We start from the raw sequence: 71,452 nt of genomic DNA on the forward strand, positions 1-71,452 counted from the left end.
TTTACCCCTTTAGAGGGAAACCACCATTGTTCATCTTCTTTTTAATATGAGTAGCTAAATCCTTTGTTGATTAAGGATGGATTCAATGTTCTAAGCGTGAAGCTTTATTAATAATACAAATCTATTGAGAGTTTTTATCATCATCGTTTGTATTTACCATATCTAGGGTTTATGAGTGATTCTTAGATTGATTTGGGATGCATACTAGATTAGTCTATTGATTGTTCTATTTATAGTAGAAGTTATGAGATAAGTAATCGTCGATTAACTCTCTACACAAGTAGAAATCGCGAGACCTTACAGAGGGATTCTGTGGAGGAATCGTGTGTGACGACAACATCATCAAGTAAACCTTGATCTAAGAGTTTAACTACTGGGATCAACCTAAATTCACAAAGCTTAAGGTGTTCGATTGGATTACACCTTGAGTGATCTACTACTTGGTGGTTCGTTGGATAGAATCTGGTAGTCGAGAACTTCCGTATCTATTGATTGAAGGAGTTTTGGGGATAACACTGATCTAGATGTTATTCTATGGTTGGTGATGAATGGTCCTTACGAACAATAGATAAATATTCTAATCAGGTTAATGCTTCGTAACGGCGAATGATTCCTTAATCATTTCTTTTCTTTATATTTATCTCACAACCAAAAACCCCCCTTTGTCTTTTACTTCATCTTTCTGATCAAATAACATATCAATTACACAGCTCTCTGTGGGAAAGATCTCTTACTACCGATGTATTACCAGTTAATTAGTGAGAAATATATTTATTAATTTTTTGTGCCTACGACAGCCCATACAAGTATCTCCGTGGAAATTTCATTAGGATCCCGCTAATTTTCGTACCTTTAGTTCACACTACAAATACATATGGTTTACGGATCATTATGTAAGGGTGAGTGGTTTTCATGTTGAGATAAAAGTATTGACTAAGGGGGAGTGACACATATCACCGTAGTATTGTTGTCAAAGTTGTGATATAATTGAAGTTTGATGCCATGTAATAATACTATGACATTGTATAACAATGATTGAGAGCATTTGTTTTCTCATTGTTATAGCTACGGATCTTCAACAACTATGAGACTAAACTTACAACCTTTGAAATCTTGGATTACTTGGAAGTGACGAAGATTTCGAGTCGCGTTGAAGATTCCAAGGAGATCAAGCATGTGGATAAAGCTTCAATTTCTATTTATTTTGTAATCCATATGTATTGATAGTTTTGTCACTAAAATTGACAAAGGGGGAGATTGTTAGAGCATTTCTCGGTCGAACTCGCATGCATTGCTATCTCAAGCATGTTTGTCAATGTTAATGATCAAATATACATGTCTTGATTTCTAGCATGTTTATAGATGTCTCGGATTAGGACATAGATAGTGTAGTTGATCCTAGATCTCTCGGCGTTCATCATTTGAAGACAAAGAATTACTAAGGGGAGCTCGTGGAACTTCATAAACAAAAGGTATGTGGATACTTGAACTCATCTATCACTTGGAAAGTCTATTTCTTCTCTATCTCCTATATTGAGACATAAGTCGTGTTACGATATATTTTTCTATTATACACATTTGAGATTTCGAGCTGAGTTTACCTCGCTTATATATTTCTCGAAATATGTGTTGGCAAGCTTTCGCTTTATCTATGTTTATCTTACATTCGTGATGAAAGTCCGAATAATACTATATGAAAATTGTCGAGTTACATCTAACATGGTTTGTGTGATACAATCATTTGGTGTTGTCTTGGAATATTTCATTATGATAATTTCAATAACTTGAAAATCGCTTTGACGAAAAATAATTTGTGAACAACAACTATATAACGTCCTCCAAGAAAGTTTCAATGATTGAAATTAACAATTGATGAGATAACCATCTGTGGGTATAAGCATATATAGTGTGTTCGCACATTAGTGTATAAATCCATAAACCGGGAAACAAGTATGTGCATATGTGTGTATACAATATTGTCGATGGAGACAACATAAGTATGCGTACCCGTATGCATACTGGTAGAGGTTTTTGAACCAAAAACATATGTTGTGTTTAGGAATTACAAGCTCCTAAACTAGTCATCTTAAGTATGCGTACCCGTACGCATACTAGAGGAAGTTTTCGAACCGAAAATATCTATTGGGTTTGGGAATTACAATCTCATAAAATAGTCACCTTAAGTATGCATACCCATGCACATACTGGAGGAAGTTTTCGAACCGAGAATTTCTGCTGAATTTGGAAACTTAACAAACTCAAATCCGGTTGCTTAAGTACGCATACCCGTATGCATAATTAAGATGGTTATTTTGTTAAATCGGTATGTTCATGAACTTAAACATTTAAATCTTAAGGAATGCAATCTTTGCAAACCGTGGCTATAATGTTCATGATTGATTCAAGTGAATCAAACCGATTTCGTTTCAATTGTGTTCTTCTATGAAATTGAACAACTCTTTAACTAGTTTCATTTGAGTCATTTGAACTAGTTATGGATAAGATGAATAAGGTTAATATGAGAGTAAACATATGGCTAAACTCGGATAACTAAATTTTGAGCCAACATGAGTGTACATGTTTGGGTACGGTTACATAAACCTAAATTAGGGTACATTTCATTTATGTGTAACAAGCTAAGTTCGATCTAACGGTTGAAAGATATTATCTTGGTTGAATCAGGTTTTTCATCCAACGGTGATTATTGAATGCTTTGTTACCAAAGTAACTTGGATTTCAAACCCTGATTTGAAAAATATATAAAGGAGAACTCTAACAACTGAGAAACCTAATCCCCACACCTCTTGCGTGATACTAGTAGTATAGATAGAGTCGGTTCTCCTTTAATTTTAGGTTTATTCTCGAGACCCTGTAGGTTAACGACTTGAAGACTTCATTGGGATTGTCAAGCCAGACCGATACGACTTCTGTTGTAGTTGTGTGATCTGATCTTGTTGTTTCTATCGTACGAGTACAATTGTAAAATTGGCTTGATATTTATTTCTCCGATAGACAAGATAGAAAAGTAGTTACAAACATCTTCGTCTTATCGTTTGTGATTCGACAATATCTTGTTTCGCTAGTCGATTAATATTATTGTGAGGTGATTTATAATACTAGGATGTTGTTTGGGAATATAAGTCCGTTTTTACAAAAGGGGGGGTCTAACAACACCACCCAATATTTCACTTCGCAACATGTATGGACAAACTCGAATATAATTTTAAGAGAATCAACAAGACTCAATCAATTAAAAGTATATCAACGAGTTTATATCTCTCTTCTTGATTTGATTTACTCAAGCAAGAACTGCGAGTTATAATCAAATACAAGGAATAACTTGGATGGTACCAAAGACCAATATCCAAGGATCAATCAATGACAATCAACAACCAAAGGTTGGATTACTCTAATTGATGATCTAACGCACAACCTGTATTATTTCAATTATAAATATAAAACAATATAATGCGGAAATTGAAATAACACAGACACCAGAAATTTTGTTAACGAGGAAACCGCAAATGCATAAAAACTCCGGGACCTAGTCCAGATTGAAGACACACTGTATTAAGCCGCTACAGGCAATAGCCTACTCCAAGTTAACTTCGGACTGGACTGTAGTTGAACCCCAATCTGCCTCCCACTGATCCAAGGTACAGTTGTACTCCCTACGCCTCTGATCCCAGCAGGATACTGCGCACTTGATTCCATTAGCTGATATCACCCACAACTAAGAGTTGCTACGACCCAAAATCGTAGGCTTTGACAATAAACAAATCTGTCTCACACAGACAAGTCTATCAAAGGATCAATCTGTCTCCCACAGATAAAACCTAAAGGTTTTGTTCCGTCTTTTGATAATAATCAAGGTGAACAGGAACCAATTGATAATCCGGTCTTATATTCCCGAAGAACAGCCTAGAGTTATCAATCACCTCACAATAATCTTAATCGTATGGTAGCGAAACAAGATATTGCAGAATCACAAACAATGAGACGAAGATGTTTGTGATTACTTTTTATATCTTGCCTATCAGAGATATCAATCTCAAGCCAATCAATCTGATTGTACTTATACGATAGAAGATGCAAGATCAGATCACACAACTACGATAAAAATAGTATCGGTCTGGCTTCACAATCCCAATGAAGTCTTTAAGTCGTTAACCTGGTTTTAGAAGAAGAAAACCAAAGGTTAAAGGAGAACCGACTCTAGCACGCACACTAGTATCACACTTAAGGTGTGGGGATTAGTTTTGCACAATACTAGATGTATCCTTTATATAGTCTTTCAAATCAGGGTTTGCAATCAATGTTAGCTTAGTAACAAAGCATTCAATATTTACCGTTAGATGAAAACCTGATTTATATCCAAGATAATATTTCTCAACCGTTAGATCGAAAACTTATCTTGTTACACATACTTGATAATGCACGCTTCTAGGTTTGTTAACCGTACCCAAACGTATGCACTTGTTGGTTCAACAATAGTTAACCAAAAGGTTAGCCATATGAGCATTTCATATCAACCATGTTCTTCTTCACCATAACTAGTTCAAATGACTTCAAATGAACTAGTTAGAGAGTTGTTCAATTGCAAGGAAATCTTATGTACTACACAAGACACAATTGAAGCAAAGATGATTTGATTCACTTGAATCGGATCAGGAACTTTTATATCCACGGTTTGCAAACTGAATTCCTTAGTCTTTTTAAGTTGAAGTTCATAAATCGTCTTCAGATATATAACCTTCTCAAGTTTGCAGACTAGGTTCGCAGACTTAAGTTACCGGGCAGAGTTTATAAACTCCAGCAGAAATTCTCGGGTATGAGAATTTAGCCGGTTCGCGGACTGGGTTCACGGACTGAGTTTCGTGGACTGAGTTTCACGCAAGTAGTTTGTCAACTCCAGCAGAAATTCTCGGGTTTGAGAACTCCGCAAGTTCGCGGACTTGGCTCACGCCATTCTTCTGGTTCTCTTGATCAACAAAGTTCGCAAACTTTGGTTCAAGGAATAAGACTTATACATAAATGTGTTTCCACAACAATGCTTATGTCCACCATTGGTTATGTAATCTAAACTCTCATTTCAATCATTGAAACATTCTTAGAGGACGTTATACAGTTGTTACACCATTTCTCGTCAAAGAAATTTTCAAGATGATTGAAACATATCATGACTTTCGTCACATGGTAAACATAAACTTGATCGAAGCGAAAAGCTTACCAACACATATTTCGAGATATAAATAGGAGAGGTATACTCGGCTCGAAATACCAAATATGTATAATGCAAGTTTATATGTATAGCATACGACTTCTTGTCTCAAAGAGTAGGAAATAGAGTAGATAGACTTTTGAGTGATAGATAAGTTCAAGTCTTCACATATATTTTTGTCGAGAAGTTCCACCGGTTCCTTGAGTAGTTCTTCTACTTGTATGATGAATCGCTATGAATTCCTTGAGCTCAACTACACTTTCTATCCTAGTCCGAGACTTAGCTATAATAGACTAGAAATAAAGACTTATAGTTTTGATCACTAACATTGACAAACACGCTTGAGATAGCAACGTATGCGATTTCGATCGAGCAATGCTCTAACAAGTTTATCAATTGGTTCTTGTTCACCTTGATTTATCAAAAGACGAAACAAAAACTCTTGGGTATTTCTGTGGGAGACAGATTTATTCAATCCTATGGACTTTTCTGTGTGAGACAGATTTGTTTATCAAGTCTTCAATTTTGGGTCGTAGCAACCCTTGGTTGTTGGTGAGATCATCTAAGGGAATCAAGTGGGTAGTATCCTGCTGGGATCAGAGACGTAAGGAGCGCAACTGTATCTTGAATCAGTGTGAGGTTGATTAGGGTTCAACTACAGTCCAGTCCGAAGTTAATTGGTAGTAGGCTAGTGTCTGTAGCGGCTTAATATAGTGTGGTGTTTAAACTGGACTAGGTCCCGTGGTTTTTCTGCATTTGTGGTTTCCCCATTAACAAAATTCTGGTGTCTGTGTTATTTCTTTTCCGCATTATATTTTGTTATATAATTGAAATATCACAGTTTGTGCGTTAAGATCAATTAATTAGAATATCCGACCTTTGGTTGTTGATTTACATTATTTGACACTTGAACATTAGCCTTTGGTACAGTTCAAGTTTACTCCTCTTATATTCAATCGGGCTCGCAGATTTCTATTTGATGATTGTGGATTGAATTAAGAGTTGGAGATATTATACTCTTTGATATACTTTGCTCTTGATTAAGTCTGACTGTCTAGTTGATTCTCTAGAAAGTGTATTGGAGTAAGTCCTCTCAGATTGCCAAACGAATTGTTGGATGTGGTTGTTAGACCCCCGCATTTTCTGTTACATATAAAGCCCCATTACAAAATATACTCTAAAGGTTATGTTATCCAAGATTGAGATAACAAAATACTGTACCCGGGATAGGATAATTGATAACTAAACAAAACAAAAATCAAGATTTGCACAATAACACTACTTTCAATTAGGTAACAAATCATAACCAAACAAAGGAAAAATCCACTAAGTCTAAATTATACAAGAACATTTAAGCAAATAACAAGTAAAATTAAACAAATAACACCTTTGTTTTTATATTTTCACATCAAACATACATACATAATCAAAACCAATTCTATATCATATGTAAAAAAAAAAATATCATATGTAAAAAAAAAGAAAAAAAAAGAGAGAAAATATGAGAACCCATTAATGCCTTCACAGTCACTTTATTTTAAAGAAACAAAACAAATTACAGAAATCAGTAGCATTTTTTTTATTTACAAGCCTCTAATCCGGTGCATATGCATCAGATGGACATAAGTGGAAGATATATTTGTGTGCAGTCATTGAATTTTTTTTTTTTTGTAATTTGTAAGTAATTAAAATGTCACTGCAAGGATGATAGACACCTTATTCATTTCCTTCATATGAAGAAGAAAAACATTTCGATGATAATGTTAGCTTGCACAACCATTAAAAACTTAAGCGAAGGAAACTACCAATATTATGTCCCTTTTAACTTTATTGGGTAAAATACCATGTTGTACAACACCAATGTATACTATTTTGAACACCGACTAACTTTTTATGTTGGGATTTACAGTTCTGTAAAGCTTCTTAACAAAGTTTGTAACTGCGAAAACTACATTAAACATTTCATTCTAAAACCGATCGAAGTGTATATATTTGTGAGCATGGTGGTATTCATCAGGCTAAAAAAATCACTCCATTGGCAATAATATTTGCACCAACACGTTGTAACTCAAGAACGCAAATTCTTTCATTGTGGTATTGACCGTTCTCAAAATTCTAAACTTTTACTTCCATTGCAGGTATAAAGAGAATATAGTTAGACTTGTAAAAGAAACGTACCCTTGGAGTTTGTCACTGGAAGTTTGGAACTCTCTACAACCATGTAGAGTTAGAGCCCATTTGGCACAGATGGAGTTTGAATTCTAGGGAGTTCCAACTACCTGGAATTCGAACTACCTAGAAAATGAATTCCATTCTGTTAAATATTTGTGTTTGGCATGTTTACGAATGAAATTGATTATATTTATATTTTCTGAATATTTATTTTTTTAAATTTGATTTCATAGTAAGTTGGAGCCCAACTTGTTGCTAGGTTACCAACCAAGAGCTTTATATAATCAACCGTAAATAAAGTGAGATTTGATTTAAAAAATAAATATAGTAAGTTTATTTCGAAAATCGTTGATTTTTTTAATTATCTTTTAATAATTTTAGGTAATTAATAGAACAAATTTTAATTAGTAAAATTTATTTTTATTTTTAATAAAAATAAAATAAATTTTTTTACCAAAAACTATATAAAATACTGTTAAATTAAAGTAATACTTCAAAAATAAAAACAATATTAAAGTAATTTATTTTTTAATTGGACAATGTCAATGAAAATACATATTTTGTATTATTGACACTAGTATTTATTAGTAAAAAGTATTTTTTATTTTTAAATATGATTTAAAATTAAATTAAAATATTTGTTTTTAAGAATTATAACCCAATAAAAACATCGGCATAACCAATGAGGTTCCAAACCGTTTTAACAAGTATACCAATGTTAAACATTTTCAAGTTTATAAATCCGAGGCCACCTTCCATTTTGCGGGTAAAACTTTTTTCCCACTTTTTCTTATAAATTCTTATCCCACCAAAAATATCTTTGAGCGTGATTCGTTCCTTTGAGGATTTTATCCGGGAACAAGAAAAAGTTTATGTGGTAATTATTGGATGAATTAAGTACATATTTAATCATCACAGACCTACTGACTTGAGTAAGATGTTTACCTTTCCATTTGGAAACTTTTTTGTCGAAACGATCATTAAGATAATCAAAAGTATGATTTCTGGATTGATTTAAGAACATAGGGATGCTAAGATATGTTGGGCCTGGTCACTCCTTATGATCCAGCAAGGAGAACATTCCTTAACCACGTTAAAGAAGTCATAACACAACAGGTGTGTGTCCCATATCAAATAAGGGGGAGCTAAATAAAGGAGGTTATGTTAGATGAGAAAAGGAAATAGATTTGGTATATAAGCTCTTGTCGTGAGAACAAGAAGGGTGCGACCAAAAACAGAGGGTTTTGATGCCGCGAAGAAAACAAGAGGTAGAGAAAAGAAGATAGCCATCATAGGGAATTGATTGCTGATGTTTGTTAGCTTGAAGAAGAAGGGTGTTCTAACAGAGAACCGTTTTGGTTGGTGATGATTTATCCGCCGCATCCTACATCTCTTCAAATGGTTTCTAGGGTTTGTTCAAATCCTAGAAGTAGTAAGTTTCTCATCTTCCTTGTTTTGTTATTAGTTGAATCTACCTAAGTATTTGGTAAAGAGTTGATTATCCATTGCTTAGCGTTGAGTAGGGAAAGATGGCATTGTTACCCAAGTGCTATACGCATCTTGAAGTTATGTGAAACCCTAGTTTGGGAGAAGTCGTTGTAACCCATTATTTGTTATAGTGGAAGTTTGCCCGTGGTTGTTTACTCTTCGCACTGAAGAGGTTTTTCCACGTTAATATTGGTGTTGTGTGATTGGTATTATTTTTGTCGTATTGCGTATTATTGGTTGTGAAGGTTCCATATTGTGCATAGCGTCCTGGATCGGTAATTTCCCCAACAAGTGGTATCAGAGCTATGCTGGTCGGGATAACCGTGTGCAATATGGAACAACGGGTATCTCATGGATTCGAATTTTGAAGCAAGGGTAAAGCTGCCACAAATTGGGAGTGAAGAGCACGTCAAATCTCGTGAGTACTACAAGTGAGGAGAAACTATAAAATGTACAGAAGAACAGTCACAGTTGCAGGAAACTGTCACAGATGAACAGAAGCGTTACTAAATCACAACTACATTTATAGGCGTGGCTGAGGCTACCAGTGAACAGTTACAGTTTTATTTGTGACAGAAGCGTGACATAAGGCTTATAACAGAAATTGGTAACAGTTGTTAAGTGTAACAGTCTTAGTATGGCGTGGCTGAAAACAGTTTATAGGAAAGAAGATAAGCTTCTCTTGGTCGAACAAGGGAAAAGAGTGTAGCCTCCTTTGGGGGAGTAAGTGAGCCACCATGAGAGTGCTTGGTGATGATTTGAGAGTGAAACCACCATTAGAGTTTCTTTGGTGAAGAGAGCATAACCTACGTTGAGATAAAAGAAGAGTTTTCTTTTCATATCCTTGTTAGTGAAAACAAGAGAGAAAAGATGGGTAAGCGAATCCAGGTGAAGCTGATGAGATTTGATAAGCAGGGGGAGCTAGTGAGAAGATCCATACAGATAACGACGATTCTGATATGATGACAAAGCCATTATCGAATTGCAACTATATACATTTCTACAGTTAGAGGATGCGGTGGTGAGAGGTACCTTGCCATAAGTCGTGAGGGGGAGATTGTTGGGCCTGGTCACTCCTTATGGTCCAGCAAGGAGAACATTCCTTAACCACGTTAAGGAAGTCATAACACAAGAGGTGTGTCCCATATCAAATAAGGGGGAGCTAAATAAAGGAGTTTAGGTTAGATGAGAAAAGGAGATAGATTTTGTATATAAGCTCTTGCCGTGAGAACAAGAAGGGTGCGACCAAAAACAGAGGGTTCCAGTGCCTCGAAGAAAACAAGAGGAAGAGAAAAGAAGATAGCCACGATATAGAATTGATTGGTGATGTTTGTTAGCTTGAAGAAGAAGGATGTTCTAACAGAGAACCGTTTTGGTTGGTGACGATTTATTCACCGCATCCTACATCTCTTCAAAGGGTTTCTAGGGTTTGTTCAAATCTTAGAAGTAGTAAGTTTCTCATCTTCCTTGTTTTGTTATTAGTTGAATCTACTTAAGTATTTGGTAAAGAGTTGGTTATCCATCGCTTAGCGGTGAGTAGGGAAAGAGGGTATTGTTATCCAAGTGCTATACGCATCTAGAAGTTATGTGAAATCCCAGTTTGGGAGAAGTCGTTGTAACCCACTATTTGTCATAGTGGAAGTTTGCCGGTGGTTGTTTACTCTTCGCATTGAAGAGGTTTTTCCACGTTAATATTGGTGTTGTGTAATTGTTATTATTTTTGTCGTATTGCGTATTATTGGTTGTGCAGGTTCCATATTGTGCATAGCGTCCCGGATCGGTAATTCCCTCAACAAGATATCTATCCGAACACCAAGTTGCCTAATGAGAGAGACACAATGGTATTGTGGACGTTTTACTAAACAACCAGATTTTTGAAAATTAACATCCTGACCCGAAATAGAACTGAAATCTTTGATGAGAGACATAAGCTTGTCATCTTCTTGATGAGTGGCTTTCGCAAAGATGAAACAATCATCGACAAATAGCAAATGAGAAATCCGTACAAATTTAAGCCAGGCAAGACTTTGTCTCGAAAAAAGAAAAACAAAAACAAAAGACCTATCTAAATTCATTCATTTGCAAAGAAAATGTTGATTTTGATGGGCTTCATTGGTCCCCTACTCCCACGCAAAATCTTTGCCGCTGTCCCGTTGCATGCAGCACCCATTTTTTCTTTTCCATTTTTTAGTTAAACAACCCAAAAAAAAAGAAAAAAAAAAGGAAAAATAATAAAACATTCTTTATTCTTATGACGTGGGACCCACAATAAGAAAACGCATAGGAAACCGGAGAAAGAGAAAATCGGTAAAGAAAGAAAACACATAAGCTCGCCCTCTTCCCCCTTCTTCTGCAGCGCTCCTCCGATATCCGCATTATCCGGGAAAAATGGTTCACGATTTCCGCCCCTCGCCCATCTTCTTCTTATACTGGAAACTTCTTTTTCTTTCTCATTTTCCACTCTTCCCATTTTCTCCTCCTTTCTCTCTCGCTCTGAAATTCTTCTCTCCAGCTCTAGGTTTTCCTCACATCATCATCAAGCGTTTGATGGGAGTTTCAGTAGACGAAGAAGAGGATATCGAACTTGTAAGTCTTCCTTTCAGTCGAAATTAATTTGATTTTAGTTTCTCATTTTATCAGTTCTTGAGATGATTTCAGTGTTCTTGAGATGATTTTAATGATTTTTTTTGGGTGCATTTTTTGATAATTGGAATTGGAATCATATCGAACTTAAACTGATCTTAGTTTCTCTATCAATTGATGATCGAGAAATTCATCTGATTTGAGTGTTTAGTGGGAGATTTCTTTATTAGGTTGATTTTTATTAGTGTTGATGAGATTCTAGGGTTAATTTTGGATTATGATTGTGATGATGACAATGCAAGTTTCAGTAGACGAAATCGAACGCCTTAAGTCTTGTTTTCGGCAGAATTTTATCAGTTCTTGAGTTGATTTTAATGATCTTTTTAGATTTTCTTGGTGCATTTTTGATGATTGGACTTGGATTGAACTTAATCTGGCTTTACTTCTTATTAAGTGATGATTGTCGAACTTTATCAGATTGAAAGATTTCTTTACTACTTTGATTTTCCTTAGTGTTGATGAGATTCTAGGGTTAAGTTTCAATTAGGATTATGATGATTGCAATGTGAGTCTTACTTTCAGTAGAATTTTATCAGTTCTTGAGATGATTTTAATGATCTTACTGCATGTATGTATTTTTAGCTAGCCGATTTCTTTTAGTGTGGAATTGATTCTTGAATTAGTTTGTTTTTAATATCCTTTGTTCACTTTATAGATGTTGTTGGTAGTTGAGTTTCTTACAAGTTATATCAAATGCTACTATTTATAGATTTGTTGATTTTCTTACATATTATATTATTATCAAATGCTACTATGAGTGGATGGATTAGATTGTTTAATCCTAATAGGAGAAACAACTGAAACGAATTTGTTTTAGTAAACGCCTGAATCTTGAAGTGGTCGTAGTGTTTGTATACTAAATGAATTTTCATTGGGTTTAGGTTTGGTTTGTGGTTGACATCGAAAATCTGATCAATTGAGAGCATTATTACCATAATGGCATCAAGGCAGCATGATCCCGGAGCATCAACGTCATCAGGTCCACGAGGTTTGACCAATAGGCCGTCAACAATTACTGCCACAACAAATTTCTCGTTGGAAGTCTTTGATAATGAAATTGTGCCATCTTCCCTTGGTAGCATTGTCTCTATACTCCGTGTTGCAAGTGAGGTCGAACCTGAACGCCCTCGTGTTGCTTTTATTTGTAAGTGTCATCACTATACTAAACATATGAATTTTTAGAGTTAGTCCATTGTGGTTTTTTGTCTCTTTTATTATGTTGATTAAAGTCAATTTACTGAAGAACTGTGTGTTTTCGAACTTTAATTACAAGGTCGATTATACGCGTTTGAGAAAGCTCATAGATTAGATCCAACATCCATTGGTAGAGGTGTAAGACAGTTCAAGACAAGTCTCTCCCAGCGATTAGAACGAGTAAGAAATTTCTCTCTGCTCTCTTTTATGCTGTATGTGCTGTCAGTTTCAGTTTCAGTTTTGAACGGAAAAAGGAATATCTAGCAACACATAATCTATCTGACAATAGATATTTCCACAAGCGTGTACTTCATGGTTGAGGACCTCTGTTGAAATGTCTATTATTCGGTTATTTACTTTTATTGTTGGAACAATCTATCTCTCTTCACTCTTAATTTGTTCCGTTAACTGCTCTGCATATTGTCGTTAAGATTTGAAAGCTGAAAGACTGGTTCGGTACAGTTGACACCCCCTCCAAATAAGCTCCAACATATAATTGTTGCACATCTGCTCAACATTTTCTTGTTTATCTTAATGTGTAAGACTTTAAGTGAGCAAATAAAGTTATGAACAAACGCAGTCATTATTAGATATTTTTGGCTTGGATTGTTTTGCTGTTGTATATTATATGTAGTCATGTAAATATTTGACTAATTAGTTTCTAATCAATTTAGTTAAAGATAGATAGGCATATCTTTCACTATTTTATTTACGGTTTATCTGGTTGATTGAGCAGGATAGGGCATCAACTCTCGCCTACAGGGTTAAAAAGACCGATGCACGGGAAATTGAGAGTTTTTATCGGCAATACTATGAGCACTATGTTAGAGTCCTAGATAAGGGGGAGCAATCTGATAGGTAATTTGTGTGTCCTATTTCTGTTAATTGTTGCGAGTTGTCTGATGACGACAGCCTTAAAAGGAAACCTTAGGTACTTTCCCTAATTTATCTCATGGTCAAAAGGAAAACCTTCAGGCTTCAGTACATCTAACCGGTTTTACCATAAAAACCCATATATTGTTCTATTGGTTTGGCACAAAACAGCACTTAAAACTAACAAATTCTATCTAAGTAACTTTGTCAATCCACCTGCATTGCCTCGATCCAGTCTGATGATAGACCATGACTGCAGTTTTCTTTTCAGGATGGTGAAAAATCCAGTAAAGTAGTATGCCTGTTTGAGTGATTTCCCGAGAACTACTCGAGGTTTGAGTATCTGAGTGACTTAATTTAGACTTACCAAAAAGAAACTTATTTGTTGTAACAGTCAGCTATGACTCCCTTTGGAAAATGAACATAGTTAGCCTTCACTAACATCTAGCACTTGGTGACTCATCAGTATCCAACTCACTGATTTTTGCAGAATTATATACTTAGTTCGGCGAATATTATATGGATTTGCGTTGCTTTTTCTATTCCGAAGTGGATGACTTTTTAATTGACAATTTGCCGACAGAGACAAACTTGGCAAAACATACCAGACAGCTGGAGTGCTTTATGAAGTTCTGTGCGGTGTTTCGAAGACTGTTTCTCCTGAGGTTAGTCCTTTTTTGGTGTTTTTCTTTTTTGAAATTTGTTGAGACTTTCTTTTGTTATATTTCTGCATATCTTAGATATTTTCTATTCTTGACATATTTGGGATGTTCCTTTCTGAGTAGCTCACTGCTGCTGCTAGAGATGTCCACAAAAAGCAGGCAATCTATAGACCATATAACATTCTACCATTGGGTGCAGCTGGTGCATCTCAGTGTATCATGCATCTTGATGAGGTACAAGGTTCATTGGGTTCCTTCACCTGCTGGCAGTTAATATTGTTTGGTACTTTATTTTGATTGCTTGTATTCTTTTTACCCCAGGTTAAGGCATCTGTTGATGCTCTTAGGTATACTCGTGGATTGAGATGGCCATCTTCATTTGAGCAGTGTAGACAAGAAGTAGGAGAGTTGGACCTTTTGGACTGGCTAATGGCTATGTTTGGATTTCAGGTAAAAAAAATCTGCATGCATATGATCAAATTTTTATTAACGTGGATGAGATTTTTGTATTAATCATTGTGTTCGCAGAAAGAAAGCGTAAAGAACCAAAGGGAGCATCTACTATTAATTCTTGCGGATGTTCACGTAAGACTAGAGCCCAGGCCTGAACCCCTTAACAAGGTCTCTTCTTATTAGACTTGGTATTCTCTCTCATCGTAGATTTATTTTTCCACGCATACGCATTTGTCACAATTCAAAGATGGCACTTTATCCTAGCCTGATGCATGCTATAGTAATAACTTAAGTTCCATGAGCTATACCGTTTCCATAAATTGCATAACGGTTACCATCTTCTGTAGTATCTGTATTTACGTATGTCGTTGTCATACACTCTTTAGAGAATCTGTTACAGGGGTTGACTCGTGAATGGTTGTTGTTTTTGAACTTCTCAAAGTTAAGAAAGTAGAACGAAGTTCCACTCTATCTGAAATCTGTTGTAACTTCTAGAAGTTGTAGTTTATCTGTCGTTCAATTTCAAGTTTTTTCTGTATTAAACCACTTGGACTTTCGTTAGCGGAACTCTGAATGTCATGCATTATCCTTCATCAACACCAAATCGATAATTCGTTTCTTTTTTCCTTACCTTTATGTTTGTGCAGCTGGATGAGCGAGCAGTAGATGCAGTGATGAACAAGTTGTTTAAAAACTACAAAACATGGTGCAAATTCTTGGGAAAAAAGCACAGTTTGCGGTATGAATATGATTTAGTAAAATGTGTTTATTGCGAACCTTTCCCACATGAAATTTGATTTGACCTTCGGTTGTTACAGGCTTCCTGAAGGACGGCAAGAGATGCAGCAGAGGAAAATACTCTACATGGGTCTTTATCTTCTTATTTGGGGTGAAGGAGCTAATGTTCGGTTCATGCCAGAATGCCTGTGCTATATCTTTCACAACGTGAGTGCAGCATTATGTGGTTCCCTTTACAGTGCAAATTATTTTTACTTGGATACATGTATTAAATTGCAAGATTTGAATGCATCTCTAGATGGCAAATGAACTTGATGGTCTATTAGCCGGAATTATCAGCACCGTAAATGGAGAAAATGTCAGACCTTCGTATGGGGGGGAGGATGAAGCATTCCTCAGGAAGGTTATAACACCAATATATCGCGTAATTGATAAGGTAGCGTTCTATGAAATATGTCAATGTTAACCATCTGGCTGCCATTTGTATGCTGAACTAATGATGTTCGTTATCCAGGAATCCCAGAAAAGCAAAAATGGAAAAGCCCCTCATTCAGCCTGGTGTAACTACGATGATCTAAATGAGTATTTCTGGTCTGTGTAGAACTTGATGAATCAAGAGTGAAGTTAACTTGAACTTCCTCCAACTGGTTTAACAGTTGTGCTGTAACATATTTTCAGGTCATCTGATTGCTTCTCTTTGAGCTGGCCCATGCGTGATTACGGTGATTTCTTCAAATCAACTCGAGATAAGGCATGTATAATCTTCCTTTCTAGTTATAGGCAGTTTGACTTGATCAAATCTTTATTTAGCCTTTCTGGACCAGTCAGAGAGAGAATTTGCTCTTTTTTTCGGTACCTTTTTGCACCTAAGGAATGTTCTGACCACTGTGAAATTGATTGCCAGGGGAAACAAGCAACTCAACAAGAATCTGAAAGCACAGGAAAATCTTATTTTGTTGAAACAAGAACATTCTGGCACATATTCAGAAGTTTCGATCGGATGTGGACCTTGTATTTGTTGGCATTTCAGGTATTTGGTATTTGGGTGGTACTGCTTGTAAGCTGCACGATATTGTACGTCTCTTAGCATAAGAATCACTAAAACTTAAATTGGTCGTAATTCTTAATTGATCATGGTTATCTACTTACTGGTGCTGATAGATGTCTGGCAAGTATACTATTAGCTTACCTGTCTTTTAACATTCGGTTGCAGGCTATGATAATTGTTGCATGGCGTGGAAATTCACCATCAGATATATTTGAAAAGGATATCTTGTATCATGTTTCTACTATATTCATCACAGCGTCTTTCTTGCGCTTGCTTCAAAGTAAGAATGCACACAAGATTCAAACAGTTGTTTATGTTTCTAGGTTGCAGAGATATGACCATCTTCTTTTTTCCTTTCAAATTCCTATTTCCGAGTCACTAAATAGTTATTTTTCACGGACAAGTATACAACAGTAAAATAGTAAAATACCGTCAAGCATGTTAGAGTAAGCTCTTCTCATATGGCTGTAGTTAGTTTAGTGAAGGGCAAAGTAGGCGAGGAACTCTGATCAAATTAGCCAATAGAAGGTGCAACAGTTACACTCTTATTTCGTCCAGCGCATTGCTATGTTTCATCAATGGAGAATCATGCAAATCAGCCAGCATCTTGGAAAGAGATCTATACAGCACTTTTCGTTCGGGATTGTTTAAAAGGTGTTCCGAGTGTTCAAAGTAAACTGTGTAATGGTCCTATCTTAGTTCATCATCTAATTAATTAACATTTGTTTTGATGATCCAATGAAAAGCTGAAGTTTGTACACACAGTATGACCTGCTGATACATTATTGGAAATGCTATTGAATAACGGACAGAGTTGGAGGTGTTCCTTAGAATCCACAAATTTAAGCTGTAAAATGCTATTGATGTACAAAATAAATCACTCTGGTCTGCAGAGTATGTGATGGCTTTGCTAGAAATCCAAAACCTTATCTTGTTCTCTTGATGAATGACATCAAAATTTAGTTTTGGTTTGCTGTTCTTATACTAATGTTCATATTTCCTATGCTTCCGTTGTTTGCTCTTACCTTACGTTCTACTTTTATTAAAGAATCGATGTTTTAACTCATCTGTTTCATTTCTAAACCGTTGAATAGTTGTAGAAAGTAAGAACCAAATGTCTCATCACTTGGTTTACCTATGATTCTCATATTCCATTTCTAGACTCTTTCTATAATCCTGTGATTGTAATTGTGCATCACTATTGGAGTTTGCTGGATTGCTATTAATTTACTGATCCTCTCTCCCTCCCTCTCCTTTCATGTGATGCCAGCTGTTTTGGACTTCATTCTGAACTTCCCAGGCTACCGCAGGTGGAGATTCAATGATGTGTTGAGAAATCTTCTAAAAATAGTGGTTAGTCTTGGGTGGGCAGTTGCCCTTCCTATTTGCTACATGCAATCCTTCTCTGTGGCTCCTGAAAGAATTAAAGACATGCTGACATGGTTTCCTCAAGCGAAAGGCATACCAGCTGTATATATGATGGCGGTGGCTGTATACTTGCTTCCAAATATACTTGCAGCTGCATTGTTTATTTTTCCAATGCTTCGAAGGTGGATTGACAACTCAGACTCCCATATCATTAGGCTTCTTTTGTGGTGGTCACAGGTATGCTAGTTCGTCTTTTTTTTTTCTCTTGACTTGATTCTTTCATCATTTTGAGTTTGTTCATCTCATAGGTACATTGAATGTGTTACGAAAAGGTTACATTTCTTTAGTAGAAAACTGACTTGTTTAACTGGAATAAGACTTTTTAGAACGTTCAGTAACTTGCCATAGAAATTTAGAAAAGAGTGAGATGGAACTCGTGAATGTGCATAAATTGTAGCTTAGGTATCTGGTACGTATCTCGAGAATCTTGGCTGCTCATATAATTTTAGTTTTTAGTAATGATTCTGATTAGAAGAACACACAGATGATTGTGTAGAGTCAAAGCAAACTAGATATCTTTGGGCTAATGTGAAAATTGGTATTACGTTAATATATTGTCTGCTCCAATACTTTTCTTCTTTACTTTTATTGCCGTTGTTTCATTGTGTTTCTTTGCAAGGCTGTCAAATGAACGAATTACCGTGGAACACTTTTGTACAACCTAGCAGTATAAAACGTTATGGAATTTTAGAAGGCACTAGCTCGCGTACCATGTCAATATATGAAAGTGCAGCTAAACATTAAAATAAGAAAGTTGAAATAAGTAAATTTGGTGTGTCTGACCTGACTAAACATATAAGACTAAAAAGCCGCCTAAATTGTAACCATGTCCAAGATGTCTCATTCCTTTATACAACTGTGAAACATGAGAATGACTTCACGAGATAAATTTGTTAACGATGAATACTAGACTCAATTTGTTGCACATTATGTCTTAAATCTCGTTCTAGTTTTACTTGTCATTATTTTAGCATTGTTGTGGACTGAAAAATGATCTCTTGTGGAACTCATTACACTTTTTAAGTTCTTTATTCAGTACTTTCCAACCAAGAGAATATGCTAAGTATAATTTTTATTTGCTCGCTTCAGTTTTGACATATTGGGTTCTATCGTTGTATAAGTGTCTAATGTGTATATGACCATGTTCTTTTATTGTAATTTTTTTTCTTTTTTATATTATGTTGTCCTATAAGACATGGCCTAAGGTATAGGCATGTACAATGTTCACCTTTAAGTGCTCAAACTTTAAGTACAGTTGGTACTGTGCATCTTGTGCTGTTTTGATACATTAGCTGTTATTCTTGATCCTTTGTTGACTTACATACAGCCAAGAATTTATGTGGGAAGAGGAATGCATGAAAGTCAGATTCAACTTATCAAGTGAGTCTTAAGAAGCACTCTTGTAGTCACATATTTTCGATCTGGCATGTGTTGGATTTACATCATGTTATTTTGGTTCAATGTATTACATTACTTCATATTTACCTGCTGTTTCTTTGAAGGTATACCATTTTCTGGTTGCTACTTCTATCTTCAAAGTTAGCCTTCAGTTACTACATCCAGGTGAGTTTCGCTAAACATTTTTAATTTCTTTAAAGTCGTTAGAACAATTTAATGGTCACTAAAAAGTTAACTTTAATTAGGTTTCTTATTTCATTCATCTATTCCTTTCAGATTAAAAAATTGGTGAAGCCAACAAAAGATATTTTAAATATTCGCCATGTTCAATATGCTTGGCATGAAATTTTTCCTAATGGTATAGTATTTAGTTTCCCACAAATTCATGAATACACCTTCGAGTTTTTATTAATGCCTTTCTTATACTGTGATAAACCTTTCTGGTCAATGCAGCTATCCCCAATTATGGTGCGATTGTCGCTCTTTGGGCTCCAGTTGTTTTGGTAGTTTAACTTTCTTACTCAAGATTTAAATTTTCAATAGTTCATTTTGATTCAGTTTGTGCTGAATGAATACTCCTTTTTTGTTAGATAGATGTTCTCATAAGCGTGTTCTATGTAGGTTTATTTTATGGATACTCAGATTTGGTATGCCATATTCTCAACTTTGTATGGTGGGTTTGTTGGAGCTTTTGATCGTCTCGGTGAGGTAATAGGTTCCGACATAAATAAATAATTCAATTGTTGTTTGAAATAAATTAAAAGGAAGGTCGATTCACACATTGTTGGAGTACTAGAATACTAAGGAACGGATACCATAATACGGGAGACATATATCCTCGTCATTTTACACGGTTTGCTAGTTTCTAAAGGAAATTAGTGCGTCGTCGTACTTTAGTCGGAAAGATCTTATCCTAATAGCTCGATATATGAATTTTAGTTCTGATTATACTTTTTACTAACCTGCTTTTTATTTGCCTTGTCATAGATAAGAACTCTCGGCATGCTAAGATCACGTTTCCAATCTTTACCTGGAGCTTTCAATGCAAATTTGGTACCCTCAGACATGAGTCGAAAAAGGGGTTTCTCTTTGTCAAAGAAATTTGCTGAGGTTGTATTTCTTGTTTTCAAAACTAATTATTCAGCATACAATATGGTGAACAATGTGCATATCTTTGTTTATGTGGTCAACCTACTTGTTTAGGTTTCAGCAAGCAGGAGAACTGAAGCAGCAAAATTTGCTCAGTTGTGGAATGAAGTCATTGGTAGTTTCAGGGAAGAGGACCTCATAAATGATAGGAAAGAACCCTAACCATGTCAAAGACTCAAAAGTTTCTATGTCTACATATTCAATTCTTTTGTTTTAGTATCAACTTAGACTGATCTGGGTTTTGCTTTCGGTCCAGGGAGATGGATATGTTGCTAGTTCCTTATTCATCTTACCCCTGCTTAAAAGTAATACAGTGGCCTCCCTTCTTGCTTGCTGGCAAGGTTGTTTCTCTCGCCTATTATTTTTATTTGAAGTTGTCCAGCTGCATGTATTTACTGCTGGTAATTAATATTGTTGCAGATTGCGAGAGCATTGCGTTTTGCAGCTCAATTCCAATCCAGAGACTCTGATCTCTGGAAGCGTATATGTGCTGATGAATATATGAAATGTGCTGTGATTGAAGGATACGAGCTTCTTAAACACATCCTGGCTCTCCTGGTTGTTGGGGCAAATGAGAAAAGGTAACTATTGTTTCCCTTACCCTTTTGAGACTTGCGGGTGTCTTCTTTATGAATTGTACCATAATTAATTAATCATTTAATTGTATAAAAACGGAATCAATGAGATCTACATTGTTCACTTCGTACTGTTGCCGGCTGGTTTGAGGTAATTCACTGCGGTCAGATGTTTCTGATTAGCTTATTCTATGTGTAACCCTTCTTATTACGGTCCTCTTATTCCTGGATGAGGCCTGGTTGGAGATGCTTTATGGGTCAATATATAAAGAGGAAGTTTCCTTGTCATTTTGATGTTAATCATTCCTCTAGGAACATCTCCATGTGATTCCGTCAAGCTGGAGTGGCGGAAGTGTATGCATTATTTTAATGGTCGTTAAGGAAAAGTAGCATGTTATCTCTCCAATGGATGTAGTTCTTTGATATAGGGGTATGCTCCCGAGTGTGAAGACCATCAAAACATGTGCATAAGGCTCATATGAAAAATAAATTTCTTTCATTTTTCTGTTATTTTCAGTTTCATCCTGAAATTGTACTCTTTAGACATCCAGGTTTATTATTGACATTATTTGTTAATCTCGTAGCAAGACTACAGATGGATGTAACTTGTGTTTAATTTTAGATATCTTAGTGTATTTTTGCGGAAGTAGGAGCGACGGAACAGAGACTTAGAAACCAAGAGTAGTAAAACAACTTCAGTTTCCATATACTTCGAGGACTAGTGATATAAAAATTTCTCTCAAGAGTATAGCAGTCAGTTATTTGATTGTGTGTGTTTGTTTCAGTGCTCAGTATTAAAATCTCTCACACCATTTTTTATTAAACAGGATCATAGGGACTATCATAAATGACATTGAAAGTAACATAGAGAAGGATACATTGCTTGCAAATTTCAGAATGGATCACTTACCCGCTCTCTGCGAGAAATTTGCTAAGCTTGTGGAGATCTTGGTGAGTCATCTTCAGAACATATATTTTGGTGTATCTTTCCTAGTTTTTTTTCCACTTCTGTGAATTCATACACATGCTGTTTTTTTTTCTTTTGTTTTTTCCAGAGAGAGGGTGATCAATCAAAACGAGATGTTGTGGTATTATTACTACAGGACATGTTAGAAGTAGTTACCCGTGATATGATGGTTACTGAGATTCTGTAGGTGAATTGTGTTTCTTTCCTTCGATTGGTTAATAATTAGAGATAGTAAGTTTTACCAGGCTAACTCTAGGTTGCTTTCTCCGAATTATTTTACAGTGAATTGGCTGAACTTGGTTACACTAATAGAGATCAGCTTTTCGCTGTTATTGACCCGATTCCCGTTATTGTGTTCCCTTTAGTAACAACGGCACAATGGCGAGAGCAGGTGCAGATGATCTATCTCACTCTCTCTTTTCTACCATCAGTGTCATCATAATAAAATTACATCGCTCTGATCACTTTGTTTCAGATAAAGCGTCTCGAACTCCTTTTGACAGTAAAAGAATCTGCAATTACTGTTCCAACTAACCTTGAAGCGCGTAGAAGGATTGCGTTCTTTACAAATTCTTTGTTTATGGAGATGCCACGAGCTCCCCGAGTTCGTAAAATGCTCTCATTCAGGTTTGAATTGTATTGCTATTGACACAATTAGCTTCAATCATATTTCTGTAGTCACTTTCCCTAGGTTTGAATTGTATTTCAATTGACACAATTAGCTTCAGTCATGTTTCTTTAGTCACTTTTCCTTTTCACATCAGAAGATGTGGTATAGCACATCACATTATAGGCTTCAGAGAAGGGGTATATCAACTGTTGGTTTTCTTACAATCATTATTTCATTGGTGCAGATAAGAAATTTATAGAATTTCTACATATTTTTTGTTGTTCCTTAGTAGATAGTTAGCAAACTAGTTCTTCGCTAACTTAGTTATGTTTGTAAGCTTATAGCTGAACGGATAGGATGTATTCTTTGCAAGTACCATTTTGAGGGGTTGCCGAGTTCTCTAATAATATTCTCATGTTTATTCCTATTTTGAATTTATGGTGTCAGTGTTATGACTCCTTATTATAGCGAGGAGACAGTGTACTCTAAAAGTGACCTTGAGTTGGAGAATGAAGATGGTGTATCCATTATCTTTTACTTGCAAAAAATCTTCCCAGGTATGAAGTGTTATCAGATAACAAGAAAGAATTGACAGTGTGACTTACCGTAACTACTTTTCACAATTTTAGTGTTTGTGATTGGTATCACTAATGTTATCTTGGCTGATTCTTCAGATGAATGGAACAACTTCATGGAAAGGCTCAAATGTAAAAAATCTAGCGAAGTGTGGGAAAATGAAGAGAACATCTTGCATCTTCGACACTGGGCATCTCTGAGAGGACAAACACTGTTCAGAACTGGTAGCTAAAAGCACTTGATTTTTCTTCTTCTTTTGAATCCTTATAATACCTACCTTCTGAATCTTTTTTGGTGTTTCAGTTAGAGGCATGATGTACTACCGGCGGGCTTTAAAGCTTCAAGCGTTCCTTGACATGGCTGATGAAAGTGGTAAGCGAACAACCACATATTCTACACATTTATATGTTTGACAAAGATTAAAGTGCCTAATAAGTTGATGTATTTGAACTTTAGAAATTTTGGAAGGCTACAAGGCAGTCTCCATTCCATCAGAGGAAGAGAAAATGAGCCAGAGGTCCCTCTTTGCTCAACTAGAGGCTATTGCTGACATGAAGTTTACGTATGTTGCTACTTGTCAGAATTATGGGAGTCAGAAGCGAAATGGAGATCGCCGTGCAACAGACATTCTGAATCTGATGGTTAAGTATGTTCCGCCATCAATAAGTCAATAGACTTCCTCTCTCTTTGTTGTTGCCAACTCTTGTTGATACTTGAAAGGGCTCTCTTTTTCTTCAGAAGCTAATATTTGGTGCTTTCTCATACAGTAACCCATCTCTCCGCGTAGCATATATTGATGAAGTTGAAGTAAGCGAAGGTGGCGTTCTACAGAAGGTCTATTATTCCGTGTTAATCAAAGCTGTTGATAACCGTGACCAGGTAATTATCCTTCAGTGTCATATTCTCTTCCACTGGCTTGGGAGACTGAACAAAGAAACAACTGTATCCATGATGTCTAACATCATCATTTCACCTTTTTTAAGCTGCAAATTTCTTAAAGTGATTCCCATTTACTTGTACAATGAATCAAGTTCAGATGCCTAGTCAGCAAAGGTGAACTCCACTTTAGAGTCTTCAACCAGTGATGAAGAGGTCGTTTTATCCAATGGTGAATAAGTTGTAGGTTTTGGTATCATATATCATGCCCTTTTTTAATATTTTATGGGAATACAAGTTATAGTGTTTGGTACACCATATATTGTGCATGATATCTCAATACATTCATGGTCTCACGTGAATAAGTATCACGCTAGTTACATATAATTACAGAGGAGATCTTCACTCATTGTGTGAGACTAATAAGTGGTTTTAAATTTTTTCTGAATTTCCAATCTCTAGGATAGAAATGATTGGTCCGGCTTTTTGTTCATGACCCAATTTTGATGGTGAAGGTTCTAGGTTTCTTTTGTTTTTGAATTTACTGATATATATAGTTATGTAGTACCTTCTCAAATTGTTTTGTCATTATCTAGTTTGTGCATAACATTTTTGGTAGAGATGACATTACTAAACATGGCTTTTCATATCTCTTGTTCTAAAAGATTACTCCCAGTGCAGCTCTTATCAGTTTCTTATGGTTTTTATTTTCTTCAAAAAGGAAATTTACCGGATTAGATTGCCGGGGCCAGCAAAGATAGGGGAAGGAAAGCCTGAAAACCAGAATCATGCTATTATTTTTACCAGAGGAGAAGCTCTTCAAACCATTGATATGAACCAGGTAAGTCCTGTTGCAAGTAACTTAATTTAGCTGTGCTTTAATGTATTTTGCGCAGCTAGTTTATGTAGTAGATCTGTATTGTAGGACAATTATTTGGAAGAGGCTTTTAAAATGCGCAATCTCTTGGAGGAATTCAATGAGGACCATGGAGTGCGTCCACCTACAATTCTAGGTGTTCGTGAGCACATCTTCACTGGCAGGTTGATTGAGTTTATTAGTTCTTAATAATATGCCATGAAGTTTCTTAAGTCCTTTACTTTGAGTTATCTATAATCGTCTTTATTTGACATGGAATGCAGTGTTTCTTCATTGGCGTGGTTTATGTCCAACCAGGAAACAAGTTTCGTCACTATTGGTCAAAGAGTTCTAGCAAGACCATTAAAGTAAGTTTCATTTATAATTATACTTATGGTGCACTATTAGTCTCTCCTGCCACTTTCCATTAAAGTACATTCTTTTTCTTCTTTATTTTTCGACTGAAGGGAATTTTTACTAGATTGATTGCCATCAACCTGAGTTGTGCACTTAAGGAAATCTTTTTCTTCTCTCTCATTGTGCCAAGTATATGTATGCTAATGATGGATTTTGATTTAGCCGTTATCATATTTGTGCTTCCTATTTTAGTGTAACATCCCATGTGATTACAGGCTGGTTGTTTGAACTTTTGTCCTGTCGACATAAAAGCAGGTTCCGCAGGTATTTGCACAAATTACTAATACTTGTGTGTACTTGCACAGTTGAACTTGGTCGTATAGACTTTACAGCATAGTACTGTAGGATAATATCACTGCTGTACCTTGAAACAATGGCGATCTAAAAATACAAATTAAGGCTGAAATTCTAAAGCATATAATAAAAGAGAGAGTGCACGCAGTATAAACATGATGTCTTTCTGAATTTCTGTGCCTGAGACCTTTATCCTGTTCTGATATGAACACATACACGCAATATGGGTAATATCTATTCCACAGTTCTCTCTTCTGGTACTGGTATTTTACTCAGTCGTTTTGTTCCTTTGGTCATGCTCAATCTGTAAATGATCTCTTGGTGTGGCTAGCTGATTGGGTGACGAGTAATATTCATCTATTGCTTTGTTAGGACATTTGTAGATCTTTTTCGTTTCTTTCTTTGTGTTCCCTGTTTTGAATATCCTTATTCTGTGGTTATGACAGGGTTAGGTTCCATTATGGGCATCCCGACGTTTTTGATAGAATTTTTCATATTACTCGAGGAGGCATCAGCAAGGCTTCTCGGGGTATCAATTTGAGTGAAGACATCTTTGCCGGTAATACATTCTGTCCTTTTCATCAGCAAGGCCTCTCTGAAATACTTCTTCTGTTCCAGATGCACTCAACTATTTTTTTTAAAGGTGGCTGTACTTGCCTTTAACTCTGTCCCATTTTCCTTATCAGGATTCAACTCAACTTTAAGACGTGGAAATGTTACCCATCATGAGTACATTCAGGTTGGGAAAGGACGAGATGTTGGGTTTAATCAAATTTCACTCTTCGAAGCGAAAGTTGCATGTGGTAATGGAGAGCAGATTCTTAGCAGGGATATCTATCGGTTGGGGCACAGATTTGATGTGTTCCGTATGATGTCCTGTTATTACACAACAGTTGGGTTTTACGTCAGCTCAATGGTAAAAGTATTTTCAGTCTGATTACAGTTAACACAATTCAGTAGTACTTTAAAGCTAAGTTAAACTGATTCTGGAATGGATGAATGACCAAGATAGTCTTTACAACTGCATCTTTTGTTGCCTTGAGCATAAGAGGAAACTATATAAGCACACAACATAGGAGCGAGGTGTTTTTATGCTTCTTTAAAAAAACTTCACCTTTTAATTGAAATTAGTCAGATAGATCTGGGAGTTTTCCACTATAATTTTCTGGTGTAAACATGGAGGCAGAACAAACGAATTTTGTTTCTTAAACCCAAAGTTGTTCTTTGATTGTGTCAAAGCTTCACCAACCATGACATGAAATTCTAGAAGTTCCCTAATAAACATAAGTTTTTTGTCATGAATGTAAAATGAGCTCATAACACATAATTCTCTACTCGAGCCTAATTTTTACTTTTACACCATAGTGGTGTACAATATAGGAGCATACTGGATAAGTCGCACTAACCAGATCTGACTGTAGTAAATTTGTATCTGTGGACTTCTTGGTAAATGCCCAATTAAGTTTTAAGCTTTGGCAACTAATATCTTTTGTGGTAAATTGGTAATTCATGGTTCAGATGTAAGTAGCAAAAAAGAAGGAAAAAGATACACAGAAGAAAAGATCAAAATATAAAGACCACTCTCTTTACTTGCAGATTTCTTCCGTCTCTTATGCAAGTATGTTTATCTATTGTGTAGATGGTGGTGATTGTAGTTTATGCTTTCTTGTATGGGAAACTATACTTGTCATTGAGTGGACTAGAGCAGTCGATAATGAACTTTTCTCAAGTCAGGCATGATTATCCTCTAGAGGCTGCCATGGCATCACAGTCCCTTGTTCAGATAGGCCTGCTTATGGCGTTACCCATGGTGATGGAGATTGGACTTGAGAGGGGTTTTAGAACTGCCATGAGTGACTTTATCATCATGCAGCTTCAGCTTGCTGCTGTGTTCTTCACATTTTCCCTTGGGACAAAGACCCATTATTTTGGACGTACTGTACTGCATGGTGGTGCGAAGTACAGGGCCACTGGAAGAGGTTTTGTCGTTCGGCATGAGAAATTTGCTGAGAATTATAGGATGTATTCGAGGAGTCATTTCGTGAAAGGTTTGGAGTTGGTCTTGCTGCTGGTTGCATATGGGATATATGGTTCCGCCACTTCCGAGTCCCATGGCCACAGTTACATGTTTTACACGGTCTCGATCTGGTTCTTGGTCGTATCTTGGTTGTTCGGACCGTTTCTTTTCAACCCTTCCGGTTTTGAGTGGCAAAAGATTGTTGAGGACTGGGATGATTGGTCCAAGTGGATAAAGACTCCAGGAGGTCTTGGTGTTCCAGCAAGCAAGAGCTGGGAATCGTGGTGGGATGAGGAACAAGATCACCTCCATTTCACTGGGTTCTCAGGCAGGTTCTGGGAGGTCGTTCTTTCCCTTCGTTTCTTTCTATTCCAGTATGGGATTGTGTATCATTTACATGTCTGCAACGGAAATAAAAGCATAACTGTGAGTATTATTTCTGACAACTCCTCTCTTGCGTATTTATTTGCAATGATGAGGACCATGAGATTCTGCTTTTAAGTAGTAACTACCATGTTTATATTCCTTTTTCAGGTATTTGGTCTCTCTTGGCTGGTTATCGTTGCTGTGATGATCATCTTGAAGGTGATGTCTGAAGTCTGTATTCTAAAATTGTTCTCAACAACATATTAATTTCTTCTGTGAGTGCTGATTGTGTATGTACTTTTCTGCTTTCCCGGGCTACGCAAATCAGATGGTGTCAGTGGGTAGGAGAAGGTTCAGCGCAGATTTTCAGCTGATGTTCAGACTGCTAAAGGCGTTGATGTTCGTTGGATTGCTAGTGACGGCTTGCATCCTCTTTATGTTTCTGAGTCTTACAGTTGGTGACATCTTCGCGTGCCTTCTTGCTTTCACGCCAACAGGATGGGCCCTATTGCAGGTAATGGCTTCCCCTCCCTCTCCCCCCATCCCTAGTTACAGAATGCTATTAATAAAGACATGTAGCTTGGCCTCTTACCATATTCAAATCTTGATGCCAGCAAAGCATTATATTTCTGGCATAAAAATAAAATGAATTCGTTCTTCTTAAATAGAAATGGAATTATTAGCTTTGCACAGTTGCATACTCTCTGAACGCTATTAATAAACACATGTAGCTTTGCACACTGATACTGATGGGAAAAGCAAGAAAGTCATACTGTGATTTAATAGATACACTTCGTTGGTGCTTATTTTGGAGAGAGGTTATTCACTTCTTACTGGAAAACTAAAGAAAGTAAAAAGAAAAGGCTAAGATACTAAGATACAGAGAAGGGAAGAAAAAAAAAAGAACTGCATCAATTTTTTGTTTCTCTTACAAACCTAGCTGCAGTTTTTACCGTTCAACTATATGACAATGCTGAAATTAATTTTGTTAGCTATACGTCTTGCTGATGTTAATTTAATTTTGTTATCTTCACATAGCATTGGACAGTTAAGATCATATATATTTGCTCTATTCTGTTAGTCTTTGCCTGTTGAACCAAATAATTGTTTGTGTTCTTGGTGAGAGTGGCATCAGATATCACAAGCATGTAAGCCAGTGGTGAAGGCACTAGATTTGTGGAGTGCCACAAGGTCTCTAGCCAGGGGATACGAATACGGGATGGGACTCGTTATCTTTGCGCCTATGGCTGTTCTGGCTTGGTTCCCATTTGTGTCTGAATTCCAGACACGGCTGCTCTTCAACCATGCTTTCAGTAGAGGCCTTCAGATTTCACGGATTCTGGCTGGTGGAAAGAAGCATAACTGGTAAGTAAACGAATTGTGACTTCAAGTTACGGATATCAATACTGGCAACATTTTTATCATTTTATTACGTCCTCCATAATGTAAACATAGTTGCCACTTCTTACTAATCCTAAACTTTTCAAATCCCAAATGTACAGTTTAAAACAACTCACGTCTTAGGTTCTGTAAATTTACCTTTTGTTGCTTGAATGAATGCAGACAAGGCTACTACTCGTCCCAAGGAGTCTCATCTCATGTATGTCCAGTGAGGGATGAAGCTGTCTAGCTGGGAATGTGAAACAGATGAGCTCTACAGGTCTGTCATGTAATGATTGTACAAGAAGATGTTGGAGGTTGCACACAAGTTAGAATTCTCCATTGTGTTAATTTTGTTGTGGCTGTTGTTGGTTTACTATCAAGGATGATTCTTATTGATGATGACGTCAGTTTTTGGGATAATGACATCATTTTAAAAATAAGGATTCTTAAACTATTAATAATGATGATGATGACGTCAATATTTTTGGACCTCTATTTTGGATAATTTTGTTGTGTATGCATGCTGTAAGTTCGGATGCACAGCCAATGTTTGGAAGACGGATTTGGACACAGATTATCGGTGCATAAATTCAGATTGAATTGGTTCATAAATGATACCAGGCTTGAATCCAAGCAAAGGCATCTCTTTATTTTTGGAAAGACCATTACATCTGAATCACAGTTACTTTTGCATAGTGAATTCAAAATAACGATAGAATGAGCAGCACTATATGGCAATGGATCCAGCAAACTAATTTATCCGAGTAAATTAAAGCATCATCAAGTTTCTTGATTTTGCCAGACTACTACATATGAAGAATGACTGGGGATTTACCTTTCTTAGGATACTCATTTTTCTTTCTAGTGTCGGGTCTTTTTTCTTTCCTTTTTTTTGCAATACATTTATCATAAACAAAGTAGCTTCAATAAAGTGACCAACTAAGCCTTGCCCTTGGCTGTGCTCTGCTCGAGTCTTAGTTAGCTCAAAGTATATGAATAGGACATGGGGTATCCACCTAGATACATTAAATAAATTCCTGTGAGTTGCTTTTGCCACAATCGACAGATACGTACATTCATTTCTGCCGACTGTGAGAACCATCATTGTTAGGAACTTAAAAGGAATAAGAATTACCAAAGGCGGTTCGATAATTAACTAAACATTTCCTGCTAAGTGCTCTTTGATTTATACGTCTTGCAGCATTAGACTATTAATCCAAGCTGTCTTTATATGCATACTCTCAGGATATGAGAAGAGCCACTCAAACATACCAGCTCATATATCCCGTCGTGATAACTTATCAGAAGTTTCTTATTGATACTGTTAACTTAATCCTTAATATAATTTTCTTTCTTTCTTTTTTTCTTTATTTTAATGGATCTTTTGTGGTTACCAAACATGCCCTTGTCAAAAGACTGCGGCTCTGTGAGGTTCAATGTTCTTAAAACTCATCCCAGCTGGTTCATCTGGTGGTGGGAAGAATTTGCTTGTAGTGGTTTTCCATCAGTGAAGTTTTAATGCTTTAAGATTAAGAACTGTCATGGTTACCAGTCATCTAGTAATGCTTGAAAGCACATAGCAAACTTGATTAAATCAAATCCAAATCAAACGTATTAGTAGATTACTCTTGAGAAAAAAGAGCAGCAATGTCCAGAGGAAAACTACAATACACACTACAAAAGAGGACATCCTGACTACTATCTTCAAAACAAGTCCCTAAATATAAACAAAATCAACCAACTTAAAGTTAAGAAAAGCAAATAGCAGACGAGACGTCTAACTAGACACTTAAGTTTATCTTGCTGCAACAATAAACTTTTCTTCTCTCCCTCGGTCCCGTTCTTTTAATACTTGTCTTCAATATTCTCATAGATATGACATAATACCAGATCATACGGCTTCATGCCGCTGCATCCAGCTTCTTCTTGTTGTTCATCAGATAATTCAAATTCTCTCATAAGCCAGTTTGTTTTCCTATCCTTACTTTTCTTTTGACCGGTGAAGAAAACAAGGCTACTCTTATGTCCAATCACCCTACCATCCACTCCCTTGACAGGTTTCTTTGATATCGACTTATTCCAGAGTCCAGAACCATCTTTTACAACCCGGTTAGCTCCATCTCCATGTCCAAATTTCTTCTCTCTTAGAGAAAAGAAATATGCATCCTTGATTCCTTCTGAAAATCCATACATATGTAACAGACGTTCGGGATGACAGTCGTAGATATTGGCATCAGGCATAAACTCAACGTGAAATCCTTCTGGATTTCCAATATTTTTCTTCAAGTATTGTAACACCAAGTCTTCGTCCGAAGGTTTAAACTGGAAACCTGGCGGAACGCTTTCTGGACGCCGAATTACAACTATGTCTTGCATGTTGCTGCTGCTTGCCATCTATCTCTACTTTGTTCTGCTAGGACACAAGAAGCAAGATATCTTTGCTGCTCTTTGTTGTTTTGAATAGAATATTAGGGGTGGAGATATGACCCTGCTTATATAGGATTGACAATTATAATCCTGACAGGAAATAGGAAAAAAAAAGGTCAGCCTTGACCCTTCTATTGCGAACTTCCCTTTTTTAAGAAAAAAAAAATGGTCAACGTCGACTCCCACACCCCCGGTAAAGTTACAGCCGGTATAATCCTTGTTATGAAAGGAAACTGGGAGGCCTTTTGAAACCTGATTTTTGTTCGGCTAGTTTCATTCAATTTTACTTCTTTCTGAACGACAAAGAAAAGAAGAGTAAAAAACAAGAGATGTACAAATTTAATCCTCGATCCTCCGTAAGCTTAACACAAGAATTTATTTTTTAAACAAAACAAGAAACATTGGATACCTTCAAAATCTTTGACCATGTTAAAGACCCACGATATAAGACATAAACACCCCAAATGGGCCGCATACTAACAACAAGGATCATCTATGTTTTTTTACTTTCTTTTTCTCTTAAGTCCAATTTTCAACATTGACTTTTGCTTATGGCGAGGAGAAGTAGCCTTATTACTACCGAAAATGATTGGTGTACCGTGGAGGAAATCCGACAGCTGCACCATGTGAGAGAGAAAAAAAAAGATGTCCATCTTTGGCCTCACCCCCTGCAAATCCCCCAAGGCTGCCCTAACAATCCTTGGATTTGTTTGTGCTGCAGATCGTGGTACACATCTACGGTATGTGTATCATCACTCTATTACTATAGGTATCCAAACAATTTAAGATGTTTGGATGCGTTTTGGGAAATTACTTTTTTAGTTTAGGAGCACCAAATTTTATAATTTCCAGTAAAAAAATAAATAACGTCAAGTTTTTGTAGAGAGTCCATACGGGGTCTACGCCACTTAATTGGGGCCTATGTCACTTAATTGGGGCCTATAGCTACATGACAATAGGATCATTAAGAAATAATTCATAGAAACCCCTTAACCAATTTTTTTCTTAATAACTAATTTATCCCTGATTAATTAGTGTTAATTCAGGTGATTAGTGATAAAATATAGTGTTAGATGTGAAATTAACTCGTGTTAATTAATCATCTGAACATGAAAAAATTTGAAATTTAGAAATTTTTTGAAGAACACCAACTCAGAATCGGTATATGTTGTCAAAAACATATACTGATTGTAACCTCAAAAATATACATGAAACTAGCTTCTACGCAGAATCGGTTTATATGGACATGAAAATCAACCGATTATCCATAATCGGTTTATATTGGCATGAACGTAAACCGATTGTGGGTAAATTTTCTCTTTTTTATCTGTGAATTATGTGTTGTTAACCATCAAATAAAGAACGCGCGACTGGGGGATATGGAAACTAATTGGGGGATATAACTACATGAAAAAATAGGCATCCTAATAGCAAATCTGGGTCACCCCTTATGTAGTTACTTTTTTAATTCCTAATCTAGCCCTCACCAATCACGTTTAGTGGTTAATAATAATTAGTAAAATCTTAAGTATTTGGGGGATAAATTAATGTGTATTTTTATTTGAATTTGTGTGAGGGAGGTGAGAGTAGGAGGGAAAAATATTTTTGGGTGGAAATTTTTTTGTGAAAATGGAAGATGATTCTGAGGAGAGAATTGCAGCTGTTGAATCTTTAGCTCAACTACAACAACAATCATATCTTCAATCTTCGGTTAATGATAACAACTCACAATTGGAGTTATATGATGAACCAACACCCTTGGATCATTATTTTCGTGAGCATGAAGTGTTTTACGAAGAACCAACCCAAGAAAGTAAGCATGTTCAACATACAAGCAACCCCAACACACATGTAACGCTTCAAAGAGGTCGAAAATTTGATTTTTTTTTTTTTTGAACCGCCATTTTTTTCTCTGAAAAAGCTTGGTGCCGGCATACACGTAGTATGAATACCACGACGGAACACCCATACCCGGCATGGTATTCATACTATTTGCATGCCGGCACCAAATATCCCCCATTTTGAATCAACTGCCGGCGTGGTCTTCAACCAAAAAATACATGCCGGCACGCAGTAAATTTTTTACCTACCATCGAATATTCCCTGGAATATTCAAATCGGCATGGTTCTCTCCTAACTTTCCATGCCGGTACCACAAGAAAAACATCCAGGAGTTAAAGATTTTTGAACTTAAGTACCGGCGTGGTATAAAAGTTATCGAGAATGCCGGCACAAAATCCCGACATGGTTTGAAAATTAAGTACCATGCCGGAAACGTCTACTGGCTTGGGACCTTACTTATTCAAGAATGCCGGTACCACTAAAAAAACATCCAAAAATTAGTCACTTTGGTAGTAGTGTTCCGGCTTGGTGTTAAATTTATCGACCATGCCGGCGCCATGTTCCGGCTTCAATCCTTGTGGATCTTGCATGCCGGTATTATCTTTTCCGACATTAATATTCATGAAAATATAATGCCGGTAGTTTTTAAAATTAGGTCTTCTTTTTCAAGTTTATTTACGAAATTCCGGAACATTATTCTTGAAGGCCGGCACTTGCTTCCGGCTTTGGGTATTTTGGCGGAAGTGTCGTCGAGCATGCCGGAACTAGTATAGTAATTTAAATTTTTTTGTGAACTAATTCAGTTTTCTTTTCATTCATTCCTTAGATTGTTCCCTACATTGATCCAACAAATTCCAAATCGCTTGGTCCAGATACGTCCGGATACTATAAAATACCTATGGTATGTTACCAAACAATACTTTTCACCTAGTCTTTAAAACTTTATGTGGGGATTGCTTGTAATGAACCTTATAGTCTTCCATTGTTGTCCTCATGTAGGGAATAAAATCTCCAGAGGAAGCAATTGCTTGGGCAAAAGAGACGGCACTTAAACACATGTGTGTGTTGGTAAGGAATAACCAACGTTCAGATTACCGTTTTGAGTTGGTTTGCGAGAGAAGTGGGAAATACAATAAGAAGGATAGCTTTAAGAAAAAGGGCTATGTATATCCAAAGAAGACTAATAGGGTATACAAGACTGTACGAGGAAGGATGATTTCCCCTTTAAGCTTGTATTCTATTTAAGAGACAAAGAAACCAATAAAAAGGAATGGGATTGTACGGTGTGGTTTGGCCGTCATAACCACCGGGATCCTAAAGATTTTGTTGGTCACTCCCTAGTTGTGAAGCTAAAACCTCATGAATTCGATGATGTAAAGAGAATGACCAAAGAATGTATCAAACCACGAGTGATTCTCAGAGACTTCAAGGAAAAGGATCAGACGAACGTTTCTTCTCTAAGTACAATCTATAGCGCGCAAGCAACCATTAGAAGGGTGGAATGGGAAGGGAGGACCGTTATGCAAGAATTTGAGAAGATAGCTTGGGATCACAACTACACGCGTATCATTAAAAGAGGACCGGACAACAAGCCACTTCAAATATTCATTGCACATCCTTTGCTTTCACAATTGGCTCATACATGTTGTGATGTTCTTATGATGGATTTCACCTACAAGACAAACAAATACAACATGTCGTTGTCAACATCGTGGGGCAAACATCGGACAAAGTATCATTAACATTGGCTTGGTGTTTAATGGAAAACGAGAGGGATTACAATTATCATTGGGCATTACGAAAATTGAAATTATTGTTCCTGGAAAATCGATTTCCGAGGGTCATCATAACCGATCAAGATGAGGCACTAATGAATGCTATATCCTATGTATTTCCGGATGCACAAAATTTCCTATGTACGTATCATATACGTCAAAATGTCACAAATCATTGTCATGCTTTTTTTGAATCCTCTAAGGCAGATATTAAGAAGAGAATGGTTGCTCAACTATAGGAAGATGTTCGCAATAAGACACTATCACCCGAAGAAGAAGAAGATGAAAGAGGAAAGATTAAAGAGCGAGTGGACAAAGAACACGATGAAAATCATAAAAAGTGGTTGGAATTTATAAAGGATTGGGAGAAAGTTTATTGGTCTCTTACTGAGGATATATATGAAAATAGATTGAACATGTTCACTGCAAAATATAATGAAGTGTATCCAAGTGCCGTCTCATATTGTCGGGATAAATTGTTGGATAAGTTCAAGGAAAAATTTGTGCGTGCATGGACAAATCGGTATAGACACCACGGGAATGAAACAACTAGTATAGCGGAGTCTGCTCATTGGAGATTTAAAGATCTCATCCAGTCCGGCCAAGGAAACGTGGTTACGGTCACCGAGGCATTTGAACAATACTTTAAGGCTGATATCGATAGGATCAAGAAGGCTTTTGAGAAAAGCTCAATGGAAAGGATGACATCACATTTTCGATATGGTAAATTGCTCCAAGGAATAAAATTCAACGTCTAACAATGGGCGATAAAACATATGATTAAACAAATGGAAATTGAAATAAATTACGGCAAACCGGGTGATGTGTTAACCATACCGGAGGTATAACAATATTGAATTATGTTAAAGATGTAAGCCGGAACTATAATTTATTTCAAATGTAATACTTGTCGCAGGAAGCACGAATGCACTTAACACGTGCATCAAGACTTTAAACCACCTGGTGACCCAAGTGGACGCGTTTAGTCTCGTGAGGGTTTACATAGATATGTACCCACAAAGCCTTAACAAAAACTACCCTAAAAACCTAACCAAATACCACTAAACCTATCAATCTTCTTAGGAAGAATCCGTCTCCGATTCACCCAGCTGGTGGTACTCCGTGACTTTGCTTATAATGTGGTTCACGTTGGCATCAAACATGAATGCTTCTCCCTTTTCCTGTAAGTAACGCGTTTTCACGGCTTCATGCTACAAAAACAACACAAAAACTTAGTTTGTTACATAAAATTTGAAAAAGAGTGGATTGTGTCGAATTTATCATAAAGATACTTACAAGTTGTTGAGGGGACGATCTATTGCGGGTAGCGTGCTCGATCCGGTGTTTCATTTTTAGATACTCAACCACCGCATTTAGGATGATGTCGTGTCGTTGCTCGATTTGTTGAGAAGTTCTTCCTTTCGGGTTACCGTAATCGTAAATAAATTTGTTAAAAATCTTCAACCACATGGAATCCCGCGTGCTTTTATCTATAGTTGAAGGACGAGTTTCGGCGTACCATGCTTGGGTGATTGCTAAATCTTCCTCGGATTCGAACGATGCCATTTGTTTTATGTGGGATTAGGTACCGTACTTAGCTATTTGTAGAGGATTATTCTAGGATTTAGGGTTTCTAAGTTAAGAGGCTCAAGGAGATATATAAGAACACACGAGTTTTGGGATTTTGGGTCTAAGTATTAGCTCTCCTAATATACAGAAAAACCTCAAAGACTAGTTTTTTTGAAATCACCCAAACTCCGTCATAAAAGTAAATGTGACATAGGATACCGTCCCTCAGTATCGGTATAGTTTACCGTTAGATGTTAATGCCGTAACTAGTGAATTTCTTCATATCGAAATATGCAAATTATACCAGCATGGTTTAACAACATGATTTAGCGCCGGTAGAACATACCGGCATTAAATATATTATTGCAACAATGCCGGTATTTGTGAATTTCAAAAATAAAATACGGCTAGTTTTTTGAAAAATAAGACCGTTGGAGATTCATTTTTATATGATATCCCCATTCCTTTGGAAAAATCAACACAAAGCACCCACCAAATAACAAAAATCATTCTCTCAAGAAATAGATCAATCAAGCACGGTTGAAGTTCACAAGCGATGTGAGATTCATCATCAAGCTCTATTTGCAAAGTAAGTAGATTGAACATTACTAACAATATATGGACAGTTAAAATCTTCACTACTATGACGCATAACTAATATAATCTTATCTTACAGAATCATCATTGCAGGTGTCAAATTTGCAAGTCACCTTCTCATCTAGGCATGGACTGTCCTTTTATCTATTCAAAGTGTAGAAGCTGTGACGGGACACGCCGGTTTTGGATTGCAAAAACTGATGATGCTGAAAATGGAAGAATGTTTCTAAGGTGTTTGAATTACCCAAAGTGCGATGAGTTTCCTTGGTTTGACAAAGTTGTTGAACTAACTGAATCAAGAGAAAACCACAAGGGCCAATACAAGCCTATTGATGGGTGTGATGGGTGTTATATGAAGGGAAAGGAATATCTTGAAAGAGAAGAAAAACCAATGAAGATGGTCATTGACACCCCCCTTCCGGACGATGTCTTCGAAGATATTCGCGAATGGCTCAAAGGTTCCGCAATTGTTGAAAAGGGATGGCTTACTAAATAGGAGATCATCTTAAACCAAAAGTGCTCCATTACTATGTTTTAGTATGTTTCAATTTAAAGTTTGAAATCTAATGTAATAGATTATCTAGGAATGAAATAAATAGAGCATTCGTAACCTATTTATAAACAATACCGGCATAGTATATTTATCAACATACAATGCCGGAATTATGCAAAACTGTGCAAGAGTAAGAAAATCAGAATTCCGGCGTAGATTCAATAATTTTGTTAATGCCGGAACTACCCATAATCTACACAAAAACTTGGTCATTTTCATCCATTGTGCCCGGCATGGTTTTGGAGTAATTTGTTCCGTGCCGGTATAAATGGAGGCATAGAATTTAAATTGATTTTTATGCCGGAACCAATACCGGTGCTGTGGAACTTAAACATTTGAATGCCGGCGTGATAGACACATTTTTGTGTCTAATTTATCTCGATTCTATATATTGATAGTGCTCATTTTTGTACTTATTATGGTGTTTTATGTGTGTGTATGTATTTTTGGCCAATAAACATTTTTGGAAAATATGCTCGAAAAGTTGCACGGGGCATCCCCGGAGGACACTTGCTATTCGGACCCCTCAAATGGATAAGGGGTAACCAATTACTAAGGGGCATCGATTTCCAGGCAACTGCTAAAGGGAGATCAGCATTGGATAGGGGGAGGTCATCCTCATCATTTGAATTCTGGTTTTGGCGGGAAACAAAACCAGCGAGCCTGCAGTTTAAGAAATCAAAATTTTGAGAAGTTTTAGGGAGATTCAACCTCGTATTTTTGTTGGGCTGGACGAGATATAACTAAACATGCCTGGTATGGGTGATTTAATCGATCTAATTGGGCTGAATACTCCGGAAGAAGAAAACAAAGGTTGACTTGTAAAAGGAAACTGTATGAAATTATTTTAGGAATTCCAGGGAGACTAAAGGCGTGATATCGTTTCCTAAGGTGATATTCTATCTAAGGAAGAGTTTCGGATGATTTGGAAGTCTTAGAACGCGTAAGGAAGTCGGCAGAGAAGATTATTGCCGTGGCTTGAACGAAAAGAAAAAGAGGAATTTAATCGCTATTTTTAGGTTTCTGAGGAGTATAAAAGGTGTGTTCGAGTCCCAGGGAAGGGGTTGAAGTCATTGGAGCAGTCGCAGAGGAGTTTGTAACACCACAGAGCTGAATTGATCAAGTTGCAGGAAAACCCGAGTTTTTGCTGCTGATGAAGAACAAACGTTGCAAATAAGAACATCGTCTCAAATTTGTAACGCTGCTATAGTAACTCTTTGTAACAGTCAGTCATTTGTTTTGCAACGCCGTTACATCGTTGCAAACAATCAGTTTTATAGTTTTTCATTCTTTTAATCAGCTTTTGGGCTATGAACAAATATTTTGAGCAAGTGATTAATATGAGGAGCTAAACCCCATTGCTGAGGCGACGGAGGAAACCATTTTTCCAAATATTATTTGGTAAATTCTATTTGATTTAATTTTTGTAATTCTTTTATGATTATTTGCACTGAACTGAAATTGAATTTATGATTCTGATTAAGTGGTTGTGTTCTCAATTGATGGGTCATGCTTAGGTTAATTCTTTTGATGGTCCATGCTTTCGCTTTACAACTATTGTTTTGAGAATCTACTTGTCTAGGCGAATATTAGAATCACTTCAATCGTAAAGAGTTGCATAATTATTGACTAGATTAAATCACATAAAATTTGGAGATTGGTGGAATCCTGAGTCTCAGTGCTTTTTATAATCTTGATAACAATTTCTTTTTAAGTTTTCTATTTTAATTTGAGTCTAAAATCGAGTCCACACAATCCGAGTTGAACGAACTTTACTACCACTTTCAAAACTACATCACGACGCTTCTCTTGTAAAGAAAACTTACAGACAACCTTTTACTAGAAATCTAAACATGTTCAACATAAACCAAACAATTGAATCGTTCTTAAATGTTCTTCATCAAAGTATCATAAACCAAAAGTAAACCAAACAAATAAAGATTTCAACCAAAAACACAACTATAGAGTTCAATAATGTTAAAAATTGTTCAAAACATAACAACTACCATCCAAATAACGAAACACAACTATAAAGTTCATCACTTGGTCTTTTGCTTCTTGGAAAAGGGAACCTTCCTTCTTTCCCCAAACAAAGTTTTTTCACTTGGTCTTCAATTTTGTCAAGCTTTTCCACGAATTCTTTCATTTCTTCAAGGGATAGCACCTCTCATTCCTCGTACTTGCAACCTAACATCTTCTTCAACTTGCCAAGCCGACGCCGCTAGTTTCATACATACAACACATAATTAGTATATATATGCTAATATAAAATTATGTGTACATTAAACGTTTAAGCAATTAACAATTCTTACTAGCTATCCAACGGTCTTATTAAGTTGGGTTATCGTAGGTGGTGCCTCTATGGGAGTTGGAACGGGAGGGTTTTTCTGGGGTGGAACGTCAACGTCTTCCGGGCGCACGACAAAAGGATGTGACCGTTCCAAGTAATTACCAATGTAGGCGGGATCAGATTCATCACCGTTGATCGCAATCTCCCAATTACTAGTATCTACCAAACGACGCGGTTCTCTATCCCTCCAATGTGTTGGTTCTGGAATTGGATCATACTCTACCTTCAACCTTGTGGAACTTGTCATGGACACAGAAAGGTCAAGATGATGCCTTTCAGTAGAGGCTGTCATGAAGGAGGGTAATTTCTTGTATCCAAGTTTCCGCATCACACTTCGAGGATCAGCCATAACGTATCCCTTTGGGTGGAACAAAGGCCCATTGTAAAATGCAACGTTATAAAACCTCAAATATTGGCGGTTTTCTCTAGCCTCCTTGTAAGAGTCGAACACAACATCTTTGGTAGTCATCGCGTCCAGAGCTAATCTCATTTTTATCAGTCGATGACCGTTACCGGGCTTCAGATGGCTGTTGAACTCGCATCTCTTGTCTCTAGGCGCCTCGGGGTCATCAACAAGATTAAATTTCAAGAAGGGGTTGTCCTTGAAGAATGTTGGGAAATGTTCATAAGCACACAAATATACAAATGTAAAATAATACGTATAAAAACGAGTAAATTTTGTTTCTAAGTTCATGATAAGGGTATATGTGAACAATATAAATAAGAACATAAGTTTAAAAACAAAATTACCTAGAGTAGAGTGAAATTCCCGAAAAATTGGTTTGTAACCGCCTTAGAGGCCCTTCTCATCTCCGTCATCAAATGTTTCATTACCACGGTGCCCCACGAATAGCTAAAGACATCTTCCAACTGATCCAAGTATTGAAGGTAGTTTGCACTAACCCTGTTTCCACTAGTGTCAGGGAATACCCTAGTGCCCAAGATGAATAACAGGTACGCAACAGCTGTATACCGAATCTGTGCGGGATCCCATCCATCCTATAAACTTATTTCCTTTGAGTTTTGAAACTTCTCCTTAAGAAGGGTCAACTTGATGGTCTTTGTCCTACTAATCTTAAATACATATATAGAAGCTTTCCACAGAAGTTTTGTAGTCCCAACCAAGCAGCTTTTTAGTAAGCTCGTGCAACTTCGTCCATTCTAGCTCAAACGAATGATTATCTCCTTCTACAATTGATTTGCCGGTAACACTCAAGACTAGAATGTTCTGAGCATCATCAGGGATCAAGGTCATCTCGCCAAACGGGAAGTGCATGGTATCCGATTCACCATGATACCTTTCGACGAAGAAATTGACTGTCACAATATCTGGCTTCACATAATTTTCAACCAAAGGATATATACCAGAATCCTTAACTATTGCTTTAACCTCTTCATGCTCCTTAGACAAATCCCAATGAGCCGCGGCTTGGTTTCGGCAAACACGCACATCCTTCGTATGATCCTACAATTAGGAGATAATACGATTAAGATATTTTGTATAAATACAAAACAATACATATGCACGAGATAGAAATTCTTACATAGGTTTGATATATAGTACGACCCAACGAGTCCTTGTAGCCAAATAGATACCCCAGATCAAGAGAAGTTGCGCCCCAAATTTTACCACGATCAAGGCCGGGTATCATGTCATCAACATGAGGAAGGTGAGAACCTTTAACTTTTACTTTTCCTTTGACTTTCCCCTTGTCATGTGTGGGTTGTTGACTTGGACCACCTTCTTCCACTACTCCTTGGCTTTGGTTTGCTAATTGAGTTGGATCAATCTCATTATCTTCCTCCTCACTTTCCTCCTCATCTTGCTCATCTTTCTCATCTTCCTCCTCAACTGCTCCGCTAGATTCACGGATTACGAGTTTACTACGGTCACGACCGCTCTCCCAAACTTCACCTCTTGTATCAGCCCCCAATCGGATTTTGCGACTTTGGTCTTTTCCTCGAGGAGGCAGAGACTGAGGAGTATCAAGACCATCCTTCCTTCTTTTCTTAGTGACAGCATCTGATAGAAATACAAATTATTTTCATTCTAAGTCTAACTACAACAAAAGGAAAAATCATATTGCAGCTATTCAAGGTGATATTAGTATTTGGCATGATGACAGAGCAACTATTAAAAACACCCTTCTTTTGTGCTGTTTCTACTTCAAAAAAACCTGTTAAGAATGATCAACTTCTTTCTCATTTCTCTGCTTGTATTACTGATGATGACAATGTCTCTTAGATGACAATGTCTCTTAGTACCAGATGCCCAAGAAATCAAAGCTTTGTTTTCAATATGCATTGTGGTCTGCTCTAGGTAATGATGGTTTTTATCAGCATTGTTGAGAAGTTGGTGCACAAGTAGTTCACATGGTCCAGCATTTTTTCACTACTGGGTATATGCTGTGCATCATCCTAATTCTCCAGCTGATTATCGTCCCATCAGTCTTTGCAACGTCAGCTATAAGATCATATCAAAATTGCTAGTAAACAGGCTTAAGTCTCTTCTCCCATGAATAATTTCACTAACTCAAGTTGCTTACGTTTCCAACGGCATATACAAGACAATGTGATCATTGCACATGAATCGGTCCACATGATGAAAAACAAAAAAAAGGCAAACAAGCATCTCTCGGGCTAAAAGTTAGAACTGGGTATGTGGAAAGCCTTCAATAGGTTGGAGTGGAGTTTCTTGTCTGATCTTCTTCATTCTTTGGGTTGTCATCCACATTGGGTTCAGATGATTCATCAGTACATTTCCACGACAAATGTATCAATTCTACTCGATGGCAGTCTTTCTTCTTTCAAACCTTCAAGAGGAATTCGGCAAGGTGAACCGTTGTCTCAGTATTTATTCCTACTAGCTATGGTGGCTTTTTCTTGGATGTTAGATTCTGCTGTTTCCGTAAGCAAGCTTCACGGAGTTCCAGGCGCCACGATTGTCACCTATTTCTTCATGCCAATACCTCTGTCAACTCAGGTACCTGCATCAACTTTTATCTAATTTTGTGAATGATACGTTTGAATAATCTAGGTGCAGGTGGGCAGGTGATTTTCCGAAGACATTAACATTTAAAAATCTAGCTTCGCTACATCCATATACGCTTGCGACCGCGAACAAGCAATCCCATAGCAGCAATTAAGCTATGAATCTATGACCCTAGCTATAGCAGCATTACTACCTTCTTCATAGACTCACATGCACAAACGGGTCATTGCCCAAAATTCTTATTACCAAAACTGTTCACTTTTTTCTAAATTCCTAAAAATGTTTGGTGGATTTTTTTTTGCCTATTTTACCCTTGAATTAACATTGTTATGACTACTAAGTCCTCCATATTATATTTCTTTATTATTTTTTGGAAACCCTCTTGAAAACAATATTGTTTTAATTAAAATTTTAATTGATGAAATGTGTTCCCATTGTTAAACATTGTGTGCACAATACGAAAAAATCGTTTTTTATTTTATAGAATGTGTACCCAATGGGTTTACATTGTGTTCACAATAGAGAATCATCATTTTTTTCAATTTAACACTGTATCCACAATATATAACATTGTGTCCACAATATGAATGTTTGATTCAAACACTGATTTGATTAGTTTGGATTGTATACCCATTGTTCCCATTGTGTTCACAATAAGTCATATTTTTCATTTTCAATTTTTTTATTTTAATCAAATAATAATAATGTATACTCATTGTTTTCCATTGCGTCCACAATAAGATATGATTTGGAATGTGTACCCCATACCTCATATTGTGTCCACAATAAGGTCATTTTTTTAATGAATAATAATAATAATGTATATCCATTTTTTTCTATTGTATCCACAATAAAGTATGATTTGGAATGTGTACCGAATGCCTAACATTGTGTTCACAATAAGGTCATTTTTTATTTTAATGAATAATATAAATAATGTATACCCGTTGTTTTCCATTGTGTGCACGATAGGGAAATCAGTCTGTAATAACCATTTATATTATATAATGTGAACCCATTTTCCGACAATGTGCACCCATCTAACTCCACACACTCGCTTCACACGCGCACCTCTTGCATCTTCCTTTTTAACACAGTGAAACTCGTTTCATTTTATCGAATGCATCTCCTTTTCTTTCTTTTTATCGAACCGCCTCTTCTCTTCTTTTTTCTTCATTTTTTCTCCCGATAGAAATCACTTCTGCAACAAAGAAACATAACGTGAAAGCTCGAGCGTGTAATGGAATTGTTAACGTGAAAGTTATTCCCTAAATTACGCTGGTACCAAATTTTCATCTCTGTTAATTATGTATTCGATCTCTGTCTTTGAAATTTTTAACATCTTTGAAATTGTTAATCTCTGAAATTAATAGATTCAATCTTCTATAATGTTAATTTGTATGATTTCTGTCTTCGACCGTTATAAAATTAGGGTTTCTGGGTTTCAATCAAAAATTAGGGTTTGACATTTATGGATGAAATTTATGTCTCAGGGAAGGATTTGAGATGGGTTTAACTTTAACTTGAATATGATATTGAAGAATATCTCAATATTGATAGTTATGGTTTGATTTTGTTAAGAAGATGAGGTAACAGAAGGTCAGTACTACTGGGTGTTCTTTTCTCTTTTTGTTTTAATGTGGATAATCATGGAATTGGTTTAATTTCTAATTGAATGCTTAATTTTTGTTTATATTTTTTTTAATGATTTTGAAACTTTTATTTATGCTTATTCAAATTATTAATTTTCTTTTGAAGAATTTTATTTAGTTGGGAACCCATTGACTCTCAGGAATTTGTTGATTGACGTTTCTTTATCGTTAGAACTTAGAATACTGCTTTTACCCATTACATGTAAAACTCCCGGTTAGTGCTTACTTTCTGCTTGCAACTTGATTGTGAATATGTCTCACTGAAGGTGAATGAAGAATGTTTTCAAGACATACCATTTTTTTGTTACTGGTGGTGAATGTATTCTTTGCACCCAACTGATTGTAGCTAGAACAGTAAAGTAGAAGAATATCCAAATTAATTGACACTTAATCATACACAACCACATTCAACAAACTTGTGGATAAGAACGATTTCTCTAGTCTTCATAATAGACTCTAAAGTCAATAACCAGTCCATTATGTACCCACTTGAAAATGGTGCAAGACGTCATGGTTTCTTGCTCGCTGCCAAGAAATTTTTGTATTGCTGTTCTTATCATTCTTTATTTTTTATACAAGATTCTTGACTATTGTACAGGATTTTTCCATAGTTGCTCTAGATGTCCCGGAAATGTGATGCTTTGCTATTTTCTTATTCTGTTTCAGTGGTTTCTTATCACACTTCAGATGTGTGGGAAAATTGGGCGTTATAGTTTTATTTTCTTGAGGAGTGCATGCTTGTCAACTGTAGAAACCTTACGGTAAGTTTTGCACTAAAGGACATACTATAATTTGGTAGTTTAGCACCACCCCTCTGTTGCAATGCTTGAAATCAGCATCTCCTCTTTGTTTCAGTAGAACTCATTACCACTGAAAAAGTTAATCGAATTACACCAGAAAAAGTAGTCGAAGAACTATGTTGGCATGCTGTTATTGTTAGCTTAATCTGGTTAAATATGTTACTTGCACAAACTTCAAACATTTTGTAGTTTTTGTTTGTTAAATATGAAAATGAGCTTAGTCAACAACAGTTATAGACACGTGGTGAATCTGTTCTTTGACACATAGCTAGTAAGGATATGTTTGGAAGGAAATGAGAAGTTTTGATTAAAACAGTTGAACGTATCTGCTATTTTTTTATAACACTAGTAGTATTGAGAAAGGTGTTTGAACAACCTGGTTCTCTTTTCTTTAATTTTGTTTGGTGTTTGAAAAACCTCATCAGTTGGTTTAACTGTCGCTAAAATGGATTTCATGGTGTCGAACTTACTGGTTGAGCTAATCCTATGCTTATGTTGCAGGTGTTTTTGAATTATAATTCCTCCTCCACCAATGACAACTAAAACCAAAACTATTTTGATTTATTACAACGGAAAATGGGTGAAGAAAGGTGAAAACGATTACTACGATGGGACGTTACAACCAGCGTTTGCACCGGATGAATACACTGTTGAAGATGTGAAGAACCAAGCACTTGGGGCTATTGGTTTCTCGCACGGACCTGCTTTTGACCTCTACGGCCTGGTACTGGTTGACGCCACAGGATTAAAAATGTGGTTTATCATTACCAGAGAACAAAGCTCTGAAATATTATGTTTCCGAGGTACATGGAACGTTTAGTTTTTTCATAGTACCATCTGCACAACAATTGAAAGTAGTTTGTCCCCCAATAACTCCTATTAGAATGGCCGTTTTGCCCAAGGTCGTGACCCCGTTAACTCCTCACTACAATGGCAAAGTCAGTTCCTTCGAAGGTGATGATCCCAAGAATCAACACGGCAACGGAGATTGCACTGGTGGCATAGGTTTGTTATTTTCTCCCTCTAGCTGTTTTACTGTTGTGGATCTATTCTCCTATTTTGTCCCGTAGATGGGTTCAATCTGGGAACATTTTAACTAATATGAAAGTCTCGTATACGTTTACTGAATTTGGTGCATAATTTATGTGTTTAGAGAACGGTTTTAATAATATGAATTATTTTTTTTTCAGCCCCTCCAAGGCCTGGAAAAGTCAGGAGACGTCTAATAGCTGGTGATAACCTTGCAGCTTCCAAGAAATATCTCCAGCTTCATGATGTTGAGAACCTTACAGCTGCGAAGAAATATCCCCAGCTTCATGATGCCGACTCAACTCCACATCCTGAACCCGCTAGTTCACCTCCCCCAGCCTCAAATAAAGTCAAGTACGGCGATCTCGGCCCTGGAACCCATTTCAAAAGCAAACAACAGTTGCATATTAGCTTGAAATTTGCTTCAATAAAAGGATCATTCAAGTACATAGCCAAACCATCCAACGATAAACATCTTCTTGCCAGCTGCAAGGATCCGACATGCGGTTGGTATGTGCGGGCATCGGCGCTGAAGTCTCTTACCTGGTGGGTAATCAAACGCACAGAACCTAAACACACTTGTGATAAGAGCAAGAACAAGACGGACCCCTAAGTATTTTATAAAAGGGATGGGTCGTGCCATGGAAAAACTGTTCAAGTCAGAGTTTGGAAAGTGTGATACTCTGTATACACCTAATGATTTGAGAGCATACATGCTTCACGAACATGGTATAACAATCAGTTACAAGCAGGGCCACACTGGTTGTAAACGTGGAACCGAAGCGACCAGAGGTACGACAGATGAATCATATCAGCACCTTGTTAGTTACAGTTATGTGCTTGAGCATAATAACCCGGGGACTGTTACATGTATTGAAACGAATTCTATGAATGAGTTTGTGTATTATTTCATGGCACTAGGAGTATGTCTTGATGGATTCAAGAATTTCTCGAGAACAGCCATTTCTGTTGATGGCACGCACCTTATTGGGGAACGCGCTGGAGTCCTACTGTCAGCCATAGGGTTGGATTCTAATGAAGAAATATATCCAGTAGCGTTTGGCATCGTCGATTCAGAGAACGATGATTCGTGGGATTGGTTCATTAAAAAATTGTTCGATGCGCTTGGGAGTGAATATTTGAAGAAGAATCCTGAACTTGTAGTGGTTTCAGATAGATCGGATCACATTCATAGAGCCACGACGAACCGGTATCCTGCTGTGTGCCATGTTTTTTGTGCCTACCATATTAAACGTGCTAAACAACACAACCTTTTATTTCACTCCCCCTATCATGAGTTGTTTTTGGTTATTTTTTTGTGTTTGCATATTCAACACTCTGGTATGCTAATTGGCTGTTTTTCATTGCAGGAAATCTCCTTAAGAAATTTCATGACGGCGACTCGGCGAATTCATTTATCGTAGCTGCCAAAGCATACACTCCCTGTCATTACAACAATGCTATGAAAGATTTTTTAAAACAAAGCTCCGCAGCAGTAAAGTATGTACGGGATATTGGGGAGCATAGGTGGTCCAGGGTGGAGGCTGTAAGAGCACCTTTTACTCTGATGACTACTCTCATAAGCGAGAGTTGGAATGCAAAAATTAAAAATGCAAAAAGTCTGCCCATCTGTCATTTAGTTGATTTTATTTGGGAGAATGTCAAAATATCAAACATGAAAGGAATCATACATGAGTAGTACCGGCATGTCAAAATATCAAACATACTACATCGACATCTTACCAAGGTTTACTGCATTCAGGCAAAACGCCATCTACATAATTATTTGCAAGTATAAAGTTGTCACCCTTTGTAAGATGAGGCTGCCGAAATTCATGAAAGATCACTTAATATGCAGAAATTAGTTGAATACGAAATGTAAGCGACTATTTTGCAAAAAATCTACCACAAAGCGAGTGTCGATGGTTGTCCATTTCCCCTCGGCGCAGACATTTGATTTGCGCATGAGGTGCAACATGCCGTTAATATGCTGCATGACGAAGCAAAGGAGATTTGTTAACAATGCCACAAAAATATTATCATCAGATAGTTATATCATTTTTTACAGGATCACCGGATCCAATGTAACTTACGTAATCGGTTAGCCACCCATTTGGATCCAGTAGTTTTTTAAATTCATCACATCGCGCAAAAGGGTCATCTGCCTTGTCGTCAACACTACACCATACAAACATACATAACAACACGAGAATCAGAGTAACGTTCACAATAATCAAGTGCACCCAAAATAAACAAATAAATAGAGGGGAGATTCACCCTTGGTGGATGTAATCGTTTACATCCTGCACATCCTTCAGTGTAATTTGATCATCCGTTCTGAAATATTCAAAGTAATTTATTTTCACTGCTGGCTTATCAGGGGTCTTAATTTCACTAATTAACTTATGCTTCTTGGAATTATTATCGGACCCAGGGGAGATCTCTAAATCAATTTTACTACACTCAGCCTTCTTCAAACCCTTCTTCTTAAGAAGAAAAACCTCATCTTCCACAAAAGCAACCTTCTTCTGAACGTCACATCTAGGCTTCCTCGTATAATCTGTATATGGAGTCTGTCGATACTTGCTATCCTTCCTTATTCGACCACCCTTTGGGAGAGAGTTCTCATTAGCACAGCCGGATGCTTCCGCTTCATCATGATTTCTTTTTTTCCCTATGGGGCTTTTTAAATCGTTATCGGCCTGCATAACCAGGGACAATGAAGAAGAATTTTAAGAACCAACAGATTTTCTAAATGCTATGGTAAGATGTAAATGATACTTCATCAACAAATGACTTAATTCTGTTATTCAACAGCGCAATGAGACCATTTACTCTCAACCAGAATACTCCATATGATTACCAATGTTTACAATAGAGTATCGAGGTAACTATGAAAACAAACAGCATCGGATACATAATAGCAAAACGGAACACTCCACATTAACTTAAACAACATTACATCCATGCACATACTTAACTGACATTTTTGACCAATACTCAGTAACTGGTTCAAAACATGTGTATAGTTACGACTCAATAAAGACGACGAATAGAAAACGGTGTATATATGTATTACCTAGTTCATAGACAGACTTCCAACACCCAATTTTAGTTACTACAGGCATTATGTACACAAACTTACTGTGGTTTGTCCATTGTGACAGAATTCAGAACTAACATGAAACCTATACATGCTAATATCTCACAAAAACTAGTTATTCTAAACTTCTATTCATACTCATACACATACTAAAATTCGAGCAAGGTAATATGGACAAACCTCTTCGTATTTCTTAGTTGGAGTATTGTATGGTAGTGATGTATTAAGAAGTTCATCATCATCGTGGGCATAAGCATCATCGTGGGCATAAGCATCAACGTGGCCTGGAATGTGATCACGCCGTCTTTCCGCTTTATCATTGTCCACAGCTTCTTCACCAATATCAATAATAGGCTTCCCATACAAACCACCACCACTTTCTTTACCATCCTCTTTGACTATATTAGTTGGATTCCAACTTCCCCCATCCGACATTCCGTCACCGTCGCAATTCCCCATAAATGGAGGACGAAGCTGTTGCACAATAATTAACATGCACTCAATCAAATATCCAGTTATGAATAGGTTTTAACAGTTATATCCAACATAGGAAAAGGGTTCCAAATAACTCACAGTTCTTGACTTTATAAATGAAAGCTCCTCCTTCAATCCGGTGCATGTATTGTTCAAATTGACAATTTAATTGGGTATCTGACTCTTGATATCTACCAGCTGACTGAAAAGTTGATCGAATCTATCCTTTGAAATATCAGCATCAGGCTGAGGATTAAAAGCCGCATCACTAGCGTTCTCTTTCGTCCTGTTATCCTCCTTAATCGTATCATACATGTGTACATTGCCTTGACAAGCATTAAGTTGCTGTACAGTTGGAGAAACATCCTCCACCACAACTTTGTCACTCAGGGGACCCTCAACTAACCCGGGAATTAACAGCCGTTCGAAAACAGGCTCAGGCCACGAGATGTCTTCAACGACCTCAACTTCATAATTATCCTGCAACAAGGCGAAGACACTTAAAAACAATATTAAGTACAAAATTTCGAACATGTACAATTCTACGAACATACTCGTACCGGTTCCAATGCTTCCTTGACTTTTACAAAGTTCAGAGAATCAGTGCAAAACACAATAAAGATATAGGGGAGCCACCCATTAGCTCTTTTCTCTGTACCACACATCGCAAACAATTTCGGGAAGACTTGAACAGCCCATACCTAAAACACAAACATAAACTATCAAAACAACAATTTCAAAATAATCATGCATAAAATATCAACCAATCTACTCTTACCACTAACACGCATGGCATTCCTTGAGGATGGATACTTGGTAACTTTGTAGGTTTTACTTCAGCATCTTGATATTTATTCATTTGATAAACAAAGGCAGCGTGGGTCTTTTCCAATGTTTTCTTATAACCTACGTGTCCCCAGGGATAATTGTCGAACTCAACAAGGTCTTCTACCAAGTGACATGTTATCTCCTCAATACCAGTGATATCTAGGCGCCCATATATAAAACGGTGCAAAACATAGACTAACGCAAGCTTAACCCTGTCCAAAGCATTCATTTTAACCCTCTCTTTAGTTCCCACTTTCAGACTCTTTTTCTTCCTTTCGGCTTTTTCAGCTTTTTTCCTATTTTTTCTATCTTCAGCTATTTTCATCTCTTCAGCATTTAGATCAACTGCAATCGTATCGAAAAAAAGGAAGTCATAAAATTCAGATCAGGATATTTTTTTCTCAACAGTAAAATGCTTCTCCATGAATGTGCTCCGCCCTGGGGGTGGGGTGGGGGGGGGGGGGGGGGGGGGGGGGGGGGGGGGGGGGGGGGGGGTGGGGGGGGGGTGGGGGGGGGGGGGGGGGGGGGGGGGGGGGGGGGGGGGGGGGGGGGGGTGGGGGGGGGTGGGGGTGGACATACGGCGTATCCAATTGCGTGACTCTAAGGCCTGATATTGCGGCAAAGTGCTTCTTCCTAAAGCATATTTCCTTACCCCCAACTTTAAACCACATTTCTTCGCCTTCTGGTACATGAATCCTCCTAGTCATTAAGAAACTAAATATTGGCCCAGACATCTTCTGATCATCAGGAATGTCAAGTAAATGACCAATTTTAGTGTTTCGGAACAGGGCTTTCTCAGCGTCAGACAATTCATCGCGTATAGCATTTAGTACATTGTATCCTGAGTAAGAATTCAATTCATAGTACCCGGTCCAGTACTTGTACTCATCTGGGTAAACATAATTCCTACCTAACACAATAAGAATTTATAACAAAACCATGGAAAGTATAAAACAGAAAATGGTTTTATTCGTTAAAAGATCTTTACTCATTGCTTAAATTATGAATCTCACTAATCGACTCCTAATTCACATATTTACCTTTCCTCAACATCACCTGCAGTTCCGGCTTTTCTCCCAACACCCATGCTTGCAACCTACAAATTGTTGCTTTGCTGCTTTAGTGCTTACCTACATTCAAATTGTTTAATCAATTTAACAATGGAGATATTTGAAACCACATTCCTCAATAAAATTAACATACAAAAATCAGAGCATTTTACTCACATTATCAATTCAACAATGCAGATCTGTGTTACCACATTCCCCAATCAAATTAACAAAGAAAATGAGACAATCTCCCTGCACCATCACCAAATCGACACAAAGACAGAAATATGTATGCGGAAAACATGCACATACAAGAAAACAAAGGCTTTCACATTACAAACTGAAATTGAAAAAGTTCAAAAACAACTTTAACAAATAAATTCCACAATATACCCAACAAATCATGCAATTTATTATCAACACTAGTCATCCACCTTATGCACACAGAAACTACAATAAAGATTCAAAAATTATACACAACCCAAAACAGCAGGAATTCAAAGAGATATAATTTGCAGTTTTGGTTTACCTTAACATACTCGAGATCCTCTTTCAATTTTGCAAGCTGCGCTTTAATTCCAACTTGGTTTTCATCTGATGCTATTTCTAAAGCTCTCTCCAACTTTTTAATCCCCCAATCTAATTTTCTTTGTTCTGATATCCATACAAATTGCACCACTAAGTAAGATAACAGAAACGCATTTCCAGTAACACACTATATGACAAAATTAAATCATACCGAAAAATTTGGGCCTCTTGTTCTTAAGAATGTAACACAGTTGAATTAAAAGTTCTTGTTTCTTCTTGATATCCTCTAACTTCTTTTCTTGAGCTTATCAACTATATATTTCGCTGTGCATAAGAAATTACAAGCACAAATGGGAGATTAAACACCCTAAACCATAGAAATTCCAAATTGAGCTATTTATTATTTCTTTCAATACAAAATTGGTTTTACATTACGATTGAAAAATAATTGGGTTTCAATCATTTCTTTCAACATTTCAATCATCTCTTATTAATCGATGAATAAAAAAATAATGATTGAAAACCCTAGATAGAAAATTTACCTGATTTTAATTGCAATCGATCTGAACATGCCAGTCTGTTTTTTCAGCTTCTAATCAGTATCAGACATTGTTAACGACCACCCATGGAAGTTCTCAGGCGACGGAGAAGTAAGAGAGATAAAGTTAGGAGACGAGGGGGGAAGAGGAAGAAAGAGTGAGTGAGGAAGAAGAAGTGTACTCGATAATAATGAGTTGCTCTTTATAAAACTTACACCTCTACTGTGTACAATGGTATGGCATTATCGTAGATACATAATAAAATTTGTCTTGTTTTGGTAATTTCCAATATTTTTGGGAATAACTAAACAAAAGTAGACATTTGCGGAAATTCTACTAAGCAAAAATCAGCCTAAATCCAACAAAGGTGTATTCCTCGTGTTCTTTATGTTATTGTATTCTCTTATGAACCCCACGCCATTCTACCCATCTTTGCATAACTAAGAACAAGAACTACCCCCAAACAGATGCTGGCACCGGATCCCTGTTGTTTATGCTTTGGCAGTTCTGTTACACCTCCTACTCGCCTATGTTGTGTTAGGTGCGCCTATTCTCCCATGATTTTTTTTTTTAGAAAACAGCATCATTGTACACTTCTTGGCGCCTAGGGCTGGCGTATTATTGCCTATTTGTTAAAATGACGACCTAAAATTATTTGGTTTAGTTCTTGGCATTGATGCAAGTGGAGAACTTGAAGATGATCTTACAAGAGAACCAAGGGGATGCTAAACCTAAAAACACAAGAAAAACATACGGGTAATGTGAACACGTAAATCACGAAGGCATCTATATGTTCACAAACAATGTTCGCACTCTAGGTATCGTCTCACACTGATAATACGATTTCATTGATTCCTCGGCCCAAAACCCTCGGGTTTATCATAGCCTCATCTAATAACATTGCGAGGGGCGTTTACACAGGGGAAGATAAAGAAAACGAAGTATAAAAGTAAAACTCAAGGAGCGTTAGGCGAATATAAAGTGCTGAAATGTAAATAAGACAGGGATTTAAGTGGTTCAACACTAAGGCCTACATCCACGGGGTTGTTGTTTCACTATATACTTGATGGTTACAGGGATAGTCGAGCGACTTTGGAGTTTACATAGGTCTGTATATTGTAAAGGACTAACTTACACTCGCAACTTTCTCTCTCATTCTCTCCCTGATTTTTCCGATCCCCTCACTCTTGGTGGAGAGGGGGTATTTATAGGGTTAGAGTATGGGACTCATCTTTGAGGGCCGTTGGAACCTTATCTTCTTGTGTTTTGTGTCCATCACGCGGAGGTCTTCGTTCATTACTTGATCACGCAGAGGCATCCTCGTCCGTTCCACGGGTTGATCGACACGTATGCTGCTCAGAGTGTTTAATGCGGGTAGTTGAGGCGCCTGCTCGTGTCAGACAAGTGTCTTCTGCCCCTGTCACGTCCATGTCATTTAACTTTCTCTTCACCGTTGATCTTAGCTTCTTTTGAGGATGAGATAAAGTAACTCTTCGGGAGTTATTTGGTGCTCCGCAGTACATCGTGTTTTCGGTGCATCTTTTAACTTCGGCCCTTAGATTTGTTCGGGCAAAGATCCTACGTCGCCGGGATAGGATTCTTGGCTATGGGCGTATGTCATCGTGTTTTGATGACTTTGCCTGCATGCTATCCACGTATTTTATTATATACACGTGTTCGATGATGAAATATGTACACACAATTTGCCCCTTTTCTTCGGGCTTGAATGTTTAGTGGGAGCATTGAAGAAAACAGACGTTACATACTCTTCCTCTCTCCTAATAACTTCTCCTAGATACATGGGCATGTTTCTTATTCGTGCATTAACTGCTCATTTAATGAGCACATTTCCCATTCCTCCATTAATTTCCTTCTCTTTCTTTCGAGTATATTAAGGAGAGAAGAAGAATTAATTTCATTCTCCTTGAAAATTAATTTCATTCTCCCTGTCAGTCTTCATTCTTTGTTCTTCAACCATTAAATTGTCTCTGCCTTAACATTAATCACGCTCGCTTCTTCTTTGTTTCTGATTGTTGTCCTCTTCCTGCTGCTGTTTGTGGTGGTAAGGTTTCTTCTCTTTGTTCCTGTTGTTTTAAGATGTGTTGATTGTAAATTTTCTGCTGTTGATCGTATCGCAGCCTCCTATTTCGGCTGCTGTTGTCCCTTGTTTGTGATGAAGAACCTCTTTTAATGCTTGTATGCTAGTTTGCCCCTGTTCTTCGTCTCAAATCAAGGAGGCCATTGTTTTACTTGTATTGATTGGACTTTTGAGTTTAGGGTTTTAGGGTTTTGGGGAATTTCAAGCATGTATGCTAGTTTTAGGGTTTCTGTGCTATGTTGAGATGGACTGCTAATTTTGTGGTTTTTTGATCTTTGGTGATGTCCTTGTGTTTGTTTCTAACTTGTTTATGTTGTTCCTCTTCGCAGCCATGTCTGACCGTCCGCGGCTTCCTTATCAAACTCCGGGTTCTAGTCTACCGAGATCCCCTCCGCGCAGAGAGTCTCAAATGGATCCCCGTGGTATTAGAGTTTCTTCTTCTGGGGCGAAGGCCTCTCCTCCTAGGAAAGAGGGTCCCTCAAAAAATCCTTCCGGGTCTCGAAACGCTGCCGATCGTGCGGTTTCTCGTCCTCGTGATGACGTTAGGTGTACGCAGACACCTCCTCGTGCTGTGCCTTTGATGTTCCTCCTCTGCGTTCAGTAGTGCCCGTGCAGCACCCTCTGCCCCCTCCAGTACTTTCTTTCAAAGGGAAGAACACCAAAGGTGGTGTCCCGAGAGCTGAATCTTCTAAGAATCCTTCTTTGAAAAGAAGAGCTTCGAGGCTTTTGTTGGTTCGTCCGATCCCGGAGAAGAGGATGAGGCTGCCCCGGTGATACGCAGCGTTTCGGTCAGCAAGAAGAAAGTTACGTTCAACATATTGACCTTGAAGTTTTCAAGGAAAAGCAGCCTTCGAGGTTCGTTTCTATGCCCCTGAGGATGATATTACTTATGAGCTCATCTCGAAGTATCAGTTTGATGAGTTTCACTTGTTGACTACGGTTGGAGCCTTCGAGGCGGGTCTTATGCTGCCGTTGTACAAGTCTGGTGACTCCTTTTATTACGATGTGCTTGCTGGTCGTGAAGGCTCTTCCACCAATACTCACAGTCGTTCTGTGTCGCAATTATCGGGGAATTATCTCCGTGCACTGAGGGAGTGTTATCTGCGGAGTAAGGGGGAGACGATGACGTGTTACGTTCCAAATCCCGCGGAGAGGGAATGGTATACTCCTGAAAACTTCAACAACTCCTTTGGTGATTACGTCAATAGTAGGAACCGTAAACCGTGGAGTGTTAGCCTTCGGAATCTCGCTGCTCCTCGGGGCGAAATTCGTCTGTTAAGTGAGGTGAGCGATGCCAAACTGAAGTATGTTCCAGGCACCGAGGGGTCTAGTCAGCGGAAACTTTTTCCGGCACGTGAGAGGATCAAGCGTGACCATGATATGAGTGGCACGCTACTGTTATTGAAATTGTTGGTCCTTGGGCGTACGGTTGGATTCCCGGTCCGCGGTTGGCGTCCTTCTGAGAGTAGCAGGCCACGTGAATCTCCTCCTGCTCGTTATGGAGATTTCTGTCCCTGGCGTTTAAATTTCGAAGGCATGAACTTTCCTTATGCCCTCGACGTCGTTGAAGGAGACGAGGAGGAAGGTTCTGGTGCTATACTTCCACCGAAGAGTGCCACTACTGCCAAGGTATGCAGATTCTGGCCGCGCCTCTCCTTTTTAAAATCAAACTGTTCGGAAAAAATAACTCTTTGTGGAACGTGTTGGTTTGCAGGTGTCGAAGAAGAAAAAGATTGGGCCGAAGCAGTCTTCTACCATTGTGACGGGTGAGGCTGAGGTTCATGAAGAAGTTACCAGTCCGGTAAACGAAGAGTTTGCCGAGGATGAGGAGATTTCTGATGGGGAAGAACGCACTGATACTTCCCCTAATGTCGAGGAGGAGATTGGTGCGGGTTGTGATGGTGATGAGGGGAGAAATAATGCCGCGGTAGCTGACGGCAGTGTTATCGCTGATATGTCTGTTCCTGCTGGTGATGCTGCGGAAACTCTCCCCACCATTTCTCAAGAGTTCTCTTTTGACAGGATTTATTCCGCAGGGGAACTCTTTGACGATGCTCTCGATTTTCCTGAAGACTTCTCTGCTTTCCCCCAATGATGATTGGGATGTGCTCGGGGGTTCTGGTAAGGAAGACGCTGCTGTTCAGGATGGGGGCGCGGATGATCATGATGCGCATGTTGATGCCGAAACTTGTGCTGATGGGGCAATATCAGCAAAGGGGAAGTCCGTGGTTGACTCGCCTTCCGAGGATTTCCCTCATTCGCTGACGTTTGAGGGTGAGGACGCCATAATGGATTGGCTCAAGAAAAAGGGTCTGCTGTTTGTCCCTCATCCTGCCCCGGTGGTTGCTGGTGAAAAGGATTCGATGCGTATACCCGTCGGATGATGGAACTATCTTCCAAGGCGCGGGTATCTGAGATGTGGGGGAAAAGCTTGAGTGTTCCCGAAGCTCCCTCGTATCGGAGCCTCCTACTTCTGTCGCGGATATGATGGCCATAGCCGATGGGTACCAATATGGTTTTCCTCAGCAGCGTGTCTTGGAGGTAAGTCTTCGTACATATCTCTTCGTGACGATTGAATCCTTCGGTGTAATAATGTTTGCCGTTTTGATGTGTAGATGATGAGGAGTGAGCATTGTAACCATGTGCTGTATCATTCTTTAAAGCGAAATCTTTGAAGCTGGAGGCTAAGCTTCGTCACAGAGAAAAGGAATTATCTGCGGCTGAGGTGGAAATAGAAGAACTGAAGAAAAGCCTTAAAGAGAAAGAAAGGCTGGGTGAAGCGGAGGCTGGTCTTCGTTCAGAGCTTGCTGCCGTTCGCGCTGAGTTAGAGCAAACTCGCGGCCAAGTTTCAGCTTTCACAGGTTTGGTTCTTTTTCCTCTTTTACCCTCGCAGTGCGTCGTAATTCCTCTATATTACTTAGTTGTTCTGTCTGAGTCTCCCCACCCTATCTCCAGTGGGTGGCGTCCCCGATGATATGGCTTCGAAACGAAAGGGCACGCAAAATCTCGTATCAAAGAGCTGGTCGAGAAAATTAAGAGCGAAGCCAAAAAGTGGGACGCTCGGGCTGAGGATGGCGCGCAAGGCATGTTCAAATGGTTGATATGCAGAATCTGTATAACCATGACCGTACTTTGTTCAATGGTACTGCTGTGGACACGTGAGAATCTGCGGGAATCCCGTGAGCGCACTTCATTGTTGGAGTCTAGGATACATCTTCTGGAAGAGGAATTACGAAAGGCTCGCTCCCTTCCTTTTCCGGGAGTTAAGGAGAGCATGTGTGTCTTACCAGAGAAAGGGACGATGCCGAGCCGAAGTTGGGGCTCTAAGCAAGGCCCTTGCTGCGTCTCGCGCTGAAATAGCTCGCCAGGCTGAGTCTGAGAGAAATCTTGAAGTATGTATGTACAGACTTAGCAAAGGGGTATCAGAGATAAACAACGAAGTCAACCACCTTCGTCACATGGATTCGATGAAGCAGGTAGAATTAGATGCCAGTCAATTTACTCTCACCAACCTTCAACTAGATTATAAGAAATTATCCGCGGAATATGACCATCTTGATGAAGCGCGAGATGCGGTTGTTAATGAGTATGAAGAGGCTTCGGCTTGTGTCGAAGGTATAACCCTATTTCATCGAGTGTGATTGTTTCTTTTCTGTGCTAACTCCCTGGTGTTTCTTTTTCAGAGCTCGAGGGACAACTCCGCGTTGCAAATGAAAAATTTGAAAAGGCTCAATCTTCCTTAGCGCAGCAGGAAGAACAGACTAATCATTTTAAGAGTTTGGCGGCATCCCGCGAGGAGGCCGTTGGTGCTGCTTCTAAAGAGTGAATCGTCTATCTTCGTTGTTATCCCAAGCCCAACAGCGGACGACAGTTATTATGCATAAGGCTCGGTGTCAATTGGCTGAGGAGAAACAAGATGCTGGAGAAGATTGAGCTTGGCCTTAAGACCGAGCATGGCCTCGTGAAGAGCTATCCGCGTCGTCCAGTACCTGCTCCTTGCCTGGCTCCTCGGGACCCTCATCTGGTGGGAGCGTCCCTTCAACTCTTCGGAACAACCCTGCTGATGGGGCGGCATCATCTAAGTAGAGACCGCGGCATCATTATCCTTCCGTTAGATTTTGCTAGTATTTTGTAAAAAGAATATTTTTGATGTGTATTCCTTGTATTGGCCTTGCCGCTTTTTGTAACCAACCTTTATGAAATGGATCATTTTTTTGATATACCTGCAATATCAGTTTGTTTTTATTTTAAGCATTGTGTGAGAAAGACGCTAAAAACAAAAGAAGAGTTTTTTAAGTGTTTGGGTGCGATACCGAAGGGAGGTACCTTCGTGATCGTCTTGAGACCTGTCACCCCGCTGGCGAACCCTTGGCCAGAGGATTCCCAGACGGTGGGGGCCGAGGCAACGTTCTAGGATATGGGGTTAAAATATTTACATACACCCATTCCGTCGACCCGTTGCCTTAAGATTGGTTGGGTATCTCTTTCTGCTGGGTGCCTTCCCCCTGGTCTTACACTTATGGACACTGATGGGGGAGCCCTGAGAGATTGTAGATTAACTACTTTCCCCAATATTGTTGATAGGTTTTGTTTACTTGAATTTTAGAAAGCTTGTTTGATTGATAGGTTGAGGCCTGCAATTCCTCGTCCAGAGATAGAAACATGTAGAGCGGTCACGCTGCCTTCTTCTTCTGGTCTTCTTCACGCAGATGCAAAGCTGCGTTGCTCCTATGGGTAATATAGTTTAAGCCACTTAGCATTCCAAGGATGCCGGAGGACCTCGCCTTTCAGATTGCGAAGGTAGTAGGAACCGTTTCCCGCAATGTCGTGTATTATAAAAGGTCCTCCCCACGTAGGTGCTAACTTTCCCCATCTCTTTTCTCGTTGATACTGTGGGATTGTTCTCAACACATACTGCCCCTCTACAAAATTTCGAAGCTTTACCTTTTTGTTGTACTCCCTTGCTAGTCTTCGTTGATAATTTTCCATCTTCTGCAATGCTGCTTCCCTTCTTCCTTCTAGATCGTCCAATCTCTCTAACATCATGTCTGTTGTGAGATTTTTCTCCCATGCTTCGGTCTTTGTGGTTGGCATGAGGATCTCTGTTGGGATGACTGCTTCAGCTCCATAAGTGAGGAGAAACGGGGATTCCCCAGTGGCAGATCTTCTTGTTGTTCTGTATGCCCATAACACATTATGCAACTGTTCACACCATCGCCCCTTATGTTCGTCTAATTGTTTTTGAGGATAAGGGCGAGGGTCTTGTTAGTGGCTTCCGCCTGTCCATTGCTTTGAGGGTATATGGGGGTGGATTTGTTTTCCTTATCTTGAAAGTATCGAAGAGCATGTCTATGTTTTTCCCCTGTAATTGCTTACCATTATCGGACACGATTTCTGCTGGTATGCCGAACCTGCAAATGATGTTCTGGATGAATATGAAAGTAAACACATCCACGTCTCTGATCCTGGCTAAGGCTTTAGCTTCTACCCATTTACTGAAGTAGTCCGTGGCTACTATCAAAAATCGTCTTTTCCCTGACCCTTCGACGAAAGGCCCGACGATATCTATGCCCCATTTTGCAAATGGCCACGGGCTATCTACAGAATTTAACATTGTTGCCGGCGCGTGTATCTTTTTGGCGAAGCGCTGACATTCTTCACACCGTCGGGACATCCTTGCGGCATCCTGTATCATTGTGGGCCAGTAATATCCTTGCGTTTTTGCTTTGTCGGCTAGTGATCTCATGCCGCTATGATTCCCTGCGTCACCATAATGGATGTCGTTTAGAATTCGATGCCCCTCTTTCCGGGATAAGCAAAGTAGTAACGGTCCGAGGAAGGATTTCTTGTACAGGACCCCATCCCGGAGATCATATCTTCCTACTTTGGAGAGTATTTTCCTAGCTTGTTTATGATCCGCGGGTAAGCTTCCCTTTTCGAGAAACGCATGGATCACCATTCTCCAATCATCTTCGTTGCTGAAGTCTTCGTCTTGATTTGCTCTTGACAGGATATTCTTCGTCAAAATCGTTATGGATGTCTTCTCCTACCTGGTCTTCGATATTTTCTTCCACTGTATCTTGATTGGTAGCGAAGGAGAATTGAGATGCAATCGAAGGCTCGTATACCCTTGTTATTTTAATAGCTTCGACGCTTTTATCCTTCAGCATGGATGATATATATGCTAGGGCATCCGCGTGCCTGAGATCCCTTCTGCATAAGTGCCGGAACTTGATGTTCGGAATTTGTGATGCCAATGTTTGGACCAAGGCCATGTAAGCTGAGAGGGTGTCATCGTACACATTGTACTCGAGCCCTATTTGCCGTATGACAAGCTGCGAATCACTTGTCAGTCTTACATCGGTTACCCCCATTTCTATTATTACACGGAGGGCATGTACGACTGCCTCGTATTCGACGATGTTGTTGGTATGCTCTTTGAATTCTAACCTGAGTGCCTGTACAATCCTTTCTCCGGTTGGGGTGGTGATGACAATGCCTATTCCTTCTCCTTCCTTATTTTTGGAACCGTCGACGAAGACTTCCCATTGTCTTTGACTTGCGGGTTCGAGGATATCCATTGGATCCTTGCTTTCTTCCTCGGCTTCTGGTATTCCCTTAATTTCTTCATCGTTTTCCAGGGGGAGGTATGCTAAGAAATCCGCCAAAACTTGGGATTTTCGAGAATGTTGAATTTCATGAATGATGTTGAATTGGTCCAGGTGGGTGTTCCACTTGGCTATTCTGCCCACTTTTCCCGCGCTTTTGAGGACTGCTTCCAGTGGTGCTTTGCATGGGACCCGGATGAAGTGAGTTAGGAAGTAGGTTCTCGGCTTTTGAGTAGCCCATACCAATGCTAGGATAAGATGTTCGATCTTTGTGTAGTTCCTTTCCGCAGAATTGAGGGTCTTACTGACGTAATAGATAGGTTGTTCTATCCTCGTATTGGTTTTGACCAACACTGCGCTGACTGCGTCTTCTGTTGCTGCTATGTATAATGCCAAAACCTCATCAGGATCCGGCTTCTGCAGGATCGGAATTGAAGCTAGGTGTTCTTTGATTTTTTGGAAGGCTTCTTCGCATTCTGCGGTCCATTCAAACTTGCTCCCTTTTTTGAGAATATTGAAGAAATGTTTGCATTTATCCGAGGATGGGGCAATAAATCTGCCCAAGGCTGCAATGGACCCATTGAGTTTCTGCACTTCTTTTAAATTCTTCGGGGATGGCATTTCTACTATGGCCTGAATCTTTACTGGGTCTACCACTACACCATTTCCATGATTTTGTCACAGGCTATACCTGTTTCTAACTGAATTTGTAACGGTTATAACCGTACTAATTAGGCCGTTATTAATAACTGTGATTGTCTTTTGTAACGGTTTTATCTGTGACAAAACGCAGATAAAGTCACATCTGATAAGCGTTACAATAACTAATAGCCACAATTGGCCTAATTTTATGATAGCGACACGTGTCTTATTTGTCACGGTTATCTTAACGGTTTTAACTGTTACTCTCTATTAACCACAATTCAAAGTACGACACGAGTCTTTAAAAGTCACATTTACAGCAACTCTTATAACTGTTACTGGCTCTTTGTAACGATTGCTCTGGCGACACGTGTCCTTTTTTGCAACTCTTATGGTAACATATGTTATTGTTGCAATAATTTGTAACAGTTACTAAGAGGACACCTGTCTTCCTTTTGTCACGTCTTAATATGACGCGTGTTGTTTTTTCTTCACAATTTGTGTCACAGTTATAACCGTGACAATTCTTTCTGTTACAATTAAAAAAAAGGGTTGCCCAGAACATTTTCGTGGACCTGGATTCCAGTTTACAGGCCTGTAATGCAATTAAAACTGAACTTGGAACCCGTGCCTGCAATTTCTTATTTTGTATTCTGCAGTTCATGCATTCTCAAAGAAGATTCATACATTCATTAGGAATACAAGTACAACAGAATTGTTCCATTAGTTATGAAATTTAACCCAAAACTATTCAAAGCTAACACACTGAGCTGCCATAAAGCTCCTCAAAGTAATGCAGCCTTTTAATGACGCGTAATTTTTCCAGCATGTGCCTCGCCATCAAGCCTTTAATATTTAAAAACCCAAGCTGATAAAAAAATGGTATTCAACAATCAATGACTGACATGATTACTGATTCAATCATTCAAGAAAGTGAAAACACATTGTTCCGTAAAATTTTATTAAAAGCAGTAATTGTACGCTGTCCTAGTGTTGGTGGCAACTGAAATGACTTGGTACAGGTTTGGCCACTCGACATTACTGGAGAATAAGAGAAATGCTAGTCACTAACTAGGTAGCACCTAATCTAGGCTCCGCGTAATTTTCATCTAAATGTCAATATACAGCATATCAAAGTCTTTTTGTTCCGGAAGGCTTACTACTCTTCTCAAACACACCAACAATAGAAGGTTCACATCAGATTAGTATCACACCGCCCTGAAGTTATCTATCAGTGAAGTAATCTATTACCTACATTCCGAAAAAACAGAAAGTGACCATCTTGTACCATCTAAAGTAGTGATCAAAGTTATGATACAAAGATTCTTACTTGAGCCAAGTAGTTCACAGATTGCTCGCTGGCGGTGGAGGGCATCCATATTTCCAAATGATCTACCTTATCACTGTTTAAAAGAATGCATTCCATTAGTGAGAAATCATAATCATGCCCGTGAGGCACTCATCATCCATGATATATATTTGTAAAATTCCCATGCCATTGAAATTCCAAACAAATTAGACAGTGCACATACACCATATGGCATTGTTCAGAATGATGAAAAATAAAATAAACAGGACGCTCAGAATCAACAAATAATTATATTGGTGAAATCAAAAATAAATCTACACTAGTTTTTAAACTTCTTTAGGAAGATGGTTGCGAAATAGCTAGGCCAAGAAAATTATTAACATACTCGATCTCTTCCTTATTACTATATTATGCAGCCATACACCTGACTAATACTGTCGCTGTGAAGGTTATAATTAGGAACAAGTTCATCAGGAAATGGTGGAAGTTCATAACCATATTCAGACCTATCAAAGCCTCCTCCAGAATCACCACCTTGTAATCAAAAGTAGAATAGAAAACTGGACTAACAAACATAAGCTTGTAATGCAAGAGTATGAATGAATAGCAGATAAAACTTACATCGTGTCAGCTTTCTCCTCTATTATCTTGATAAATGCCTCAACCAAGTCTGCAGACGGACAATTTGTTTCAGTTATCTTGCAATGTTTTTGATTATTATTTCTTTGAATAACTGTAGTGTCTACAAAAAGAAAGTTGGGGTAAAATTAAGTCTACAATGGTGGATCAGCGAAAACCAAAATGTGTTGTTTCTCAGTTCAAAGATAATCGGTAAGTTTAATTAATTACTTGATATATTACAACTTTGACATTTTTTTTTGTGCTTTCTTCAGTTTTGGAGTTTTAGAGCTGGAGTTAGTGCTTTTCAGATGTTATACTGAGAAACTTCAGGATTAAAAACAGCCAATTTATGTTCCTCTATTGCATGCTACCGTTGCAACTTTTTTGGAACAGGTTCTAAAGTATACATGGATAAATCTATTGCGCAAAAGTTAAATACATACTAACACAGACCACACTTATTGGAAATAACAATAACAATTAAACAGGTAGAGAATCTTAGTTAAAGTACATAGTTGTGTTATCTTGTTGAAATGCTAACCACATAAATCAGAGTTCGACAGACACTTGGTAACAAACGGTTGACTTTAATTTCTGAAACCCTTCTTTGTTAGATTATGCCTTCAACTTGTTAAAATCTACAGGTTTTAGTATAATACCAGTATGTTAGTTCAATGAAGCTAACAACAGGGCAGTTGTAAATCCTCCCTATGCCAGCTCGAGCAAAGGAAGGCAAATACGTCAATGATAGACAGTGGAGTTGTTAATCCTCCCTACCAAGCAAAATAAAAGAAAATACATCTCCTGGCCATTGATAGACAGGACACAAATAGCATACATAATTTCACAGGAGCTAGGCAAAGATATAACCATAAATGTAAGTAGACAAAAATTCTTACTTCTTCGCCAAGTATAGTTAACTGATCCCTTTGGACCAGATGCATGCCATAATGGAATACATAACTTCACAAACATTATTTTCGGTTAATATCAGGTATATCAACTCTCTTCTTTCTCATTACCTGCTCCAAATAAATCAGTTTGGTAAGAAATTTCATTCGTAACAAATTAAACCCAACACATAGGATAACAAAGGCTACTTTTTAATAGAACACAATACCAAATAAGCTCACATTGTAATGAGTACCAGCCAAGAAAGGAACATAGCAATGCGATTAAACATGTAGAGTTTAGAGCCCTTTTGTCCAGCCAAATCCAAGTACCTGACAAATTTGGCTGATAAGGCAACAATAAATTGGTGAACATAATCATTGTAAAAGTGAAGCATACAAAGTTAGGTTATTGAATTTACCATCTTAAATTGAATAATGGAGTCGCGCATTCTGAAAATAGAACCATCAATATGTATATTTATCCTTCGCCACGTCAGGTTAGGATTTAATTTCCATGAGTTGGTTATACAACGCAGCACCGACTTTGAGGGACGCCCAAGAATGAGTAGTATGGAGTTGGTTAATCCTACTTTTAAAAGAAAAAGTAAGGGATTAGTAAATACAATTACTCTGCTAAAGATATATATAAATCGGGTGCAAATCAAGCTTACCGTGGAGATGTTTTGAATCAACCATGTGCCTGCAAAAAATAGCACACCTTTTTCCCTCTTCCTTTATCCGGGCTTGGGACCGGCATTGCGATTGCAATGGCGGAGTTAAAAAGGGTGTGATCAACAAAGACAGTAACAATAAAGAAACTATATTCCGTAATTAAAATAAGAGCACAAACACTGTCTTTCAGAAAGAAAAAAAGCCGCACAGAACAACTATGCCAAAATGCATTTGCTTCAGAAAAATACATGCACTGTCACACATGTAGCTAAACAAGCAAGAACTAAACCATAAGAGATTTGCTCCACAAATACAGTTAAGCATGTAACTTAAGGATCTCAGAAAGAGAAATCAGCCACATCATATTCATTTAGGTGATGGATGGTGCCATGCCATTTCTTGTGCTACTCTAGGTACAACATTTAACCTGTTGACCCTTGGCCCAAGGGGAAAATATGTCAACACTTCGGGAGGTTCACTCGAGGATGACTTCATCCCAGCTTGAGGATCAACAGCAGGCTTTGGTAGAAGACCAGCTGCTTCAGTAGAGTTTTCACCTTTACTCATCTACAACAAATGAGCTAAACTTCCATCAAAAAGGCATTATGAGGTTAAGCAGCTATGATATTAAAATGCTTCTAAGGACAATAGTTGTTACAACATTCTTTCACACACATGACTTACATCAGTATACTCTGAATCTTCTGCAACAGAGGCCTCCCAACTGGCTTGGTGATTGGCATCACCTGGTTTTTCCATGTATTCCATGGCATACCAGACTGCTTCATTCAAGAGGTTGTCCTCCTGGATAGACCCTTCAATGTACCTTGCCCTGTATCAGTTTGTACTCATTAGAAAAAAGGATTTTATAAAAAATAACAAACATCACATAAGCAAGGAAAAATTCATGCTAAGAACTCCTGCATTGCACTTTCAATTGTTAACTCTACTTAATTCTTACATGCTCAGAACTCTGAATAACCGAATATCAACAACATATGCAAAGATTTTTTTCTCTCCTAATGATATTAGAAACAGACCCAAATTTTTGAATAACTGAATATCAACAATCTAATTCTCAAACCCCTAATTGAAATAGCATAACAAACCTAATTAAAAACTTTGAACGAAAATTAAGAACCCTAATTCTTAGACAACAGATCGATCGAAACAAGGATATAATCACAAATACTCAAACGTCAACTAATAAAAACACTAAACTTGAACCAAAGCGTATAGATATGTAAGAAATAACTTACATTTTTGAGCAAATCGGAGTTAGGGTTCAGCGAAATTAGGTCTGTGAATAACGAAGAAATTAGGTTTGAGACGAAGATAAGGTTTTTTTAGAGAGGATTTGAGAAAGATTTGGGTTTTTAGTTTGAAGAATTGACAAAGACGAGAGGTTTTTTTTCTTCTTCGTTACAGGTTTTGAGAGTGACGATAGGATTTGGATCTGAGAAAGTGAAAGGAGTTAGCGATAAGAGAAAAAGAAGAAAGATAAGAGGATAAGGATGAGGGATAACGAAGTGAAAAGTGAAAGAAAGGTTTAACGGCTGAGATTTGTCCATCAAAAAACATGGACGATTGACATTTTGTTGATGTTCTCATACGGATTGAGGGGGAGTGTGTGAGAAGCATGTGTGTTCTTCCGAGAATTACGTGTTTTATTGACCTGAGTTTCTCGTTCGGATGAACTGCAGACGAAATATATCAGACTTAAACATCACAGGTTAAAAGACTACTACAGTTAGACCTAAGTTTCTCGTTCGGATGAACTGCAGACGAAATATATCAGACTTAAACATCACGGGTTAAAAGATTACTACAGTTAGACCTAAGTTTCTCGTTCGGATGAACTGCGGGCGAAATATATCAGACTTAAACATCACGAGTTAAAAGATTACTACAGTTAGACCTAAGTTTCTCGTTCGGATGAACTGCAGGCGAATATATCAGACTTAAACATCACGGGTTAAAAGATTACTACAGTTAGACCTAAGTTTGTCATTCAGATGAACATATCAGACTTAAACATCAAAGGTTAAAAGATTACTACAGTTATACTTGAGTTTCTCGTTCGGATGAACTGAAGACGAAGTATATTAGACTTAAACATCACGGGTTAAAAGATTACTACAGTTAGACTTGAGTTTCTCGTTCGGATGAACTGAAGACGGCTGGAATTAGACTTGAACATCGCGGGTTAAAAGATTACTGCAGTTAGGCCTAAGTTTCTCGTTCGGATGAACTGGAGACGAAATATATCATACTTAAACATCACGGGTTAAAAGATTACTACAGTTAGACCTAAGTTTCTCGTTCGGATGAACTGCAGGCGAAATATATCAGACTTAAACATCACGGGTTAAATGATTATACAGTTAGACTGAGTTTCTCGTTCGGATGAACTGAGACGAATATATCAGACTTAAACATCACGGGTTAAAAGATTACTACAGTTAGACCTAAGTTTCTCGTTCGGATGAACTGAAGACGGTATATAGACTTGAACATCACGGGTTAAAAGATTACTACAGTTAGACCTAAGTTTCTCGTTCGGATGAACTGAAGACGAAGTATATTAGACTTAAACATCACGGGTTAAAAGATTACTACAGTTAGACTTGAGTTTCTCGTTCGGATGAACTGAAGACGAAGTATATTAGACTTGAACATCACGGGTTAAAGATTACTACAGTTAGACCTAAGTTTCTCGTTCGGATGAACTGAGACGGTATATTAGACTTAAACATCACGGGTTAAAAGATTACTACAGTTAGACCTAAGTTTCTCGTTCGGATGAACTGAAGACGAAGTATATTAGACTTAAACATCACGGGTTAAAAGATTACTACAGTTAGACTTGAGTTTCTCGTTCGGATGAACTGAAGACGAAGTATAGACTTGAACATCACGGGTTAAAAGATTACTACAGTTAGACCTAAGTTTCTCGTTCGGATGAACATATCAGACTTAAACATCAAAGGTTAAACCTAGTCATCCCATTCGTTGCCAAAGAAAGTCAGTGTAATTTAGGCATGAGATGGTTAGAGATGTCTTAGCGAATATATGTTAATTATAAAGCTGGTGCGACTGCGAATCATGCGTATTTTTTAAGAAATTATTATTATATTTTTTTAATCTTATAATAATAATATATATTTTAAATCTTATTATAATTATTATTATTATTTTGTTTGCTTTAAATTATGCTTCTTTAATAATAATAATAATAATATTTTTAAAGGAAGATTGCACTTTGGGAATTTTACGAAAATTGATTTTTTAAGAAAATTATGTATATATATATTTTTTCCAAAATTAAAAAAAAAATATATAAAGTAAGAAAATTGTGCTAAAACGTTTTTAGCCACAGGATTTAGTTGACTATGATTTAACCTACATCTAAAACAAAATCGAAGAAATCCTATTTTTTTCACCATTGTTTTCTTCCCTTCCTTCTTCATTCCCGCTCCATTCTCCCTCCCGATCCTGTCAATGTCACTGAAAGGATTTCAAAATCTTTTGAATCCTGTGATTTCAGTTTCCCACCAATTATTCCCCCCAATTTTCCATCAAAATCTCTATATAATAGGTGTTGAATCTCCTGCTCAAACCACACCATCTCAGCTTCTCCTGTTGTTGCAGATCTCACTTATAAATCATCCATTGTATTTTTCTTTCACTCCTAAAGGTGTTCATACAGATTAGTTAAAAGGTATTCAAACGATTAGGTTTCTTTTCTTTTTTAGATTTTGCTATTACAAATTTTAGGGATTACAAGTATTGGGGCAATCTTGACTAAGTTCAAATCTGACTTCAATTTTTGTTTATACAATATTTTCAAGTATTGGGTTTGTTTTTATTTCTTGTTAGGTTTTGCTGTTTATTCAGACTTCAATTTTTGTTTTGGTATAATAATCATAAACAACACAGGACATACTGAGAAAGTAGAACTGATATCATTGTTTTCTCATTGTTTGTTGCAGATGAACAATGCAGCTGATCTTGTACCTAATCCTGCTGCTGATCCTCAAGATGTCCATGAAGATGATCATGAACCTGTTGCTGCAGGTGGGTTGAGATTAATGGTGACTATTGATGGTGCTGGGATGGCTTATGGTGAAAACTGTGAAAAGTTTGCTACTCTTGTTGGGAAGCTTGTACGAACGCACATCCCTGTTAACATTGAAGATTGGAGATTAGTTCCCCAGTTTTTCAAAGATGAAATATGGAACGGTTTGATGGTAAATTTTCATGGTCTTTGATCTATTCAAGCTATAGTGTTATAGCTTAATCATGTTTCTGATCTTTTCTTACTGTTTATTTCAGCCGAAGTTTACATTTGGCGCGCCATCAAGTCTTGTCCGCCCCAAAGTTGAAAATACTTACTCTCAAAAATTTAGGACATTCAAATACAAGTTGAGACAGAAGCTCAAAGGAAAAGATACCACTGAAGATTTATTAGCTGCAATTCCGAGAGGCTACCACCTTCCGTTTTGGCAACAATTTATTGATAATGAACGTAAACCCGAATCTTCAGCCAAACGAGCCAAGTACAAGGAAAATTGTGAGAAGAAAGTAATCAGACACACTCTTGGAAGGCTTTCATATGCCCAAAAAAGTTTCAACCTTGTAAGTATTGTATTCAATAACCGTTCTTCGCAAATTGAATCAAGTTGGTGTTCTGTCATGAAAACTTAAAATGTTTTGTTTTTTCCCAAATTTATGCCTACAGCAACTGAAAGATGGAGTCATTATTGATGGGCGCCCTGAAATTTGGATGGAAGGCCACAAAGGAAAAAATGGAGTAGTACATCCTAGCGCGGTTGAAAAATTTGTGAGTATATATGTGTGTTAAGTGGTTTTGCTGATACTATTTATACTCTTAGGTGGTGTTTGTAATATTTTTCTTGTAATGTTTGCAGGAACAAGTGAAGAATCCCCATGAAAATAGAAAGAATCTCGCCAAAGATGGTGACTTATCTGGGATGGACTTTGACAATGATGCAATTACTGATGTGTTTGGACCGGATAAAGGAAAAGGTTATTTCAGTGCCTTCTCTTCGCATCTGACAAAGAGCCATGCCGCAAC

The 71,452-nt window shown here is 37.8% G+C and overlaps 4 protein-coding genes across 18 annotated transcripts; 2 read left to right on the forward strand and 2 right to left on the reverse strand.

Moving 5' to 3' along the window:
• Positions 1-11,215: 11,215 nt before the first annotated feature.
• Positions 11,216-29,899, forward strand: LOC113340298 (callose synthase 5-like). Of its 2 annotated transcripts, XM_026585504.1 has the most exons (44): positions 11,216-11,467; positions 12,406-12,668; positions 12,798-12,898; positions 13,455-13,576; positions 14,175-14,256; positions 14,377-14,487; positions 14,575-14,703; positions 14,782-14,874; positions 15,354-15,445; positions 15,525-15,651; positions 15,743-15,880; positions 15,959-16,035; positions 16,123-16,195; positions 16,349-16,474; positions 16,658-16,772; positions 17,763-18,097; positions 19,248-19,300; positions 19,423-19,483; positions 19,595-19,676; positions 19,772-19,821; positions 19,940-20,026; positions 20,306-20,428; positions 20,522-20,616; positions 20,724-20,808; positions 20,888-21,048; positions 21,870-21,993; positions 22,098-22,192; positions 22,292-22,400; positions 22,485-22,636; positions 23,067-23,176; positions 23,294-23,419; positions 23,499-23,567; positions 23,652-23,841; positions 23,963-24,074; positions 24,793-24,912; positions 24,997-25,112; positions 25,212-25,295; positions 26,085-26,197; positions 26,325-26,554; positions 27,278-28,081; positions 28,190-28,240; positions 28,350-28,535; positions 29,157-29,386; positions 29,585-29,899. In XM_026585504.1, coding segments are annotated over exons 2-44 (5,748 nt in total). In that variant the 5' UTR covers positions 11,216-11,467; positions 12,406-12,460; the 3' UTR covers positions 29,586-29,899. The 2 variants fall into 2 exon arrangements, with proteins under 2 accessions (XP_026441289.1, XP_026441290.1); XM_026585505.1 differs by lacking the exons at positions 11,216-11,467; positions 12,406-12,668; positions 12,798-12,898; ... (2 more) ...; positions 14,377-14,487; positions 14,575-14,703 and having other exon boundaries at positions 14,852-14,894.
• Positions 29,900-31,249: 1,350 nt separating this feature from the next.
• Positions 31,250-31,798, reverse strand: LOC113340110 (NAC domain-containing protein 72-like). Its single transcript, XM_026585324.1, has one exon. It carries the CDS (start codon positions 31,796-31,798, stop codon positions 31,250-31,252), a length of 549 nt encoding a protein of 182 aa, XP_026441109.1.
• Positions 31,799-44,641: 12,843 nt separating this feature from the next.
• On the forward strand, positions 44,642-48,736 carry LOC113340033. 6 transcript variants are annotated; one of them, XR_003355264.1, is made up of 7 exons: positions 44,642-44,790; positions 45,003-45,108; positions 45,828-45,922; positions 46,463-46,966; positions 47,152-47,782; positions 47,912-48,200; positions 48,361-48,736. XR_003355264.1 is itself a non-coding variant. In XM_026585242.1 (3 exons), the coding sequence occupies exons 1-2, from the start codon at positions 46,846-46,848 to the stop codon at positions 47,601-47,603; spliced, it is 573 nt and encodes a 190-aa protein (XP_026441027.1). In that variant the 5' UTR covers positions 46,715-46,845; the 3' UTR covers positions 47,604-48,200; positions 48,361-48,736. The 6 variants fall into 6 exon arrangements, 1 of the variants encoding a protein (XP_026441027.1); XR_003355266.1 differs by having other exon boundaries at positions 46,463-46,764; positions 46,845-46,966; positions 47,152-48,200; XR_003355262.1 differs by having other exon boundaries at positions 47,152-48,200.
• On the reverse strand, positions 48,613-53,676 carry LOC113340031. Of its 9 annotated transcripts, none has more exons than XR_003355256.1 (9): positions 53,515-53,676; positions 53,184-53,296; positions 52,974-53,098; positions 52,622-52,644; positions 52,452-52,525; positions 51,346-51,740; positions 51,128-51,268; positions 50,667-51,047; positions 50,387-50,567 (listed from the first exon to the last, which is right to left on the reverse strand). XR_003355256.1 is itself a non-coding variant. In XM_026585240.1 (5 exons), the coding sequence occupies exons 2-5, from the start codon at positions 50,550-50,552 to the stop codon at positions 48,852-48,854; spliced, it is 918 nt and encodes a 305-aa protein (XP_026441025.1). In that variant the 5' UTR covers positions 50,553-50,567; positions 50,667-50,944; the 3' UTR covers positions 48,613-48,851. The 9 variants fall into 9 exon arrangements, 1 of the variants encoding a protein (XP_026441025.1); XR_003355260.1 differs by having other exon boundaries at positions 52,436-52,525; XR_003355254.1 differs by having other exon boundaries at positions 52,622-52,696.
• Positions 53,677-71,452: the final 17,776 nt, after the last annotated feature.

This window comes from Papaver somniferum, unplaced genomic scaffold, assembly GCF_003573695.1.
Source record: "Papaver somniferum cultivar HN1 unplaced genomic scaffold, ASM357369v1 unplaced-scaffold_21, whole genome shotgun sequence".
Classification (NCBI taxonomy): domain Eukaryota; kingdom Viridiplantae; phylum Streptophyta; class Magnoliopsida; order Ranunculales; family Papaveraceae; genus Papaver; species Papaver somniferum.

Excerpts from the sequence above, each read along its gene's own strand:
- LOC113340031 (XM_026585240.1), bottom strand. The coding sequence starts at position 50,552 with ATGGGGAATTGCGACGGTGACGGAATGTCGGATGGGGGAAGTTGGAAT. Across the intron at positions 49,693-50,273 it reads CAACTAAGAAATACGAAGAG|GCCGATAACGATTTAAAAAG; the intron begins GTTTGTCCATAT and ends CTGGTTATGCAG. Across the intron at positions 49,169-49,267 it reads AACGATTACATCCACCAAGG|TGTTGACGACAAGGCAGATG; the intron begins GTGAATCTCCCC and ends TGTATGGTGTAG.
- LOC113340033 (XM_026585242.1), top strand. The coding sequence starts at position 46,846 with ATGGCCGTTTTGCCCAAGGTCGTGACCCCGTTAACTCCTCACTACAAT. Across the intron at positions 46,967-47,151 it reads AGATTGCACTGGTGGCATAG|CCCCTCCAAGGCCTGGAAAA; the intron begins GTTTGTTATTTT and ends TTTTTTTTTCAG.
- LOC113340110 (XM_026585324.1), bottom strand. The coding sequence starts at position 31,798 with ATGGCAAGCAGCAGCAACATGCAAGACATAGTTGTAATTCGGCGTCCA.
- LOC113340298 (XM_026585504.1), top strand. The coding sequence starts at position 12,461 with ATGGCATCAAGGCAGCATGATCCCGGAGCATCAACGTCATCAGGTCCA. Across the intron at positions 12,899-13,454 it reads TCTCCCAGCGATTAGAACGA|GATAGGGCATCAACTCTCGC; the intron begins GTAAGAAATTTC and ends TTGATTGAGCAG. Across the intron at positions 15,881-15,958 it reads TATATCGCGTAATTGATAAG|GAATCCCAGAAAAGCAAAAA; the intron begins GTAGCGTTCTAT and ends TTCGTTATCCAG.